General features: G+C 25.3%; 2 protein-coding genes across 2 annotated transcripts; one reads left to right on the top strand and one right to left on the bottom strand.

Annotated features, from left to right (window-relative positions):
• Nucleotides 1-4,105: 4,105 nt before the first annotated feature.
• LOC145844803 (tyrosine 3-monooxygenase-like) lies at nucleotides 4,106-9,164 on the bottom strand. Its single transcript, XM_082952224.1, has 7 exons — nucleotides 9,130-9,164; nucleotides 7,841-8,037; nucleotides 7,153-7,288; nucleotides 6,791-6,917; nucleotides 5,078-5,173; nucleotides 4,639-4,775; nucleotides 4,106-4,187 (listed from the first exon to the last, which is right to left on the bottom strand). The coding sequence occupies exons 1-7, from the start codon at nucleotides 9,162-9,164 to the stop codon at nucleotides 4,106-4,108; spliced, it is 810 nt and encodes a 269-aa protein (XP_082808350.1).
• Nucleotides 9,165-14,022: 4,858 nt separating this feature from the next.
• LOC145844802 (ubiquitin carboxyl-terminal hydrolase 22-like) lies at nucleotides 14,023-64,183 on the top strand. Its single transcript, XM_082952223.1, has 14 exons — nucleotides 14,023-14,132; nucleotides 27,218-27,371; nucleotides 29,990-30,118; nucleotides 38,145-38,236; nucleotides 39,488-39,614; nucleotides 39,840-39,924; nucleotides 45,069-45,196; nucleotides 46,167-46,268; nucleotides 50,499-50,656; nucleotides 51,135-51,352; nucleotides 55,566-55,692; nucleotides 60,009-60,147; nucleotides 60,387-60,511; nucleotides 63,856-64,183. Exons 1-14 carry the CDS (start codon nucleotides 14,023-14,025, stop codon nucleotides 64,055-64,057), a joined length of 1,896 nt encoding a protein of 631 aa, XP_082808349.1. The 3' UTR covers nucleotides 64,058-64,183.
• The last annotated feature ends 7,906 nt before the right edge of the window (nucleotides 64,184-72,089 follow it).

Genomic DNA, 72,089 nt, shown 5'->3' with positions numbered 1-72,089 from the left:
ATAAACCATTTAGTAGCTTATACAATTTTAAAATTAAAGTTACCTTTCTCTTACTGATTTGCTGGTTACTACCAATAGTATTATCATTTACACTTTTCATACAAAGTATGCTTATTACAACTAACATGTTTAAAGACAATAAAACAATTGATTCAATAGTAAATTTAGGTGATAATACAAAAATTAACAGCAAATTTCAAAAACTTGGAATTTGGTTTAAAAACTTTGACGAATTGAAAAAACAGTACCCAAGTGCAAATGTTACTGTAAAAAAAACTTTTGGTTTTTACAGTTCATCAACAGTTTGTCTACCTGATTTTTATTCAAAATCTTTATTAGCTTCAAACTTTTCTTTTGCTTTAATGAGCTTTAACCTGTTTTTAATAGCTTTAATATTGATTGGTTACATCTTAATATATTATAAAGTAAGGTCATCAAGAGTACACAGTCATGTTTCTAATAACAGAATAGATCCTGAAAGAATATTTATGATAAGAGTTTTCTTGATTGTGGCCACAGATATAGTTTGTTGGTTACCAATAATCTTATTTACTAATGCTAATTATTTTGGATGGAATGTTCCTTACATTATTATTCCCCTGTCTTCTATTGTGCTTTTACCTATTAACAGTTTTGTCAACCCCTTTTTATACTCAAGAGTGGAAATAATTTTGTATAAGATATTAAAATACTGTTTTAAAAAAATTTATGATGTTGGCAAATGTCAAATATCGTTATAATGTTAATAGTAACAAATGTCTTTGATACAATCACACGTTTTGCTTCAGTGTTGTGTTCAATGTGCTCCTCTGTGAGTGAGCACTAAAATTTACATAAAACTTTTTTTCTAAAAGTTCTTAATAGTAAATCTAAATCTTGTAAATGTTCACCCAACATGCTACTACTTTCTTTTAATTTCAGAACAATATTTTATGTCAATTTTCTATTGTTTTGATAAAAGTTCTGGTGAAATGAAAAGCATTAGGACCAGCTAAAAAGACAAAAAGTAGATCCGTTGTTTTGATAGTTAATCGATACTTTACCTTGTTTGAACTTAGTTATGGGAAATCTTTAATAAGCAACTCTATTTTTTATTACTTTGATTATTCTAATTAGCTTTTGAAAGTAAATTTCTTAACTTCAACTGTTTCCCTGGGAGTTTAGGTATTCAGCAACAGCGTTACAGGTAAGGAATTTGTGAAACAAGTCGAGTAAAAATCATAAAGTTTGTTTGTTCAAAACGTAAACTCTATTTACAATTAGATTAGCCTGCCTTAGATCTCCATAACCGGTAAGCTGAAAACTATAATTAGACGGATTTTAAGCTTTGTTGGCATTTGCTATTTTCGTCATAAAAACGACAAAAACCTCCTAGCTGTGTCCTGCAAATTTATGTTTTAATTTGATATTGATTTGGAATACTATTATGTAGTTTTTGATTAGTCAGAGCAACTTCTTATCAATCTTAAAATTTGAACGTTTTTTTTTACTAGAACTGATACTTATAACACGAGTATGCAAAAGTACTGCACAAAAAATAATCATTATAAAGGTTTTAATTTTGTATTAAATTTACATGTAAAGTTAAATTAAACAGTTGTTTATACTTATTCGAAGTATAGTATCTTTTAATAATTTATAGTATTGATTTTATATTTTCTTACTATTAGACTTTTTTAACTCTAAAAGCTACAAACATTCAATAAAAGGACTGTTATAATTGTTATTTTAGTTTGTAATTGTTGTAATTTTAATACTAATTTATAACTGATAAACTTATATCTAAGCTACTTATTTTTTTCATGATTTTTTGATATTTGATATAAAATTTTATAGATAATGTTAATGGAATTGAAAAATAAGTTTCATATTTTACAAACAAAATAAGCTATTGTATGTTGTGAAAATTTTTTATTATCGTTGCTCTGTTAATATTAGCTGTTCAAACTGATACTATTAACTTATACTTGTTTTAATGCTTTTGGAATCAAAAAACAAAGCTTTTTAATCATAAGTTGATAACTTTAAAAGAATTGTTTTAATGGTTCATGTCTTAAAACTAACATAAATCTCTTAATAAACCAACATTTTTAACTGTTTTCCTTTACTTTAGCTTACTTTATCGTAAATAAATTTAATGTCAAATTATGTTTGATAATCTTTGAACTTTATAACTTTACACGCTTTTTATTTTAAATGCGCTTTAAAGTTTAAAATAAAGTTGTATTGTAAACAAAACTTATATTTACAAAAACACCTTGATATTCAAGATTTATTGATGGCAGAAAATTTATACTTAATGCTAATTCTTTTTTAGAAAAACGTTTCAATAATTTTTAGTAAAAACTTAAAATCAAAGTAAGTTATATTATATACCAGAGAGAGTCTTGAAGATTTTTTGTGTTAGGTTTAAACTTTACTTGTTTAATAATGGAGTGTTTTCTATAATAGTTTTTAATAAACACTTATAAATGAAGTAAGTGTCTACTATTATTTATAACATTTTTTGGTTATAGTTTAAATAAAAATTGGCATTTATTAAATTAATATTTAATTTAGAGCCTGTAGAAAAAGTTTTTGAAACAGACTTAACTAAAAGAACTAAAACTGTAATAAATGTATATAAACTAAATTTAAACCACTTACAGTATAAAGATATAACTAAAGTGTTATTTCAATTTTATCTTTATAATTGGAATTTATCTGGTTAGATTTTTTTTAAACATAGTTTGTTATTTATAAGTAATTGTACTATTTTAACTTGAAATACCACTATGAAATACATAATTCGGTAGAAACAGATTTTTTGTTTTCAAAACTGGTTTTGTTCCTTTTCGCCGTAAGTAATTAAGAAGTTATGCAAGTTAAAATGAAATAAGCTTGTTTTGCTATTTTTCAGTTTAAAAGTTACTAGAAATTCTCACTTTTTTGTTAAAAAGCGACTTGCAAAAACTACACAAAAGTACCTGAAATACTTATCTGCTTTAAAGTTTATTTTTGTAAAACTAAATTCTTTAAATTTGTCCTGGACAAGACGTTAAACTGTATCCAAGTGGTGTACGACTTAATAACCGAATAGTTTTTTTGTACACCAGGTCCTAGAACCAGTTATTTTAAGCGTTTTTTAAGTTGTCGATCAATTAAAATAATAAAAAAACAATAGGCCAAAAAACACTTCTTGCAAAACTAAAAACAAATTTGTACCACAAAACAAACTATCTTTTTTTTTTGTTATTTTTTGTGTTATACTTACAAAAGTATAGGAATGTTTACTTGTGGTTTTAAGAGCTATACGACTTTGATTACACCTTTAAATTTCTTTAAAAACATTAATGAATTTATAAATATGTATTTATTTTTAAAGTAAAATAAGTTATTTTAAATTTAGTTAATAACCTATGTTTATTTTTGAATGAAAACTATACCATTTCTTAGTATTTCAAATATATTTTTGTACTTGATACTAGTTTTATTTTTGGCATGAATTGTGGTGTATTTTCAATAATTTAACAACAATTTATCGTTCCAAACCGGCGTAATTTATATAATACCGGAAGTGTAAAAATGATAAGCACAGTTTTAAAAAGAAGAAACACTACACAGGTGATTTTTAATTTATAATAAATGTCATATTTTGCTTGCTAGTCCCTTGTGTAAAATAAAATTTTCTGTTTATTTGTTTTTATTGCGCAATAATAAAAGAGTTTAACGAAGCAAAATTAATAATAAAAATTTTCTTTAAACACTTCTTTAAACCTTTATTAAATTTAAAATAAAACTTTTAAAAAACCTAAATCAAACTATAAAATAAATAAATAAATGTTACTAATAAATATAAAGACTTAAAAATATTGGTTATAAAACCGAGTATAATACTTATAAATATTTCCCATAAACTGTATTTTGTTGTGTTAAAAAGTATCAGTTAAATATGGTGCAAAAGCAAGTTTTAACGAAACATACAAACTTAAATACTAAATTAATTGCTAAAAAATCAACAAATAACGTGTTTGATGATAACAAATTACTCTGTGTATTGTAACTAAAAGACTGCATAATATTATTTTAAAAAGCATACAAGTTTAATAATTACAGATTTTGTTTTCTATTTCTCGATAAAAACAATTTTACCCGTTGCATCGTCGAACTTTAATTTGAATTTCGTGTTGATTGTTGATGCATATGCTCTGAAGAATTTTTTGTTAATATTTAAAAACTGAACAACTTTTTATAAATAAACTGGTTTGTTTACTTTTGTATTTTTATAATTTTTAAGTGCTTTTTCTGTTTTAGACTTAAAGAATGATAAAAGTTTGTGAAAAACATAAAACAAGTGGTAAAAATATGACTTTGTTTTACACATTTTTTGAATTTTTTAGCTATTTCAAAAAAATGTTATTTTAGCTATTTTTGTTTATTTAATGAAAAAATACTATAAACAGATACAAGCAAGTACATTTTTCACAACTATTAGCTTACAGAAAAAGCTTTCATAACCAGCTCGTGCTCGTAGCTACACTTACCAGAAATAATAAAGCTAGCCTTTTCTCTCAAATAATTTCGTTTTAAAAATTTGAATCTAATAGAGTTCTCAGTTATAAATAAATATGTACTTAAATAGAATTTAATTAAGCTTACCTTATTTCCTTAAGAGCATCTTTCAAACTGTCAGCCACAAAGTAAACCGGTTGGTATTTATGATCTAACCACGGTTGTGTTATTAACTCCTTGTTTATTTTCATCTTTTTTAATAAGGGTTTGCTCGACATTGAATTCTAAAATAAACAAATGTTCCGTGTATAATGTAAATTGTTAGACAGGTTTTTTGAAATTTAGAGTATTAGAGCTTTTAAATCTTTCATACATCAGTAGAAATTATCAAGAAGATAAATGTTATATATAAAGTATTTAATATAGCACGATTTTGATTTTACATTTGAGTAAAAATGTTTAGTTGTTACAATAGATTAAAAACATAAGTAAAACGAATATTTTCTTTAGTTAAGCTTATTTTAATTGGCATAATTATATTTGTATGATAATTGCTCACACAAGTAGGTAGAAAAACTTATTTTACTTTATGTTCTCCTGGTGAAGACAGGACAGCTGCTCCATAAACTTTTAAACTTTCCTTTTCCCAACATAGTCCCATTTCTATCGTGTACCAATAAATCTGTGTTTATATAATAATGTACAAATATACCTCTTAAATAAATTAAACATATATAAGTTTAGATAGATAATAGTGTGCCAAAAAATCTGTTTGTGTTTTGTATTTAGCAATTTTTAACAGTTTTATACAATGTAAGTTATGTAACCAACACAACTTTTTAAGTAATTTATTTCTTTAGAGAACTTCCTTTTTTTTCGAACTCGGTAATTGCGTTTAGCAAGACAATTTAAATCTATGAGTATACAGTCGTTAATTTTTCTAAAAATACAAATCATTACCTACATCTATACTCTTAAAGTGTAACAAAATATATCTTAATAGAAAACAAAATCATAGTTTTGTTTAGATTTTTTAAAGAAATAATTGTGCAGCTTATACTAAATTAATAGATACTACATATTTCAAAATCATTTTAAAATGTTAAAAATAAAACTTATTCACTTTTACATTTTTAATCATGTTTATTCAAACATAAAACTAATTGATATATAACATTACTATATTAAAAAAATATTGCTTAGATAATTTTGGAAAAAGTTTTAGTTGTTTAATCAAAGGTTGTAACACTTATTAGTGGGGACGGGTCAAATATGCACGAAGAAACTTTTGCACAATGGGTCACTTTTGAACAAAAACTCAATTTTGTACGATAGTAAATAGTTTTTATTTTAATGAAAATTAATCTAAAAAGAATATTAATAAATAAATTAATAAATAAAAAACACAAGAATATTAATTAAAAAAAAAACCGATCCAGGGTAAGGGTTAGAGGTAACAGTGATAGTAAACAAATAGAAAAACAATAAAAAAAATTACTGACTAAGGGTTAGGCTTAGGGGTAACAAAAATAGTTAAAGAAAAAAAAAACTACCGACCAAGGGTAAGTGTCAGGGGTAACAAACAGCGACAGTAAAAATAAAAAAATTATTTAATAAAAAAATAAAATAAAGTTTAATCAACCCGTGCAAAAGTGTCTTCGTTTGTGCATGTTTGACGCTCACTCGTTTAGGGTATACATTAAAAAAAGTCGAAAAAAAACCTTTTACAGCTACTTACAACTACAAAATTTTACTACTTTCAAAGAGCATGACAGCAAGTTTAATCGATTTTTTAATAAAAACCTTGCTCTGTATATTATACTCTAAAGTCTAAATCTTTACTTATTTTTTTTATTGATAAAAGATAGTGAAGTTGAAGAATAAAACATTTCATTTAAATGTTGAAAAACATAGTAAAAAAAACGTTAAACAGAATCACTACTTTCATAACAATCTAAAGTTTTAGCTAATAAAAACAATTTTTTCGTAACTTCAATACTTTTAAGGACATTTTCTTACTATTAGTTCAAACCTCTTTAAGGACAGTTGTAACCTTAAACTACTTTTAAATTTCTTAATAAACCTTTTTAGAAGTATTAAAACAAGATTTGACTAGTTTAAAAATATGATAACCTTAATTACTTAAAGAAAATATAACTTTTATATCAACACTACTTTTTAATATTTTTCTCGATGTACAACGTAATCAGACCACAGCTACTTTTAATTTTTCAAAGCTGTATATTTGTCTTTTTCACATGTAACTGAAAGAGAAAACTTCACAACTTGCACAAGTAACCTGTTTAAGCTCTTCTATCTGCTCGTCAGTGGCCATTAATGAGGCAAGTCCAATCTGTTGGGAAAAATCAGCGAACTTTCGGTTACAAAACATCGGGACGTGACCTATCACTTCATGGCAAAGGTCACTGAGGAAAATTAAAATTACAAGAATCAAACAGATTTGTTTTAATTAAAAATTATTTTCTTTATATTTTATTTTTAAAACTATTTAACAACAATTAACTGATTGACCCTGGCACATGTTAAAAATTTTTGTTCACTAAAAACATATGTTATTTATTGTATTGTTCTTGATTTGGGTAGCCAATCAATTTAACTTTGTATTTACTACTTACTAACTATCAAAAATTATTTACTAACGGTTCAGTCGTGTGCCAAATTTTTTCAGGCCTTCTGATATACTGGGTGCATTGAAAAATTTTGAAAGCCAAACTGGACAAAAACTTCCTGGAGGACACCAGACCTTCCACTGGTGACAAAGAAAAGCCAGTATGTTCTAAATAAATAAAAGTTATTAAAGAATTTATATTATTAAATAAGTGTGAACAGTAATGACTATTACAAAAATTTAATAGCTTCACTATGAGCCGCCAAAAGACAACCGATTAAAACTAAAACTCTTAATTTATTTAATAACACTGTGTTTCATGCGCTAAGAAATTTCTTTATTATATGTATGGATTTGCTACTTGTTAATACTGCCCATAATAAAACCCACAAAAATAGTAATGAGTTCTTTTCAATAAATAAATATAGTGTACTTTAAAAAAATTCAAAATTTTATTTATAATCAATTGGTTGAAACTTAGAGTTGTAATTGTTTAAAACTTTTGAATACAAAGTAGTAGCCTGTCAAAAAGTTATTGGACTGTTTTTTAACAGTTTTTCATTTAAAGCGTTTTTTTATTTCTATTTATCTTATATATCTTTTTTCACCTGTTTTTGGGTTACTTACTTCGACTTTTATTATCAAGTGAAAAATTCATACATTAGGTTTCACACGTAGTTTAGACAGTTTGAAGTTTAAAACAATTTAAATTTAAAAAACCTTTTAAATGTTCACTCAAATCTTTAAGTTGTGGGGCTTTTTCTGGACTCACAACCCCTTTCTTTTCCATGGCAAATAGGGCATCTATATACTGTTGGCAGGCATTTTCAACGTTCAGCTTTCTGCAGCTATTGTAGACTACATTCCAAGTTTTATTTTCTTCATCGGTATAATTCACATATGGAATTTGACAACCTCTAAAGTTGTATGCAGATTTAAAATTGAAAATTTTATAATTTTTCTTAGTTTCGGATGCTAGTTAAAAAAAGCAACTTTATCCTTTTGTGGTAAATCAAGAAAAAAAATAGTTATAGTTAAGTTGTTTATAAAACTTGAATAGATCATCGATTAAATAACAAATTACATTTTTGTTTCACTAGCTAGCCTTATTATTTCAAGTTTACGCATTTCGTATTGATCTTTAATATTTGAATTGCTTTTGATTACGTTTCTTTTAGTTTTTAATTTCAAGTCCAACTGGCTAGTACTTTTAGGTATCCAAGTACCTATAAAGTGTAAATATATATTTACTTTAAATAGTGTTTACTAAGTGGATTAAAGTGTGAAACAGCTTATTGATTAGAATTTTATTTTTTGTTAAAAGTAAAAACAAAAGTTTTATTTTTAAAACTATTTAAGATATATTTTTACATTGTTTTATAATTAAATGCTACAGTTTATTAACATCCATTAAATGCTACAGCTTATAAACAAAGTATTTCAACAACTATAATGCTTACAGTATTTTTCAATCGTTTCTAAAACTTTTAAACTTGCTCCAATTTTTTTTACTTTCGATACGAATTCTTCTGTTTCATTTTTAGAGCCAACAACTTTTAGTAAGTTTATGTCTAAAAAATTATCTTTCTAAAACAGTTTAGATGCAAAACTTAATGAGATTTGATAATTTTAAATATAATATATATTAAAAAATCAATATTACTCCTGTACTTAAAATTTTTTTTTTGTTTTTAAAACAAATTTTAAACACAAATTTTTAAAAATACCTTTATATTTTATTACATCAAGAACTTTAATAAAAACAAATGTTTTAGAGTAGTTCAGAACTCTAGCTACTTACTACACTGCCAGTAAAATTTAAAAGACAAATTAATGTTATTTAAAAAACACGTTTAACAAAAATAAAACCTTTTAAAGTTTTACAGATGTTTTTGTTTGTTTCCTCTATCAAAGAAATGTTGCTTTCCTTTTAAAAAATAATAGATTATTAAAAAATATTGTTATAATAGATTATTAGTATTTTATATATTTCCTTTTATTAAACTTACATTAGCTGCTTTTTGAACTTCAATTTTGTTTTCATAGTCGAAAGTAAAAGTACTTTTTAACATCGGCACTTATTTTCAATGAACTAACTTAGTAAAAAAAATAGTTAGCTAAAATATTATTCACCGGCTTAGCACTGAGTCTTTACGATGTATTTATATAAAAAACTGTAGTTTAAACGAAAGAGAATTTTTTTGTTTATTGATCGAGCAATAGAAAGAATATTTTATTGATACTAAACTAATTATGATAAAAATTTCCTACGTAAACATTTCTGTATTACGCAGAAAACTTTTTTATGTATTTGTTTTTAAATTATTGTTATAGATATAAATTTAAGTTAGTTATTTCCTATTACTACAAGATCTATTTTTAAAAGTACTTTCTTATAACTTAAATAAAAAGGAAAATAACATTTTAAAAACATTTCATTATATATAAAAACAATAAAACAATGCTATATATACAAAAAACATATAAAAACTTTTTAACTTTTATCAAAAAAAAATCAAGCTACTTTGTCCATCTTTAAATTTCAAATCCATAGGTTTTATTTTAGACAAGTTCAATCAATAGGAAATTATTATTTTAGATTAAAGCTAATAAAGTATGTAAAGTTTAACTGCAAACGAATTAAAAATACTCAAAACACAAAGTACAGAAAATAAATAATTTAGTTTAATAAGTAAATAAAAAGATATTTTTTATCAAATTTTAAATTATAAAATTGTAATGCTTAATAGATTTAAAAAGATGCGTTTTATTGAGCAACAAAGTTTTAAAAACTCACAACGTAACTATGTTAAGTTTTTTAACATAAAAATTGGTTTTATTGTGTAAATTAACTTAAAAATAAAAAATATAAAAGAATGCTTCGATTTTAATATTTATTACTTTAAAGTACCAAATGATAAATATCAAATGTCTACTATTTGCAATAAATAACGGTTTTTACATAGTTTTTTTTAAACTTTATTTAAACAAGTTACACAAAAGTATTAACGAAATGTACAGCTTCTAATTTATCTATCAAAAATTAATTAGTTTGATGTACTTAGGTATATTAAAAATTATCAAAAAATAACAACAAAATCAATATTTTTTTTCATAAGTATAAGCTTTAACCTTTTATCTTTGAAACTAGAGTTGTGATAAAGTAATAATGCTTAAGTTTTACATTAAAATCACAATAAAACTCGTTTTAATTTATTTTACTACCTTTATCGCTTGCCGCTTAATAAATAAAAATCTCATTGAACTTAAAATAAAAACTTGTTATGATGTAAGACATACGCATAAAGTTTATGCCATACAGGATAAAATGTAAATTTTAAAACTATATAAGTAATAATGATTCAATACAAGTACAATAAAAAAAATACTATTGTTAATTGCTTACCATAAAACGCAATTTAAGAGAATCTTATAAAAATAATGAATATTTCAGAAACACAGATAGAAAATCCGTTCGCAGTGAAACTCAGTAACTGTATAAATTTATTAATGAATCTATTTTAAAACATGATTCTTCAACTTAAACTGATCCCTTTGTTCAACTTGTTTCTATCACATATGTAATGGTTTTTTTACCGTAAAAAAGAAATTCGATGCATATTGATCTTACTTTGTTAGAAAACTATTTTAATTCAACAGAAACTATTTTCTTTTTTGTTTGTAAAAAGAAAATTGTTAAAAAAAAGTTATTTATTAAACTTTTTTGTGGACTCTAGAACTATTTTTATGGTTTCAATCTCTATATTTTCTTTCATATGCACTTTTAAGTTATTTTCTTTGTTTCTAATATTTAAATTTGTTGTTTATTTTAAATTTTTTGAAAAGTAGTCTGTATTAAATAATATGTTTTGGAAATAGATAAAAGTAGTTAAGTTTTAATTATTAAAAGCTTTACAAATTTTACTATTGTTTAACAAAAACTATAACCAAATTTGAACAATTGATATTTATCTTATAAACATATAAGTCACATTTAATTCTAAAAAATAAAGATAAATGTGCAGCGAAGTATTCAAAATCGAAATTTTGACTTTCATACATTTCATTTTGTTTCAATGTTGCGATTAAAAAAACAAAATGGCAAACAAAAATATAAAATTTGGTTCCGAACAGTCTTTTTGCATACATGTCATTATTTTTGTAAGAAATAATTAATAATTATATTATTTAATAAAGGCGAACCATGGACCCTGGTCCAACGAAAGCTTGTTTTTTGTTAATTTTTTTTTTGATGTGAATAAACTTTATCCAATGTTTGTAACATATGACTTAACTAAAATAACAGTTAATCTTTGAAACTGACAAGTTTGTTACAGTGTTGTAGGATTGTAACAGCGATAATAGTTCTTACTGTGTTTGTAATAAATTCAAATCACTTTAAGTGTTTTTGAAAATAATTTTAAGTCAATAAGTCTAGTAAATAAAGTAGCACGAAGGGTAAATTTTTCATGAAGGGTCACTTTCGACCGAAAAATATTTTTTTTGCCCGGGTTGATTTTATTTTACTCCCACTGTTACCCTTAATTGGTATTATTTTTTCTTGTTCATACTTTATTTGCTTTTATTTTATGTTTTTTTTTACTATCAATATTACCCCTAACACTTATCCTTTGTCGATATTTTTTGTTATATATATTTTTATTTTTGTTTATTTATTTTTACTTGCGTGCGAAAATGACCCTGTAACAGGATATCAAGTTGAACTTGATTACTGTTTAGATTTGATGAAAAGTTTTGAGCCTAAATCATTGTTCATTCAAGCGGTTAAGAGAAAGCTCGCAAGGTCAAGTTTTATACTGATGCAAGTTTAATACAGTTAACAAAAGGAGAAAATAAAACGCAGACAAGAAGTTACTGATGTAATGTTACGAAAAGTTAAGAACGCTGCTATATAAACCAGCCACAGAAAGTAGTGAAGGATCCTAGCCACAGCCTGCTGCAGGAAAGATGTTGTTCATGTTGAATAGACACTAATATAGTTTTATTGTGTTTTATAAAGTATTTTTTAGTAATGTTACTTTTTATAAGTATTTCTTATTTACATTCTAATTTATTTAAAATCATTTTATAAAATCAATTCATTATCATAAATTACATAGTTAAATCTTATTTTGTTTTGTACATTTTTAAAGTATATTCCTGCTAAATATTTCGTGTGTAAAGTTTTGAATACATTTAAAGTAGTTTCTTAAGTATTATGTTATTCATGTATTTGTTAGTGTTTGCAGATGTTCTTAATACAACATGTTCATTAATTTTCATGCCTAGTTTTATATAGAGTAGCCCTAATTATTATTGAGTATCATTATTTAGTATAGATTAAGTTTATATTTAAGGTACCTACATCCATAGGTAACAATCTTTCGTGCCAAAGTGTCTTCGTGAAAAAGTGTCTTCGTAAAAAAGTGTATTCGTGCATACTTGACCCGTGCTAAGTTAATATATATAATCTTTATAGAATTAAATTTTCTTCCATGTTGCTGTAAGATATCAAAAAAAAATATTAAACCAATTTAAAATATTACACCTATTTATTTAAAGTTATCTCTTTTAAGAAGAAGTCTTAGTTGTGATTTTGTACTTTTGTTTTTGTTATATTTCTAAAAACTAATTTTAACAAAAACAAAAGTAACTATTGTAGTTTCACTTAAAAAAGTAAATTAAGTTATCATAACTTAAATTCTAAATGTAAAAAAATATAACTCAAAATATTTTTTAAATTTTTATTTAAACTTTTTCTTTAATCTGTTACTTTAGTTAGTTTTCCTGACTGTTAGTAAAAAATTATTTAAAAAATTTATACTAATTTGTTTTAGTAAGTATTTTTTAACAAGCGTAGATTGTACATAGGGTTACTTATAATAATTTAATTAAAAATTAAGAAACTTAAATATTTAGTTTATTTAGTTTTAATAAGTATTTAAAATTTTTCTAACGTTTCTTTAACCATTTTCAAAAGCATTCAAATCAAAAGCAAGAACAATAACTTATTAAGTGGTGTTGAAACGTTCCAAATCGAAAACGACTTTATTTAAATGCTAAACTATGCCTAAATTTGAATTTAAAGTTATGATTCTATTTTAAATACTCCTCTGTTACCAATCTTTTAGTAGCATTAATAGTTTGAATAAATGTTTTAATTTTTTATTCCTGAGTAAAAGTCACATTATAATTTACAAACTTTAGTATCTAAATATAGTTGCTTGAATTATGTAAGTAAAACGCTACAAAACTACTCGAGGGTGGTATTTTAAATTAAAACAAGTAAACTTTTACTTAATATTTAGAGCTCTTTTTTATTTTTAGCAACCCTGATTCTAAGTTCTAATTTTGTCGGCAATCTTTTATGATGAAAGGAAGTCTTTTATGATAAGAATTACTATAAAAAATGTACGGGCCACATTGAAAATGAGAAACTCTTTCACAACGTAAGTATTTTTGAAAATATTCACTAATGAAAAGATTACGTTTTTGAAATAGAAACTTCAACTTTACTTCAAGATACATAACTATTAAACTTAAACTACATTTACTTACTTAGTTGTAGAAGATAACTTAAATTAAAGCAGAACTTTATGAATTGAGAATTTTGTTATATTAAGCAGATTATTGCATGTTTTATAGAATGATAATTTACAATTACATCATACTTTAAATAGTATTTTTTATGTTAAACTTTATAAAAAAAAAAATTATATATATAAAACTTCCGCAGAGTTCAACAGAGCTTGGCGTGCACCGAAACCGCAGGAAAACATAAATTTTTTGCATTACGATTTGGTGGTTGATGAAACGACACGCGAGTGTTCATAAACTTGGTGACAAAACACAGTCGTTTTATGCAACCACGCATTGAAATCACTATCTACATCGACAATGAAATGGAAAATACCGAAGAAAGCTGCCAAGTACCAAGATATTTTTTGGTTCCACATGTTGACAAATGTGCATTTACAAATCCTCTTTCTAAAGGAGAAACATTTAAAAAAGGGTAAATTCATAGTATAGTCGTAGCACTATGTGACTATGAGATACTTTAATTTTGTAAGTCTTGTTCGAAGTACATAGAAGATGGCGGAAACGAGTTTTTTCTTCGCCTTGCTGCTTCAAAAAAGTTTTCAATTAAGAAGTCTCTGCAAGAAAAAGGCAATATAACTGAAAGATATCAAGTCGAAAAAGCGCTACGTAGTCAATTAAGCATTAGGAATTCAAATATATGTGGATCAGTTTAATGTTTAATAAAAAGTACTACCGGGTACTAATTAGACTAAATAAAAATAAAAAATGGTTAGGAATTATTAAAAAAACACTGTCTCAGACTTTTACAAAATACTAACATTGAAATTTTTTTTTGTTTTTTTCAACTATTTTTTATTTTTATTTAGTCAAATTTTCAAAAACTGTCCAGTTTTCAAAATCAAAAGAGGCAGACTACCTTCATTCCATCATTTTAATTTCTAGATACTAATTAGTTTAGATCTAACATTTTTAATTGCATATTTTAATTAATAACAAAATTAAGTGGTAAATCAATAAAATGTTAACACAACTTAACAAACAAAAAAATAATAGAATACTGCAATAAATAATTAATAAGTTTTAAAAACTGGTAGATAAAAATATAAACAAAAGTTTGCTTAAAGTTTGCTTATAGTAAAAAAAAAAGTAATAAAATGGATAATATAAAAATGTTACGTTCTTTAAATGTTATAAGTTTTTATAGCAGTCAAAAAAGTTATGTATTTTAAAACAGCCATTTTTTTTTGGTTTTAAACACTTTCACTATTATATAGTAGTGAAAATTTAATAAACTTCATGATCTCAAATGTAAAAATTATATGGGTCTTGCACATACTTATTGAATTAAAAACATAAATGACAACCATAACGATTTATAGTTTTTAATAAGGTTATAAAAGATTAAATTTTAGAGTATTGACTAAAGCACTAGATAAGTTTAAAAAATTAAATAAACAACAGTACTAAAAAATATTAAAAAAAATGTTCAGCTAAATATATCTTAAACAATCTACTTTTTATGTAAGCTTTTTTATAGAAAATGTTGAAACAAAGTTAGACCTTAAACTTGGTTATTTTGAACACTAGCATCTATTTTTTAGAGATACGAAAGTATGTTAAGAAAAAATAATAACCTGCCAAAAAGTTTTATTTATGTTAGAACTTTTGTTCGATTATTTATAAAAAAAATCATTAAGTTTCTCTTTACCGCTTAAATTTTTAGTTAAAATGTTTTATTTGGATTTGCATGTATTAAGCTGAAGTTACTATAATTGCCAAGTTACAAAAGTTATTAATTCTCTATAAAAGACATTCCAACTCGTATTTTCATCGTACTGATAATTATGTATCAGTACAATGAAAATACGAGTTGGAATGTCTTTTATAGAGAATTAATAATTTAATACTGCAAAACTATTTAAAAATAAAAGACTTAATCTAAACTTAAGTTAAAACTTATATCAACATTTTATTTTACTTCTTAATAAATAATCTTTTACATAATAGTCACTGTATGAATCCTTTCTACTTCTGATGCTAATAGAATTTATTGTACATCATGTCATTAAATCTAAAGCTGTTGTTTAATTGTTTAAATGAAGATGCAACAGCATTTTTAACAACTCAATAATGTACTCAATTTGTACTTTAATACTAACTATGTGCAATACTACATTCAGTGAGTTTAATAAATAACGTAGTTGCACAAGAAAGTCAAACTAAAATCAATTTTAATAAAACTAAAAACGCAAAAATTCAACATAGTGTTTATAGTCTTTTACAATTTATGTATAAAATAATTGGGTAAATATTATGATAAACAAAAAAACTTAAGCGAAAACAAATAAATGATAAACTTATTCCTAGTGAAAACTGATGACATCATAACAAACCAACATTAGCTGGTTCATAACTGTCATCGCTACCTTACAGGTTTGTTAACTTAAGTAGCGCATTTTACAAGCTTTAAACACCTCTATTAAAAAATTGAGAACATTTTATACCTCATAGTGTCGATAAATAATGTTAAAAAAAACATCACTACTTATAGTATTTCTAGCCTAGCATTTATTTTAGTATTGTTTTTTTACTTAAACTCTATAAACAGATATCACTCTACAAACTAATAAAGATAACAAACTTTGATTCACGATTTCAAACTGTTGATCCATCTAAAAAAAATTTATTTAAGAACTATTTGAACTAGCGTACATCACTACAAAGGGGTTTACAGGCAAAACATAAACGCATGTCATAAAAACTACAATTTATATAATTTAATTAAGTTACTTCACATAATTTAGATAATTTAAGATAAAAACTTACATCACTATTATAAGAAACACCATAACAATAGTTACATACCAGTAAGTAGCATGTAACAAGAAACAGCAAGAATTTTATTTTGGCCACAACTCCAATAACTGTAAAATATAAAAGTTTAAACTACTGTATTTGATGTACTAAATAAGTAATGTTTCAAAAATGATGTACTATAAAGTTTGAAAAATAACAATGACTTTAATATTATAGTTAATAATAATAGTGTGTGACTTGATAATCGAAATGTTTTTTTTGTGCACCACGTCTTAGGATAAAATATTCTGAGCGCTTTATTTTGTCGTTCCATAAACAGTATATTAGCAATAGTTAATAAGAAATTTTTGGTAAGTAATAAAAAATAATAACTAAATACATGTGGTGTCTATTACAAAATAAATTGTTTTATAAAAACATGTAAACATATGTTAGTACATAAAGGTATTGTAAATTTTCAATGTGAAAGATGTGAGAAAAAGTTTTTTTTTTCTCACAAGTTTTCTGTAATTTAAAACAAAATATGTTGAATCACAACAAATTTAAAGGTAAATAATGTGATATTTGCATAAAAAAAAATTCACAGAAAGGAAGTTTAATATTTCAGAGTTCAGTTGGGATAAAAACCACATGGCTGTGCAGAAGGGTGGGTGTCAGAATGACACAGCGACATAATGACACGGTGCGTCACTTTGGCACGGTGCGTCACTTCGACACAGAGGGTCACTTAGGCACGGCGACAAAATGACACAGTGCGTCACTTTGGCACAGCGACACAATGACACGGTGCGTCACTCTGGCACGGTGCGTCACTTTGGCACGGCGACAAAATGACACGATGCGTCACTTTGGCACAGCGACAAAATGACACGGTGCGTCACTTTAGCACGGAGGGTCACTTTGGCACGGCGACAAAATGACACGGTGCGTCACTTTGGCACAGAGGGTCACTTTGGCACAGCGACAAAACGACACGGTGCGTCACTTTGGCACGGAGAGTCACTTTGGCACGGAGAGTCACTTTGGCACAGCGACAAAATGACACGGTGCGTCACTTTGGCACAGCGACAAAATGACACGATGCGTCACTTTAGCACAGCGACAAAATGACACGGTGCGTCACTATAGCATTGATTAACAAACTTATAAGCAAAACTAAACTTCTTCAGTAATATAAATTTTAAATGTAAAATTTTTATAGTAATTAGTTAAACCAACGATTTATTATATTTTTTCCAAATTATAGTAGCTTGATGCATTTGAAACTATATATGATACATTGCTTTAAAATTTAAGTCATAGTATAAAAACAAAAATATTCTTAAGTTTTATTTTTTACGTTTCACGACATTTCATATTTATGTAATGAACAAATTTAGTATCCTTATTTAAACGTTTTATTAATTATTATCAGGAATTGTTATAAAAAATAACTAAGACTTAATTTAATACAGAGTTATCGTAGTAAGAATAAGTCATGCGTGTTTTAACTCTAGTTTTTTAAAATACAGATGCTTTTGTAGTAACTAGCCATTTATAATAAATATGTATATATATTTATATTCAACAAAAGTTTATAAGTTAGGATGTTTACTTATAACTCTGTATTGAAAATGTATAATAAACTTGTGTAAAAGAAATAATTAAAATAAACGGTCCTGGAGCCTAAATTTATGAAAAAGTTAAAAATAGTATTATGAACAGTTGAGAAAAAATTAAGAGTCTGATGCAACTATTCATGCGCATTTATATATTTATCACTTTAAAAAAAATTAATCACTAGAGGTTATACATACAACATTGCTGCTGCAGCCTTCTAATTAAAGCTGCAGCCATTCTATTAAAGTTAAAACTAAAAGTCTTTTTTATTTTTACAAAACTTTTTAGTCTAAAATATAAAAAATTAAACTTAGAGTATGACAGATATTATAGTATTTTATTGCATATAAGGAACTTAATAGCATTTATATTTAATACAAAATCAGTAAATAAATTTCATAATAATACAGTAAAAGCAGATTTTAATTTGCTTGTAAAACATTTCTGCTACTTTATATTCTTGAGTTTTATTAAAAAGTTTTTAAAAACTCGGTTTTGTCTTAACTCTGTTATGAAAGTAATATTTAATTATCTATTTTTAATCTTGCGATAAAAAAAAGGAGTTTTTTGTAAAAATAAATACATTTTCTAGGAATTCTAAAATTTTTTTTATTAATTTTAAAACAATATTGTTTATTAATTAGGAGTTAATTTCTTTTTGATGAAAAAGTATTAAAAAAAAAAAAATTACTTTTGATATAAAATAGACAACATTTTGAAAGTATGGGGCAATTGGGAGTAATTGGTGAAAGCGATGTTCTATTTACCTAATTATCATGGGCAACCCGTGGTCTCCAGTATCTGTATTGATACATTGGAGACCACGAGTTGCCTGAGCTTTAGGAATATTCTAATAGGAATCAGACGCCTAATACATTAAAAAACGAAGCGAGAAAATAATTTAGATAATTACTAATCAATATTTTAACGAGTTTAAAATCTTGATAATGTCAATTGCGATAATGTTTTATTTTGCGAAGTTTTACGATTATAATAGTAAGAAAAATTGTATTTTGTTAAAGCAAGTCTACAATTGTAATACAAGTGTGTATTAGTGGTTTATTGAGTTTTATTTAAAGAGATGCTTGATGTAGGGAATGTCTTGCTAAAAAAACTAATTTTTTGCAGTTATTTGTACCTATACTTTTATTTATGCATTTTTAGTGCTTAGGTGCACAATTTTATTTAGAAAAAGCGTTATGTTTCTACTTCTAAGTGCACGATATATGTTGCAACTAACATAAGTCGCATAGAGGCGCAAAATTTCGATTTTTTAAGTCAAGTGCACAATGATTTTTTGAAGATGTTGCTACTAACGTAGGTCGTTAGGGAACGCAGTATTTTAGTTCAAAATTGCAACCTATTAAGTCGCCAAAAGAGCGCAAGTACTAATTTTTTTAAGCATAAAAACGTAAAATAAGAACCGCATTAGAATTTAGAATTACAGCAGCAGAAACGTTGTTTTCGATAACGTCTGAGTTTTAGTTTATAAAACAAATTTTCCTCTGTATTTACATCTACTAGTTTATTGTTTTGATGTGCTGAATGATTGATCTAAAATGTAGATTGTATTTTTTAAATCAGAATGTTGCTGAAGTTTAAAAATATCTTTATATGAGTTTTTATCTTTCTAGTCGTAAATTGGCAAGTCATTTTCTAATTTTTATTACTCGTTTCAAATTCTAGTACTAAACTTTGTTTAAGTTTTTCCATTTATAAGAAATCAAAAATAAATTTCCTTTAATTTTGGCAGTCGTATTTTCTTAAAAAAGTTGCTGCTTTCGCATCTTTGTACACATTGTTTGATACAAATAATTATTTGTCGTTTATTAAGCACACCTAACACCTTGCTACTGCTTAAAAGTGAGTATATTGTTTATAAGTACGACGATGGACAATAGAAGGTATAAACATTACGTGTTTCACTTTATTTTATGAAGTCACAATCTAAAATTCCTGCGGTCTTTGTTTTTAAAGTTAATCAATGTGATTGTTGCTGATTCTACAAAACCGGTTAAAAGACAGGAAACCGAAAAGTTTTCTAGAAAAATAAGATTGTTGTCCATACCAATGAAGATTGAAGTTTCCCAACAAATCGTTCCTTCCCTTATTAGCCACCGTGTCATTTTGTTGCTGTGCTAAAGTGACCCTCCGTGTCATTTTGTCGCTGCGCAAAAGTGACCTTCCGTGCCAAAGTGATGCACCGTGTCGTTTTTTCGCTGTGTCAAAGTGACTCTCCGTGCCAAAGTGACACACCGTGTCGTTTTGTTGCTGTGCCAAAGTGACGCACCGTGTCATTTTATCGCTGTGCCAAAGTGACGCATCGTGTCGTTTTGTCGCTGTGCCAAAGTGACGCACCGTGTCATTTTGTCGCCGTGCCAAAGTGACGCACCGTGTCATTTTGTCGCCGTGCCAAAGTGACCCTCCGTGCCAAAGTGACGCACCGTGTCATTTTGTCGCTGTGCCAAAGTGATGCACCGTTTCATTTTGTCGCCGTGCCAAAGTGACCCTCCGTGCCAAGGTGACGCACCGTGTCATTTTGTCGCTGTGCCAAAGTGACGCACCGTGTCTGTTTGACGACCGTGTCATTTTGTCGCTGTGTCATTCTGACCCGCTCCCGTGCAGAATGTGGGAAATTTTTACTGATATTTCTGGTCGAAATTGTCATATACAAACACGCTAAAGAAACTAAGTAAAAAACAACAATCAAAACTGGAGTGTAAAATAAGAAGAAGCATTGTAAATGACTATCTATAAAATATATCTTAAAATATATTACTGAAATGATTTTAAATACCGGAACCGTTCTGTTCCAACTCGCGTACAATTCCCACCCGATCAATTCCCACCCAAATCATTTCCCACCCGCTCAATTCCCACCCGAATCAATTTTTATCCGAACCAATTTCCACCCGAAATTCCCAGCAGAATTAATTCCCCCCCCGAATCAATTGCCACACAAATCAGTTCGAACTCGAATCAACTCCAAATCAAATCACTTTCAACCTTTTTATATGTTATTCGTTTAATCAAATCAATAATTTACGCAATAATTCTAACTCGTTAATAATTTAATAAGTAAAGTTTATTAGAAAGATAAATTTTGATTTTAAGTCAAGTTCAATATACGGTAATCTATCAACTAGGTACGCACTTCCTAGGTACGAATTGCCAGTATGGTACGCACTTTTTAGCCTAAAAACGCTTTGATCAACATGATTACTTTTAAAAAGAACGTAGTAATACAAAAGTATTATATTTCAAAAGAGATTATACTGTAAAAAATTAAATAAATTAAAACCTTATGAACCAGAAAATAAGTTATGAACTAAGAAGTTTTAGATAAAATTAAGTATTTTAAACAAACATATTACAGTTTATTTAACGAAAATAACGAACAGTGCAATTTAAATTTACATTTGTCATAATTAAAACATTGGAATAAAAATATTTATAAAGTTATACAAGTTTTAGATAAACATAAAAGTTGTTAGTGTAATTGACATTTAAGTATCAAATGATTAAAACAAAAAGGTTTAATAAAACTTGGATAAAAAACATAATAAACCGTACAGTTTACATTTACTTACCACATGATTGCAACATAAATGTAAAAAAAAAGAAAAAAATACTAAATATTAAGTAAGCAGAAGAAAAGTTTTATAACCCTAAACTAGCTTTTTTGAATAAACGCAGGTTAATAAAAGCATGGTCGAAGTTTTGATAAATTTTTGTTTTTTTATAAATTAGTAAATAATTATATGTGTACTTAGTAAATTTCTAACGTTTATGAAATATAAGATAGATAAAGAAATTTTATAGGTTTAATATAAATATAAATACATATAACAAATAAATACTTAAGACTTCTAATAGATTTTCAGCAAATATTTTTTGTTTTTATTATGAAGGTTTTTATTTCGTGGGATTTTGTTTAAGTAATTACATTTAAGCTCTAGTAGTTTTTAACATGTTTGTATTAGACTAAACATAGGTAATTAGAAACCAAAATTTCCTAGGTACGCACTGCCGGTTCGGTACGCAATTTTGCGCAGTGTAAAATTTATTTTAAGTATCTTCCATTTCACATAAATGATGTAACATATTGTTTTGAAAAAATAATCTTCATAGATATAAAAATATTAAGCTTTTTCTTTGGTAAATATAAAATACATGAAGTTTAGTTGTTAAAGCTAAGACTTAAAAAAATGTTTCTCTGAATAACAAGTATACTTTTAGCTTGATCTGTATTAAACTTTAGTAACAAGGGTAACTTTTTACTAGTAAAATACCAAACTATAATAATTTAATTAAATTTGTTGTAATTCACATTCTTATTAATTGTTTTTTTCCTTTTATCAATTTTTTATCTAGGAAACGACCAAGGCAAATGATAGTGTAATTTACATAATTTTATTTTGGGGCCAAATCGTAAAAGATATTAACATTATTTATAAAATAACTGTTTAAGAGTTTAAATAACATGCAAACTAAGGGAAATCAAAAAAAAAATATTTAAAAAAAATAATTATTTTTGGTTATAATGCAATTTGAATGAAAAAAAGAAAAAAAAAACCCTTTATTTTTGGAGGGACCCCATGAAATAATTCAAACCCTAAACCAAATTTTTTTTTTCTTAAATAAAGACAAAGGTGCGTTCTCTAAGATTAAAAAAAAATTTTTTAGATAGCTTCTAAGATAAGGAAAATAATTGACATTAAAGTTTTATGTTTTTTGAAAAATTTATAAATTTGTCTATAAAATTAACTTTATGCTCGTTTTAACTATCGCTAGTCATACTTACAAGTTAAGTATTTATGTAACAAAATATACTAGAAGATATAAGTTTATGATTATTTTGCCTAAGATTTTTTTTTATATTATTACAAGTTCCTTTCGCTTTTACGCAAACTCATCACTTGCATAAAATAAGTTTAGTAATATTGAAAATTATAATTGACAAAAAAGTCATGTAAAACAAAAATCTAATTCTTTACCAATTAAACCAGCTATAATTATTGAAATGTATTAGTAGTTATAATCCATTAAACAAACACAGTATTTCTGAATAACAAGGTATCAAAGAAAAGTAACAGAAAGTAAGTAATTATAAAGCTTAAAACTCTTTTTGTTTAATATTAAGCTAGTCGTGAACATAACTAACTTTATACCATTGTAACAAACAGCTAAAAAATATAAGTTGTGCGTTATTCTGTTTTTATTCATTTTTATTTATTTTCTTACGTAAATATTTAGATCAATTTACTAAAACAAAATCAATAAATAATGAACTTCTCCACACAACCAACAACAACAGCATTTGAGACAACATTGGATGCTGTTTTTTTTTTGTCGTCAAGTGAAGTTCAATGTTTATTGTTGATGGCGCGAACAACTCAACTTTGTTGATAATGGCAGAAATAAACATTGGCTAAAACAAATTTAAAAGGCCTTCATCGGATTTTCTTACAGTGTAAGTTTCGACCACAGTATTTTAAGTCATATTTTAAAACTTTTGATCTATAGCCGAATACAAAACTCAAATTACGTTTAAAACAGATTCTACATGCGTTTATTAATATTTTTGATGTTTTTTAATTTAACATCAGACAATTGTTACAAACTAGTTTGAAAGCTTCACAACAAAACTCCATATAGAATATCTTCTTTAGTGGTAAAGTCTCTGAATACAAACAATGAAGGTATTAAATCTATAATGTCTACTTGTATACTTAAGCCGTTCACATATTTCTATACAGCCTTTTTTTCTGTATATAAATAAATATAGAATACTATAATCTAAGACTAATTACAAAATTATCTGATTATAAAAAATATAAGCTAAATAAAAAAATTTTTTAATTAAACTTTTTATTTTAATATATTGCATACTTAAAGCTTTTTGAATCGTATGTTCGATGCTTTTTAAAAAGTTTATCTTTTATAACTTTGTATAGTTATGATATAATATATTTAAAACTTTAACATTTAGCAAAAATTTTTACACTTAGTTTAACTTTCGACAAAGAACCGAAGACACGGTTCACAAAGCTTTAAGTATAGAGATTTATTAAAAAAAAATATTATATAAAATTGCAAATGATATTAGAACTATAAGCTCTTTTAGGTAAATTAAGGTTGTTTACTATTGTCAAAAACCGTGCAATGATTAAAACAATTAAACATTTACGTTTCTGAGAAAAAACTTATTTGACTTATTTTGTTGAATAAAATTACTTCATTCAAATTCATACGCTATGCTAGACTACTATTATGAAAAAAAATATATTGAAACAGCAATTTCTAAAGTTTATGTTATACAAAAAGTCTAAGTTTTTTAAACGCTTTCAAAACTTTATGAGGTTGTTTGATATAGTAATTCGTTAATTAAACATTATTTTTTTTAGTTAAAACATCAACAAAGTTTAGCTCAAAATGTACATGTTAAATTTGTTTGTTTATGTCACGTGTTTAAGCTTAAAAAAGATTTCCTTTTAAACTAAACCTTTGAGTTGTTTTATATTCAAAACTGTACAAACCAAACAGGACTTTTTATTGTAACAAAAATGAATGACTAATCAACAAATAGCAAATATTTATCAAACTGTAACAAAGCAGTTAGACTAAATAAGGAAACGTTATAATTTAAATAGGTCCGCTTACATAACTTAGGTTGTAAACTGGAGTAATTTATCTTTAAACGTTTCCGTCTTTATTTCAAGTATCGTTTTCAATAATAGTTTTGCTATACTTTGGATTTTTGTCAGTAAGTTATTAACGCCGGATCTAACAATGTTGATTACATTTGATTCTACTAAAAGCTATATGTCTATATGTTTTACTTTTTATTTTGTATAAAGCTTAATCATCGAGTTTTATGTAAATTGGTTGACAAATAAAAATTGTTTTAGAGAAAAACTAGTCCAAGCTACAACTTTATTTTTTTATAATTAAGATTAAGTTAAACCTTTAAAAACGTATTTCAGGATTGTTTCTACTTGTTTAATGACTTTAATTTACGGTTAAAACATTTAATACTGTTAGTAGGTCATTATTACAATGCACGTAATAGTTTTAAAAAAAGTCATTATGTTTTGGTTCAGAGGTTGTCAAACTGACTGCGGCCAAGTCTGCCAAAAGTTTCTGAATATGCATGTTTCAGGCCAAAAAGTTTTGCTCAACTTTTTATACTAAAAGTATCAGACTTTTTTCATTTAATATGCTCGCAAAATATTTTTTAGAAAACTTACCCCCACTATCAAAGGCTGTTGACCCCTGGTTAACATGATTAAAATTAAGTAGAGATAGTTTTATCAACAAACAAAACAACTTAAAAATGTTTTTTTTTCTTTTAATATTGTTAATTTGTTTTTATTTTTATGTAACTTGTTTAATATTTATTAAGTACTACAATTTCAATATAAATTCATTTAGAGGAAAATAACAATATAGTTAAAGTCTTTGATTAGTTGTATTTCTTAAAGAAAAAGAAAAATTTTAAAAATTATATTTTTATAAATTTTAGCATACTTTACAAAGCTTTTTAACTATACCAATGGTAAAAGCAATTACTTGTATAAGCAAAAGTTCAAGACATATAATAATGTATATTATGTATTATTTTCATTACCAAAAAGTTATAGATTAAGTATTTTATGTTGTATAGTATCCTAGAACTATTTAAATATTCTGCAGGTTTTATATTTTTAAACATATATTAGAAACAAACTCGAAATTAAAATTTTCATGTCCTACTATTTTTTTCTTTTTTCAATAGTTTTCACTTTGTTGATCAAAAGTTATTTAACAACACAAAAAGATGATGACTTTAAGTACTGTTTATTTGAGTACTACCCAAATCCAAGTACCTAAAAATTTTTATGTATTCTAATTTAAGTATAATATTATCGATAAATAATTGCTAGAACAATCTATATTTTTATATTCTTGTAACAACACTAAGATAAGTTTTTAATTTTCGTCTTTGTTTATATTATATTTTATAAAAATAAGTTTTATTATACCATAAAAACAAACATTTAAAAGAACACAAAGTGATAACTTAAATTGCACCAAGTCTCGCCATATTTTTACAGAATATGAAAATTTCATTCCAACAAGAAGCTGCACTGAAAACGAGACACAATGCAGGAACACTTACGGAAGCTAATCGTGGGCATCAATAATTAAAAATTGATGTTAAATCAAAAAAATAAATACTGTTTTACACCAGAAATATGAAGCAATAAAAAACTTTCAGTTTAGAAAACTTCCGCTTAAGAACATTATTCCGTACAATTTGAATTTCTATACTTGTTATAAAAATAGATTTAATCGGACACAAATCAATACCATAAAAGATTTTATTCTAAAAAATAGTTCAGATACTAAAAATTTAAGTTCGCTTAAAACCTTGTCTGGATTTTATGTAAGTAGCTACAAAACCTTTTTACAAGAAACTGGCCAAAGCTGCTTGCCGGCCGTAATTATTTTTAAATGTACTTAGTAATCAAAGAACAAAAGTAATTTAGATTAAAAGTATAATAAAATAAGCATTAGTATCAATTTAGAGTTCCATAACTTTCATTAAAGAAAACTATGTTGTACAGTACTAAATAAATTTATTGTTTTAATGTATAAAAATTCTAAAAATTAATTGATTTTCAATTGTTCTAACTCGTACAAAAGTAGATTTAGTTGGACATAAACCAGTTACCATTATAAAGAAACTAAAGATACTAAAAACTAAAATGTGTTTTATATAAAGTCTTGATTTAATTTTACTAGCCATAAAAGCTTTTTACAAGTAAGAGGCCAATTTTCTGCCGCCCGCGAGCCGTAGTTATTTAAAAGTGTAAAATCAACAAAGAAAACCTACATTAATATGAATCAGGAAGAAAAAATAAAAATAACATTTTTTTAAAACTTCAGTTTAAAGAATTATGCTGTACATAACTAAATTTATTCTTTGGTTGTTTTTATGAAAAATAAAAACTAAAATTCAAATTTGAGTTTCTTTCGTATTAAAATTTTTAAGTCGTTAAAGACTAAATCTTATGTGAGATCTTTTCGTATTAAAATTTTTAACTTGTACAACAATAAATTAATTCAAATTTGATAATTAATCAAGAATTGATTCAGGTGGGAAGTGATCGGGTGGAAATTGGTCAGGTTGGAATTGATCGGGTGGGAATTGATTAGGTGGGAATTGATTCAGGTGGGAATGGAGCGAGTGGAAAATGATTTGGGTTTGGAAATGATTTGGTTGGAATTGATTCGGGTGGGAAATAATTCGGTTTGGAATTGATTTGAGTGGGATTTGATTTGGGTGGGAACCGTGTGGGTCGGAATTGTGCGCGGGTGGTAACTGTTAGTATATCCTATAATACAGTCCATTTATATATGAAATTAAAATTAAAGTTCAGTTAAGAAACCTTATTAGTTACTGTTTTTAATAATCATTTAAAACATTCAGAACTTGCATAACTTTATTGGGTTATTAACGTATTATGTTTGGTTAAAATCATTAAGAATATTGAAAACTTTACATCAATTAATTTTACTTCTACCTATTCAATGTTGTAATGAAACTTAATTTTTATTTCTTTAATTACTAAAATATATAATGTTTATTGAACGACAAAAAACCTTCAAAAAGTTTGGTCCAAGGACCTGGTGCACGAAAAAAACCTTTCAGTTATCAAGTCATGCACTAGAATAGTTTAATCTCATGTCCAGGACTACTATAATATATACTTGTTTTTTAATTTAAAATGTGATCAGTAATATATAGATACATTGTTTAAGTTTATAGAATGATAAAAAAATTATTGTCCTGGGATCTGGTGAAAGAATAACCTTTGGTTATTGAGTTATACACCATGGATACCTATTAACGTCCTGTCTTGGACAAGTAGTAGTTTATTTTAACAAAATACGAATAATGTTAAAAGTTTTACATTTATATAGGTCTCTAAAACGAAACTGACATGTTGTTACCCTTGTATCTCATTTAACTGTAAAAAACTTGTTTTAACAACTGTTATAAACTTAGTTTTGTAGTTAAGAAGTTGTTTTTTTTTACAAAAATTTAAAAAAGGTTCAAAAACATACTTAATAAATTTAATAAAAAAATAACTAAGTAATCTAATTCGTAAAAATAACACAGTATAACAATCTAACTCGATAAGTTTTACTGTAAAGTGTAAATACTTCTTTTGGAATAAACTAATCGATGATTCTTTTACATGACTAAGTTGTTTTAAATTTCTTCTAAGTTTACTTTGGTAAAAATTTATCATTTTAAAGATAAATATTATTTTAAACTGTGATGTTGCATTTTTTACTTTTTTTTGTATTTATATTGTTAGCCAATAATTTCAGTTTTATATAAAAAACTTAAAAATCTTTTTTTTTTTGTTTTTACAAGATAGTGTAAATTACTGAAACAACAGCGTAGGTTTTCATTATGATAAGTGCCTAATCAAAACAAATATTAAACAGAAAATGACGTTTGATGTTTAAAAGATATAATAGCTTTTATACTTTGTAATAAATCGTTAAAATAATTCAAAATAATTTTAAATACTTTTTTTTATTGTTTTACTTAATTAAAGTTTGTATTTTTAATTATTAAGTATGTAAATAGTTCAATTTTAGTCTTTTTATCAAACATATAAAAGCATAGTTTAGAGTTAAAAGAATCATAAATAATAGTCTTGCTAATTTATTTTACAACTAATTTCTAGCAATGTCTTTTTATCAAAAAATCTTAATGTTTTAAAGTTGTCTAACAGGGAGTTACCCATTTCAAAACACAATTTTATAGGTTTGAACAAGCTTTTGTAAAAACTAAAAAGTAGCTAAATAATTTCAGTTACAGTTTAACTTAATTAGATAGCTCAACTGAAAAGCTAATGTAAGTTAAGAGATTTTTGTTTTCATAGTCTCTTTTTATGATCTCAATTGTTAGTTCGTCTATCTTAAATTTCTTTTAATTTTAGTTGTATGATTTAATTTTTGTTTCGAATACTTTATGTTTATATTAGAAATAATGTTTATTTTATTTAGATCTAAACTGTATATCTGTAGCAGCTGAATATAGTTTAACTTTTGTAGGCAGGTTTTAGACAAACTTATAAAAAGTTTAGGCATAAGTTACGTAGCAAACAGTTTTTCAAAATTTTCTGTAATTTTTTATATTTAAAACTAACCTTAGTTTTTTTAACATCTTTTTTAATTTGAAATTAGTTGTTGAAAATTAACATATTCCTTATAAAGGTTTATACTAAAAAAGGACATTTTATTAAAATTCTGTCTACTTATATAGTCTTTGAGCAGTTTTTGAAATTTTTCTGTTTTTTCTTTGTAAAACTATCTGAGATTTGTATAGAGTTTTTTTATTCAGATTTTTAAAAAATGATTTTTAAGAAAAATTATATTAATTAATAAAATTAACTTTTATTTTTTTTTTTTGAACATAAAATTATTCATAACATGACAAGTAGCATTTTCAAAAGTAATGTTGTAAATTTGACAAAAAATTGTTGGAGGATATAGATTTTACTTATTTTTCAAAATCTGGAGAAAATTTGCTATAAAAATGTTTCTTTTTTGTACCTTTGTGTCCAAAACTTTTAAAAATTTTGACTTATTTTAAATTTGGTTTGAATTTGTATGGCTTTTTATATTTATATAAAAAATATTTATTTAAAAAGTTTTATTGTTTGATTACAGAAAACAATTATGTTTGACAAATTAGCTATGAAAAACTTCTTTTTTGTATATTTTTGTGTTAAAAACGTTTTATAAATTTAAGTTTTAAAAATATATTTTTAATGAGTTTCAATATATGTTATTTTTTCATTTATACAAAAACTGATTATTTTATAACTATTTGTTGTTTGGTTACAGAAGACAGTTATGTTAGTAAGTAATCAGAGATGTAGTCATTTGGACCACTACAAGTCATCAAACCAAATAGAATCCATTGTGATGATCCAGCAGTGGATGGTCTACTGCAGCTCTTCTCCAGCTTATCAGGTAAAAATTTGCTGATAAGTTGCTTTGTTTTGTTTGTCTAGAAGTTTAAATGATTTCATAAAACTTATTAGAGTATATTTTAATTAGAGTTTAAAACTTAAAAACAAAATTTATACAGTTTAATTTATTGTTATAAACTGCAATAATTAATTAGGATGTGCTTTAGAGTAACATATGTGAAAAAAAAACTTCATATTTGTCTGTTTGGTAGTGTTAATAAATTTGTTTTATTTAAAAAAATTTAGTTTTTGAATTTCCCATCAAAAACACATCAGTTATAAGTCAATGTAACAATTTATTAGAAACTTGTTAAACTTATTACGTTTTGTATAAACTAGTAGAACTTATATATGTAAATCTTTATCTTTTTTTAGTAATCCAAATGGATATTATTTTTTATTTATTTGTCTGTTATCAACACTAAAAATTAATGATAGAGAAAATAAATATGAGATTTAAAAAAATTAACAATTTGTATGTTTAAAACATTTGTTCTTGTTATGCATTTCAATGATTACCTGAAAAAATTAATGAATAACATTTATAAGATGTAACGTTAAAAGGCGTTAAATCCTAGAGATCCTGATAAGCTAAGCTTATCGGAATAAATATCACAGATGTTCTTGTGCTATCTATTAGCTATCTATTCTTAGAGCTTTTTGAGACTCCGTAGATCTGTTCTTAAATTTATTTGAGAACAGTGAAACGCCGTTAGTTGAAATAAAGTTTTAGCACAAGAACATCTGTGAATAAGATTTATTAATGAAATGAAATTGCTGAGACATTTATATTAATAGAGTAGATTACAGAACAAAATTGTATTTTAAACATTTAAGGGTTTAGCTAAATTTAAGACTATTGAAGTTAGTAGTCCTCTTTATTTATATGGACAAATATTTTTTTTATACCTTTATATACTGGAAAAGGTAAATAAACACCAAAATATGTGACTGTATGCTTTAAAAGAGTTTTTGTTTTAACTGCAGGATATCTTAAAGCTAATGAAATAAGGGTTCTTAATTATCACCATTACTATAAATCTATAGTTTGTCCTACTAAAAATATCTAAATTTTCTTAAGATCTATTTCTTGAGCTTTAGGTTTTCAAAAATGAAAATCAAATTTTTTTTTGTAATTATAGAAAATATGCAGATATTTTCACTTACTTATAAAGACTTAAATGTGTAGAGTTTAACTACATCATTACAAGTGCACCCTGAGTAAGGGTTATTCAATCATTCTTTAAGAACAGACTTATATATTCCCAAAATTTATCTGGTAATTATAAAAGTAATTTTAGGTTTTTAAGTTAGTAGACATAAAAGTTGTATTTGTATATATAGTACAATTTGTTCTATACTATCCAGTATTATTATTGTTAAGCCATTAATTCTGAAAAACACTACTATATAAAAACACTAAATAAAGTTTAAAAATTATAACAAATACGTAACTTAATTTTTGAACTCCAACTTTAAATAACATATACAACATTTTATTATCAAATTTAAATATTATTATATATGGTACTATAAAAATTACTTATATCAGGACTGCACAAAAACCTGGAATACTAGAATAACCTGGAAATATCATTAATTTGACAATTTAAGTGTAAAAACTTGTAATTTTAAACAAAAATCACTAAAAAACCTGGAAAACCTGGAATTTCAAATAATTTTTACATGTAAAATGATGACATTTGTTTAGATACGAAAAATATATATAACTTTTTTTAATACAGTTTTCACTTTTATAATTTATAAAGCACATTTAAAATAGGTTTACAGTATATTTTCATTATTTTCATACTATTTAAGAATGTTTTTCACCTTAAACTAAAAAGATATTAAATAAAAAATTATTATGAACTTATTGTTTAACAACCGTTTATGTGTAAGAAAACATCAATTTGATAGCTAAGTTGTAAACAATTTAAAGTAAACACTGTCTTCCAGAGGTTTTGGTTGCGAGAAGGGTCTTGTAGGTTGTATTTTATCCAATGCACACATTACCTTGCATACATAGAGAAACAATTTCTCAAGCTATGAGACAAATAACTTTAATTCTCAACTCCAATTTATACAACACCTGTATGCAAATTCTAGTAGATATCTTTTATACGCTCAGAAAGTTAACAAAAGAGTCTTGTTATCCATCAAAAATTATTTTTCTCTAAGTTTTGGTTTCTGTTTACAGCTAAAAATGATTAAAAAATATTGCAGCGATGGTTACATAATTTTTTTTTCATAATTAAATGTTTACAAAAAATCTTAAATAAATTAAATGAAGAGGTTTCATCCAGCCTAAAAGGACACAATTACTTATCTATTAAAATGCTACAGTGCATTGTTTGATAACGCTTCTCAATATTTTAACTATAAGTAATGAATGCTGGAAAAGCACAAATCAGAGCTTGTTAACAGAGAAAGTTGATATAAAACCTAAATATTTAAAAATTTGTTATTTATCTGCTTTTTAGGGATATATCTTTTAGCTTAATTCTTAATTTATGTGTTAAATACTTTAATAAACTTTTAGTTTGACTTATTTTTAAAATTAAGTGATTATTTTTTTCTCAAATTCTACTTTTTAGGCCATCTTAGGGTATAAAAAATTTATAACCTATAAAAAGTAGTTGTTTTAAAATTGCCTTAAAGATTTCTTTATTGTGTTTATTTATTTTCTGCTAAAAATATTTTCAAGAAAAAAGTACCTCTTTTTACAAAAATTTATTTGGAAAGTTTATATTTTTTTACGATAATACGTTAAATATTAAAATTTTTTTTTTCTAAACTAAAAATACTTATTAAAAAAAATCATTATTAGTATTTGCTTATAAAATAAAGTATTAGTTTTTATTTGAAAATATATGGTTTTATCTTTATAAAAGGTTTTAGAGTTCTAAGATTTTACGTTATATATTATCAATTACAGATTTATGTAAATATAGTAAAAATTTTTTATAAATTTTATTTAGAAAATTTATTAATGAAAGAGGAATATTATTTGAAAATTTCAATAAAAAAGTTACATGTTGTTCTATTCTAGCAAAATCAATTGTAAAGTTGTAACCTTTAAAATATAGTGAAGTACTAAATAAATAAACAAAAATGTATTGCAAGCCATGAAAATTCTGTAAATAAGTTCAATAACATAACATAATTCAAAAAAGTGAACAAATTCGTTTGAAGTTTTCTATGACAACTATTTAATATCTTTGTTAAGTAGTAAGTTTGATTTTTGTGTGAAAACCAGACTATTTTACTAATTGCGAGGTTACCAAAATACCTGGAATCCTGGAAAAACCTGGAATTTGAGAAATTTTGAAAAAAACCTTGAATTTTGAACTAAAATAACTAAAAAATCTGAAACTTTCAACAGTTTTTACATTTAAAGTAAAAATATTTCGAATAATTACAAAAAGTCTATAAAAATTGTATCATTAAACTTTTTGTTTTATTAAAAAATATTTAAAGTAGTTTTATACTATGTTTTCAATGTTATTACACTATTGAAGACAGTATTTTTAACTTAAGTTTAACTTTATAGTAAAAATGAACCAAAAAAATTGCATTTAAAAAACTGTTTTTAAAAAGAAATTCAGAAAACCTGGAAAATTTTTTATAAAAAACCTTTGGCAACCGTGCAATTGTTTACTATTTCTAGCGTATGATTCTAACTTGCTTAAAAGTTGACAATGTACCTAACGAAATAAAATCAGTAGGAGTCAAATATGCATGAAGGGACACTTTTGCACAAATTCACTTTTGGACGAAGGGTTATTTTTGCACAAAGACACTTTTGCACAAGTTGATTTTTTTTTAAATTTTTTATTAATATTAATTTTTAATTAATTTTAATTTTTCAATGATTTAAATTTTCTATTTTTACTATTCTTGTTACCCCTAACCCTTACCTTTGGTCGGTAACTTTAGTTTCTTTTTTTTTAATTATTAATATTTTTAATTGTTTATTTTTATTAGTAACTTTTATTAACTATCAATTGTTATTTATATTTTATTTTTACTCTCACCGTTACTCCTAACCCTTGGTCAATATATATTTTTCTTTTTTTTTTAAATAATTATTTTTTCTTGTTTTTTAAATAATAATTTAATTTTATTATTTTTTATTATTTTTACTATGACTGGTTGATAGTTTTTTCATTTTTTTCCTGTTTTTATTTATAATGTTTTTATTTTCTTATTATTTTTAAATCTTATGTAAAAATGAACCTTCGTGCAAAAGTGTATTTGTGCATATTTTCCGTTCCCAAATAGATATGTATTTCTAACATCAAAATTATTTTATTAAAAAAAGTAAATGTCCTATACCTCAAAACTAAAAATAAGCTCTTGTTCTTTAATTTATTTTTTTATTTATCTTGCTAAATATAATTTATTAGATTTCAAACGATAAATACAGTTAAGTCACTAGTGTACAGTTTAGAAGTTTTTAAACTAAGTTTGTTCTGTAAAGGTGATTTCGTAGCTTTATTTAAAGATATTTATATTGATGAAATATTTTTCCAACCTATATTTTTTTTGTTTAAGTTTGTACAGTTTAATTTCCTTTATAGAAATCTGTTATATAGTTTTTTTAACTTCCTAAGATATGCAAGTTTTATTATTTACATAGGTTTTTTTTGAAAGATAAGTATAAGCAAAAAGTACATTTTACTTGTTCAATTTTAATTAAAAAAGTTACTGAATTATTATATTTATATTTATACTAATTTTTACTAAGTATTTTTTTACTACCACAGCTAGTTTAAATAAGTTACTAAAAAGTAAAATAATTGATACCTAAATCAAAATTTGTGATTTGTAAAAAGTTTTATTTTTAAAGTTTTCAATTTAATTTCTATAGAAAATAAAAGGGGCTGTGTTATTACCTAAAAGTTTGTCAACAACTGATAAAATGATTATATAGTTTAATATAAATTTGTATTGTTTTTTATTGTCGTTTAAAAATGAAAAAAAAAATTGTACAAAAAATTTGACTACTAATTTAGTTTAAAAGATTTTGACCGTCCTCAGCAATGCCAAATGTTCCCCTGCCATTAAATTTGAAACTATTATTTTTTAATAGCTGAAATGGTATGATAATCATGTATGATATAATTTTTATTTTAATCAAAGGATTTCTATTACTACTATAAATATATGTAGGGTTACCAGAAAACTTGGAATCCTGTAAAAGTACTAAATCACTTAATAACCTGGAATCCTAAACATTTTTTCAAGTAAACTGATAAAATTTTAATTAGGTACAAAAGTTTTATCATATACCAAACATTTTAGTTTAATTTCGAATTTTTTAAAATTATAAAACACATTTAGAGTAGCACTGCAGTATCTTTACAATATTTTTGTACAATTTAAGAGTGTTTTACCTTTAAGTTATTTTTATACTAAAAATGGACAAAAAATAGTGTATTTTTAAAAATCTTGAAGAAGTTTGAAAACTTGGAAAAATATTGAAAAAACCTTTAGCAACCATCTTTTTAATTCTGATGATAAATTTGTTTAAAACAATAACCAAATATACTGTTGTAGGAGGTTTTTGTAACATCTAAGGTACCATTTGCAACAGGGTTAGGTCAAATATGCACAAAACATTTGCACAAAGGGTCATTTTTGCACAAGTGTTTTGTTAAAAAATTATCAACTAAGGGTAATGTTTAGGGTTAACAGTGATAGTAAAAAAATAAAAAAATAAAAAATAAGTAAAACACATAAAAAATGTTAATAAAAAAAAAAAAAAAACAAATGGTAAAGGTTAGGGGTGATAGTGATTTGAAGACAAAAAAATTAAGAAGAAGAAGAAAAAAGTTTTAATGTATAAGTAAGGGATAACAGTGATAGTTAGAAAAATAGAAGAAAAAATAACTATCAAGGTTAAGGTAGGGGTATCAGTGAAAGGAAAAAAAAAAAGAAAAAACTAATGAATAAATAAAGATAATAAAAAAAAAAATTCAACCTGTGCAAAAGTGTCTTTGTGCAAAAAGGTTGCCCTGAAAAAGTGTTATTGTGTAAAAGTGTCCCTTTGTGCATTTCTACCCATTTGCAACATAAAGTATATAAGCAATAATTGCTAGTTTTCTTTTTATTTAATGTTTTTCATAAAAGTTTTGAAATAAAATACTATATTTTCTTATAATATGATAAAACAAATTTAGAATTGCTTAGTTATTGAGTAAATCTAGACAGTTATTGAAAACATAATTTTAAGGTGATATGAGATATACAAATAACATATAAAAAAATAAAAATTATACTTTGTATGTAATAAACAAAAAAATTAAGGCCATTTAAATCAACTTTTTAGATTATATCATATTATTTTCATAAAAACTAAGTTTTAAGCTGTTTTTACTGTTTTTGAAAATTTAAATTGACTTTTGAGATTTAGGTCGATAAAACATAGAGGATTTAATAAACTTCTTAAAAATTAAAAGGCCTAAACTAAAAAGGTGAAAAAAAATATTTAAGTAAAAATCTATCTCCTCCTTAAGTTTTGAGCAATTATTAAAAACTCTCTCAGTCTAATTTTTGACAAATTTTGAGCAACTTTTAGGAATAAGATTTTGTTAAATTTCCTATATTTCTTTTTTAATAAAAATTAGCCAAAATTATTTATTTTAAATTTGTTGCCTACAAATTGTTTGCAATATTAAAAGGAACATTTCGTGAAAGCTTTTGGTAATTTGCTTTGAAAATGGAGGAGATAGATTTTTAATGAATTTATCAAAATTCCAAGAAAATGAGTCTTCAATTTTGTTTTTCCATACAGTTGTATCGGATTTTTGCTACATAGCTGGTTATTACTGATGACTTAATTAACTTTTTTTCTTTTATTAGTTTCTTGTAGTATATTATCTAAACTTTCAAATAAAAGCTAGTGATAATTTTTGTAAAACAAATGTTTGACCTCTTTATGACCGAAGTAAAGATTTGCTGACTATTAAATTTTAATAATGTTGTTTTACCATTTGATATTATTTTAGTGTTTAACTTAGCCTATGTTATTCAATTGAAATGGATAGTATCAATATTAATCAAAAAAACAAAGGTCTAAGTTAAACACTAAAATGTTTATAATAAAACCTATTGGGCTAATTGAATTTGAAAACTTTATATCTCAAAAGTACTTTAAGTATTATAAAGTTGTAAAAATGTTCGATAGCTTGAGATGAAACACAAAAAATGAGGTTAACATGTAAAAAACAAGATGAGCTGTTTGTGGCCTTAAATGTAATAATGATTTAATATTTAGAACATATATAAACTTCATCTTTACAATATTTATAAAAGGTTTAAACTTTACATATTAACTTTTGTAAAATTTCTAATAATACTAAAATTTTTATGTCTATAACAATTTTTTTTTGGAAATAACACTCTGTTAGTTTCTTTGTTTAAGTTAGTTTAAAATAAAGTATTAAGTACTTGTAGTAAAATAACTTATTTCTAAACTAAACCTTTTAAACCGTTAAATTAAAAAAAGTAGCCTTAAACTAGGATAAACTGTTATTTTATGTATATAAACTGCTTATGTTTTCTCACAGTTTTCATACAAAAAAAAAATTTATTTATCTACTAAACTCAACATCCTTGCACTTAAGTTATATTCAATCTGCATTAAAAGATTAGTGTATAATTTATCACAATAAAGACAACAATGTATTTAGAATTAATCACATTTAGAATAAATCACACTACAAGTAAAAAAATTACCAAACACTATTTGAAACAAAAACTTTTCAAGATTCTAATTGTTTTATTATCTGTATGTAATATTATTTTATGTACAAGTTTACTTGTTTTGAAAAAACATTTTATCAAAGTTCCAATTCCACATATAATTACAATTATAGTTATTCTAAAAAAATATTAAATAGTTATCAAAAAAGTCATGATTTACTACAGTTAAAGTTTAAAAATATGATCTATTAATGTTAAATGCCTTTTTTTTAAAACTTTAGAATACTTCGAAAGTTAAAATAATAACTATATTTTAGTTGAAGTCCTCAATAAAGTGTGTAGACTGCCGCACAAGAAGTGGAAGGCTTCATGCTTGTCTGCATTGCGTGTATGTTGGCTGCTTCAAAAGGTAGGTTTTCCAAAAAAAAATTCTAAATTTTTGTGTCATTTTACATAACAAACTGTTAGACAAATCCTTTCTATTGACTACTATATTTTAAAATTATTTTGGTCATTTTTTTATAATAAAAAGCTTGCAAGGGAGTAAGATTATAACAGTGTCATGTTTATGAAAAAAAAAAAGATTTTTTTATTATGGCAAAAAATAGTAACGTAAGAAAAAAAGTATTGCAGTAACCCCAGTAAACAAAAAATACGTTTTTTAGTACCTCTTTTTATATTAAAAACTTGTAACCAAAAAAATTTAAAAAAATTTATTAAACTTTGTTTTGAAATAGGTTATTTTTATTAAAATTCCAAAAACAATATTTTTATCAATTTTGTATGTAGTTGAATTTATTTAAAATAAATAACTTGATTTTTTATAAGTTCTATACAGTTTATTTTCGTAGCTAGTCACAAAATTTTGATACAAAAAGAACTTACTTTTGTTACAATGTTAATATTACTATTCATGTCTCAAAATTGATTGTTATATTCTAATTTACAGTTGTCGACGAAATATATAACTTTAAACCCTTTATCTTATAAATAACTTTTTTTTTGCACAATTTTTGACTGCTTAAAGTAAATTTAAATGAAATAAAAAAATAAGGTTTAGAACCAATTGTTTTAAAATGGTCAATGTTAAAAAAGTTATTTATTAAATTACTTCTTTTTTACATATAGCTATTTTTTTTACATGCGCCAATAGAAATAAAAATACAGGTCTGAATTTTTAAAAATAATTTTAGTTGAATTTAAAAATAAGTTAAAATATCTATTAAGTATAACAAAATGAAAATTACTCAAATGTACTAAAACACTATACAATATAAGTTGTTTCATATTTAAAGAAAAAACATTGAAAATTTTTATGCATAGTAAAAATTTATAGTGTTTAAAACTATAAGAGTGTTAATAATTATTTAAGACTAAAATTTAAAACAATTATACAACTATAGTTTAGAAAGTTTGTTTATAATATGAACTCTTTGGTTTGGTAATGTTGCTAATCAAATTTAAAATTTTTAAGTATATTGATATAATTATAAATAAGTTTATGTTTTTTTTTTTTCTGAAAATTTAGTTTTTAAAAATTTCTTTGTCAGTTTGTTTAATGCAATATACATAATTTTGTGCTAATGTTATGTCTGTTTTTTACTTTTTAGTTTTTTTTTAAGTTTTTGTCTAATACTTTCTAAATGTGGTATTTTTGAAGGAAACATGTACACAAGCATGCCAGGGAAAAAAATCATCCACTTGCAATTGATTTAAGTTACGGACAAATATTTTGTTTTGAGTGCAAAAGATACGTCTATGACAACGATGTAGAAGATTGTTCTAAGGTGCCTCTAAATTAGTTGTTATTAAAATACTTATTTGTTACAGTTTTTCTGTAGAATGTCTTTGAGTAATCTTTTTATAACGACTTTATCAAACTTAAGTAGCTAGTATACTGTGTATGCTTTCTATGTTTTTCAATTTATATCCAGCTTTGTGTCAATTAGGTTTTTTCTATAACTTTTTACAATTTTTATAGTACATATTCACCTACTTATTTTTTTTTACAGGTCGAGTTTAACAAAATGAACAAATACCTAGGCAATGATAATGTAGAAAATCATCCGATACCTTTACCAAAATATGATTTTAATGGTACGTTTATTATTAAGTAAAAATTATACCAATGTTGTTGAAGGGCAACAAATGGTTTATAGTGTTTAAATAAATATATGGTTTTAAAAGTTGATTAGGTAAGTTTACTATGTTTAGAAAAAAAAAAGTTTTTTTTTAAATTTTATTTTTTCAACAAAAACTTTAATCAAAGTATTTATTTATAGCTACAAACATAACTTACTACAACTAAAAAAAAAAGAGAACACGTTTTAAAAATATGAAAATAATTAGTGTAAAATTTTATTTTATAATTCAGACTACAAGTTATGTTAGTTAGATTGCTTTATTTTATAGTTCACATGAGTTTCTAATATAATTAGACTTATAATGTGGTGAAATAAGTTTTGTTGATTTCTGCATAATATTTTAAAAATTAGTACAAATTTTAAGTTTTTTATACATTTCATAAAGTCATACTCAAGTGGTTACCAAACTAAAAGTAATTAATAAAAATTAAGTTGTTAAAATACATTTTTAAAAGAAAAAAAAAACTAATTAGTAAAAATATTTCACAGCTTTTTCGAAAGTCTCATTTTTAGGTTATTTTATAAACTAATTGTTTTAAAACTCAATACAAAAGCCGGTTTTAAACTTTTGAAAAACGATTTAAATATTCTTAAACTATCATAAAGCATCATTTTTTTGATATATATTTTTTTTTATTATAAAAAAATATTTAAAAGCTAGTAAGAAAAAAAAAGAACATTCATTATAACCAAGTTTTATATTGCTGTTTTATTTTCTTTTATTGCATAATGTCTAATTAATAATAATGATAATTTTTACTTAAAAAGATACTTGATTAAAGAAAAAAAAACTAGTTACTAGTTAAAATTATTTACTTCAAAAATTATTGAATTATGAAATATTTTAAAATAATAAATATGTAAATTAAAAGAAATTTTTGAATTATTAATTTAGTGTACTAATAAGTTAAAAAATTGAATAAAAATTTTTGAAACACATTCAAACGTGTTTAAAAATATTTATAAAATTTTTATAAATTATTTTGTAAAGAATTAACTATGTGTACTTTCTATCGGTCTATTTAGTTGTCACAAGAAACTTTGTAAAAAAAAAACGCAAGGGCCGAAAATAATCTTTCATAGGTTTTAGAATATACAATTGGTAGATGTTATACATTGAATTAATGAAACATTTTGTTAAGTGTTTGTTTTTTTAAACCAAAAAATTATATGCAAACTTTACATAAGTATTATTTTAAAATTTAATAAATCTAAAGAACATTTTAAAAACGTTTGTATCTTTAAAAAAAGTTATATAAGAGAATTATATATAAAAAATTTCAATATAAGTAAAAAGTATTTAAAAGAGTACACAACAAGTTTTGAATATAATTAATTTAACTAATATCCTTCTTTTGCATTTACTAAAATCTTATTAACAGTTTTAAATAAAATACTTAAGTAAATCCAAATATCTACAGCTTATAAATACCCATCAATCCTAAAATAAATTTCTTATTGTTGTTGAACCTGCCTTTATAATTAATTTTAATTTTTTTTTCCTTTCAAAATTTAAATACAAATACTTTTTTTCATGACTATTAAAAAAATCATTAAAAAATTTTTAACTCTTTAAAATATCTTCAGTTATAATTGTATACTGGAAATTAAAACAAACATAAATGTACGCATCAAACTATAGTTAAAACTAGTAAAAACAAAATAAGAACTAAAAAAATCTTCAAGTTTAATATAAAAATTACTTAAAAAGACTACTTTGAAACTTTGCTGAAGTAAGTTTCTTTTATAGACCCTTTTGCACAAATTTACAATAACATATTTAAATTTTTGGAGGTAAAAAAGCACAGTTTTATTTTATTTTAATGCATACAAGTGACATAAGTTTCACTATAAAACATGGGGGATCAGGTCAGAATATTACACTGCGTCACTTTCGCACGGTGTCATTCATTTAAGCACGATGTGTCACATTTGCACGGCGTCATTTTACCACAATGCGTCACTTTTAAACGGTGCGTCACTCTTACACGACGTTACTTTAGCACGGTAGGTCATTTTTGCACGACATCATTTTAGCACGATGCGTCACTTTTGTATGGTGTCACCTTGGCACGATGGGTCACTTTTGAACGGCGTCAGTTTATCACTGAAAGTCATTTTTGCACCATTTCTTTCTCTTTTATTTTTGTTTGAAGCGTCTTTTTTTAACAAGTTTTTATTTTGGACCGAGCTTTAAACCTTCATGTGAAAGTTTTTAGAAAATACATTTTTAGTTATAAATATCTAAAACTGTGTACTATAAAAAAAATCCTGTTTAAAAACTTAATTGAAAAATAAAAGTAAACACGCATTAGATTCGTAAAAAGTTCAAATTTAATTTGCAACTTTATTTTGGAAGTTTTTTAATAATTTTTGCAAATGTAGTACTAAGTTTTTTTTGACAATGGTGTGAAACTATATATAAAAATGTTCAATAAACAAATATAACTAAAAAGATTAAGCAAACACTAATTACTTTAATTTAATTATAACCTGTAACTAGTTTTACTGGTATAAATATTTAAACAATTTATTGTTAATCCAAGTTATTATTCAGTTTTAAAAAGTAAAGATATTGCAAACTTAAAAACAAAGTTAAATTTACTACAGTTAAAACATTTTTAACTATATTATTTAAAATTTTGATGTTAACTATTAAAACATAAAACTTATTTTAATGTTTTTAAAATATACTTGCTTGATACATTAGTTTTACTACATAAAAATTTAAGTTAATAGACAACATTCATACACACATAATGAAATCTTAAGTTCCTTTTTTTTTTTTTGATGTTTCATGGCTTTTCATATTTTATGAAAGGCTTATAAAGAAAATGTTGTAGAAATAATATAACTAAAGTCAGAGATGTTGTTCAAGAAAATACAATTAAAAACAAACATTAAATAATTAATTAATCGCTGCAAGATTGTTTTTACTTTAGAGTTATCAAATTGAAACGTCTTAAAAAATACAAATGCTGTCTTAGTAAACATACTAAATTATAAAATGCAACTGGTAGCTTTTAAATACATTGAGGAAAACTTTTGCATTTACTGCATTGTTAAACTATACAAGTAAAAAAATGTTTAGAAATTTTTAAGATTGCTATGTTTAGTTTAAGTTTAACATAAGGGTTTATCATACCAATTCGATTATCAAATCACAAGCTTTCGGTAGACTAAGACCGGTTTTGTCCTGATTATGACTCATCAATCAGTCACAACCGAAGAAAAAACCGAATTGGTATGATCAACTGTTGTGTTAAACTTGAGCTTGTCTCACAGCATACGAAAGTCCAGGCTTCTGCTCTGCTGTCTTTCGCCGATGTTTTTGTTGAATGTTTAGTTCAAAAAATGCAATACAACTTTACTATATTACAGCAACCTGCCAATTAGGGACGCACTTCTTAGGTACGAACTGCCAGTATGGTACGCACTTTTTAGCCAAAAACGCTGTGTACAAAATGCAATTTTATTTTTATAAGAATTAAGATTTTTTATACTTATAATTAATAATACAATACAAATGATTATTGTGCAAAGTTTATATAAATCAACACTTTTTCACGAAGTTACTTCAAAATATAAGTTTAAAAAATTATTTTCACTTTGAATGAAAAATACAGACTACATCTAATTTAAAACATGTTTATGTTGTATGAAATTAAATTCAATACTTGAAAAAATATAGTTGTTCAAAAAATTTAGTATTTATAGAGTTTAATTTAATTAAATATGGTTAATACTTGAAGGCTTTTCTTAGTTTTACTAAACTTTCTACCCTAAAAAAATTATAATAAATACATTGGAATGTTAAAAATATTATAATACCATATGTTACAAAGAATTAAAAAAATATATACATTGATTAGAAGACCAGTAAACAATATTATACTAAAAGTGTCTAAAAGCAGACTTAAATTTGTTTTTATATATTTTTGCTAATTTGTATTCCTGAGTTTTTTTTACAAAGTTTCGAAAAATCTAGCTTTCTTTTAATTAAAAAAATATATATTGTCGTATTGATTAGTTATTACATTTACTATTTTATCGTATTACTACTTAGTTTAAAATGTATATGGTTATTAAGTAACATAAATATTTTTAGGCTTAATTTTAAATAATGCTAAATAATTTAATACTATAACAACTACAAAGTACTAATTTTTAAAAAAATTAAGTTTGCTTTAAAAACCATTGAACAAAAAAAAAGTTTTAATTCAACCGTAAAACTCCTACAAGTTTAGAGTATTAACATTTATTTTTTATCAGTTGAAAAAAAAGTTTCATAATTTCTCCTATTAAAATCTTTAGTTTGTGCAAAAATAAGGCTCCGTGCAAAATTGATCCACTGTGCTAAAATGACCCACTTACTAAAGTGACGCACAGTGCTAAAATGACGGCGTGCGAAAGTGACCCTCCGTACAAAAGTGACGCACCGTGCTGAATTGACGACCCGTGCTAAAGTGTCACTGTGCCATTCTGACACCCACCCAAATCATGATGCTTTAAAACTTAATGATGTTATTATTCAATAAATTAAATACAAAACTTAAAACTAAGACAATAAATCTTACTAAAGCGCATATAATATTAAGTATTGTAATTTTATATATAAATGAACATATTTGTTTATAGAATATTTGTAATTTTAAGTAGTTAAAAAAGTTTGTTTAAGTTGAATTAATCTACAACTGTATTTGAAATCAATTTACTGTGAACCCTTAACTACTTAAGCTAGTTTTTCAATACAAAATTAACAAATTGTATCATATTGTAAATTACTTTATGTTTTCTAATCTAAACTTATTGTATTACCATTTCAAAACAAGTTATAAAATAGTTGTTAATTTGGAAGTTAAAAATTAAATAATTTTTTAAAAACTAGAATAAACATTTTTTTTAAACTAAAATGTTTTTTTTTCAAAAAAGAATCAAAGAAAGCTTCCATTAACCTTATAGTTTACACCAAACGAAATAGAGCGCATAAGGATTAGATCGTCTAAATCTCTTAAAACTTTTCTTATTAATATTTTTTTCATATAGTTACAAAAAATGTTTTTAAAAAGTTTTTCTTTAAATTAATTTGATTTGCAGCAAACGAGATAGAGCGCATAAGGATGGGATCGCAGACGGAGGGCGGAGGACTGAAGTGCCAGAGCCACCTCGGATGGAGGGGCCTGGTCAACCTGGGCAGCACCTGCTTCATGAACTGCGTCCTTCAAGTTTGTTTTGTACTAAATAAACTTGTGACTTAAATAAAAGCTAGTCTTAAGTTGTTTAAAAGTTTCATGAGCTGCAGTTTTTGTAACTGTGATGATAGTTTATTTTTTATGCCGGTTTGAGCATTTTTTTAAACCTGTAAAAGATTATATGTAAAATATTTTCACATAAAAAATTGTTGTATGAAAACCTCAAGAATATGGTCATATGTTTGTTAATTTTGTAAGCTGTATTTTTGTTTCAAGTTTAAAGCAGTCATATAAAAACACAACATATAGAGCAGTCATATAAAAATTATACAGTAAAATTTTAAAATTTATTTCTTTTAATGAACTGCTATATTTACTGTATTTTAAGAACAAAATTTATGTATTCTTATTTTAATACATAATTAAAATGATAAATTTAAAACTAAAAGTTAAGTGTTTTTTTGTTAATTGCAAAATAATTTTTTGTTGTTTAATCAATTAGTCTAATTATTTCCATTGTTTGCTAGAAATATTCACTAAACAAAACTGTTCATCTATAAACAAAGTACTCACTTTTTAACTTTTTTATATTCTAAATAAGTCATTCCCTAAAATTTAAAAAGTGTGCACTAAAAAAAGTTCTGCAGACAGTGAATTTTTAATTTGATACTTATTTTATGTGAATTTTTTTTTTTTTTTACTTTAAACTTTTAATAAATTGAGCGCTTTTAATAAAAACTTTTAGAAATGAAGTGAGATGAAAATATGCTTATTTTAAAAATATGATTGTTATTCAGTAAAATTTATGTGCACAGTAAAGTATTTTTTTCTCTACACACACAATTTGTGTACACCCTGAGAAATGCACTTTTAGACAGTTTATAAATTTTGTGTGTTGTATAACCTGAAAGAGTTTATAAAAGGTTATTAAGTTGCCTATTCGAAAACAAATCAATGTTTAAAGTAAAAAGAAAAACAATTAACTCAACTTTGTTATTTTTAGGCCTTCATCCACACACCGATGCTGAGAGATTATTTTCTTTCCTGTAAGCACAAATGTTCCAGAGTCAGTTGTTTCATGTGCGAGTTTATAAGTATTTTACAAGTGAGTCAATTTATGATTTTTTTAAATAAGAATTTTGTAAGTAGCAAATTAGATAACAATGTTATAAGTGCCTATGGTTTTAGTTTGTACTCAATGAAATATGGAATCATTTTGTATAAGACAACAGTGTATATTACGTGACTTAGTAACAACCTTTTTAAATACCCAAGTAATAAGTTATTATAATACTCAGGGTTGCTACTTTACCTGGAAACCTGGAAAAACCTGGAATTCGACTATTTAGGGAAAAATAACCTGGAAAAACCTGGAATTTGAGAAATTTTGAAAAAAAAACCTGGAAAAACCTGGAATTTTTAAAAATTTTAACATTTTCAGTAGTAAAATTTGTTTTGAAACAAAAAATCTATCATATAAATAAGATTTTTTGTAATCATCAAAAAAAAATTTTATTTAAAAACACATTTAAAGTAACTTTACAGTATCTTTTCAATGTTATTTATACTATTCAACACAGTTTCTTATATAGAAATTAACTTAAAACTAAATATAGACCCAAAAATGTGTACTTTTAAAAACCTGGAAAAAATTTGGAAAACCTAAAAAAAATTTTGAAATATTTTTTATTTTTACTAAGTAAAGTTTTTTAAGATTTGTATATATGTGTATATCACATTTTCCTAAACAGTTATGATTACGAAATAAATATCTTTAGTTTATGAATATATAATTAAAAACTTAGCTAATTAATTCTTAAATTCGGTAATTTTATGTTTTAAAACCTTCTTACGGTTCAGTAATTTGAAAAATTTAGTTGTATAAAGTTAGAAATAGTTTTATTGTTACTGTAGTACTAAATTTAAGCACTTTAACTTTAGAATGACATATTAATGAGATTTTTTACATTTTATAACTTAATAAAAATCCAACTCTCTTAATAAACTTGTTTCAAGTTTGTATTAAAGTTTTAAAAATATACAAAAGATAAAAAAAGCATTTACAAAATATATTGTAAGTTTTATTCTTACTTTCTGTCTTTTTATTAAGTTTGTAAACGACTTTTTTTCTTCAAGATAAATTTAACATTTTGTTGGTTTTAAGTTGTTGCATCACTAATGCATTTTAATAACTGTTTGTAGGGACAAAGCGGTTTACTAGTAAGTTTTTGTTAATTTTTTACCAACTTTATCATATATTTATTATATATTCATCTTATTATATATTCATCTTATTAGTTATTAGCTAACTCATAATAGACACTATTTTTTTTAGATTTAAATAATATTTTTTAACTAAGATGCTAGATAATGTTACTATTATTTTTTTATACTGAAGAATTTTTTTCACAATTAAGTTCACTTTAAATTAAATGCAAAATGCTTTGCGTAAAAAAAAGTACTACTAAGCTCAAATTTAGTTTAGTTAATGAATATAAACGATTATTGGTTTGATTGTACTTAAAATAATCATAAGGATTAATATATAATTATATACTTCGATAACATTTTGTTTAACTATAAAGTTAGAAGTTTTAGTAAGAATCATGGAAACCAATCAAAATAAATTTTAATGATTGCAAAATTTTATTTTAAAAATTCTATAAGCACTTAGTTTTTAAGTTGTTTAAGTTTGAAAAATAGTTATTTCTATATATAAGTTTTTACACTAATAATTTTTTTAGATAAATACGTCTAAAAGAAACATGTTCTAAGCTTTTCAATATTCATCTACAAATATACATGTCCAAAAAATTAGGAAATGCCTTTTAACAAGGAGGCACTTCTTTAACCTCCTTCTAGAACACACGTTTACTGAAAAAAACAGCATTGTGTATGATCATATATAAAAATGCGACAAATGCAAAAGCTTTTTTAATCTAAATAAACAATTTTAAATATCAAGACATGCTCATCAAGTTAAAAATATTGTGCTTAAAACCGATTTTAATTCATAAAGAATTGCCAAAACTAGTTTTATAAGCTGAATTCCTATGAAAAGAAGCCCAAATCAAAATTTACAAAGTTCTTTATACTCTATTTTCGGTTTTTTGTTGGTTGATTGTTCGTTTCTTTCAATATTATACTTGATTGTTTATAAAAAGACTTGAACTCGTTTAATATAAAAGTAATTTTTACCTTAATTAATAACTTTGTTAAACTATTACTTATTGTTAAAACAACTTAGCACTTTATACTTTTATACTAACTAACTAAAAGTTGTTTACAATGGTTTTTGCAAGGTACTATTTTTGTTCAAAAAGCGTTACACAAAACTAAATATCAAAAAAAAAACTTTTTCCTGTTTTAAATACCAAAAAGTATATTAGTACAAAAAACTAAAGTTAATTATAACATGTAAAAAATTTTAAAGTAAGTTTCATGAAAAACTATGAAAGAAAAAGGTTGAATATTAATGTGAAATAGGTATTTTGAAGATTGTTATTAAATGGATCTCATCATCGAGTTTTTGAAATTAAAAATTTCCAACTTGTCAAAGTATCTGACTCCAACAGTTAGTATAAACTACAATTAATTTATCATTTGTAAAATCTTCAAAAACAAAAAAGTTTATTATGTAAAACAAGCTAAAAACTGACATTTAGCTTCATTTATTAAATTTAGACTTAAGTGAACTATTCTGAGAACAAAATATGTAACAAATTTATGACAAAAACTTTATTAGTTGTGGGTAAAAAATAATCATTTCTAGAAACTATAGTAAGATTGAGGAATTACAAACTTTAAATAAATAAACAAAATGTTTTGTAAATCTTTAAGAAATAGCCTAAAGGTTTTAAAAAAATAGCCTAAAAAAACCTAATTAACTTTTTCGCAAAATCATGAAAAGTTTACGACACAATAAACCGATTGAACACAAAGAAGTTAAGAAAGTAATAATAAATAAAAACGAACTATCATTAAGTGAAATAATTTATAATTAGTATTTATATTTAGTTCCAACAATGTTAAATGAAGCAAATTACTATTTATATCTCAATTAATTTGTATATAGTCCTCGTTTTATTACTGATTTAAGTCGGTTTACTACTAAGTTTTTTGTTGCTTGTAAAAAGTATGATTATTGAAAATTTTATAAACTTAGTTTTACTTATTTTGTTTGTCAAACTATGCTGAGTCTTATTATTTACCTAAGAACTTTCACATAACGGGTATGGGTGGGTGTCACTTTTGCAGGAGGGGAAACTTTTACATGGCGACTCTTTTGCACGAGCATAACTTTAGCACGGAGAGTCACTTTTGCACGAGGGGACACTTTACGCGGGTACGTAACTATTTAAGTGCGTACTTCGTGCAAAAAGGACGCTTCGTGCGAAAACGATTCGTTACCATCGGGTATATAGTACTGTGATTCTTAAACATTTCTTATGCTTTATTTTAGTTTTTCAGACGAACAAGTAGTTCTAAAACAGAGCTGTTTTGTGTGTAAAGTTTGTCATCATGGTTACTGAAATTGTTTAAAACTGTAGAGAAGTTAAACATGTAATGTAGAAAGATTCGTAAAGTATAAAAAATACTCTACTGAAAATAGAGGTTGGTATATATTTGGCGTACATGGAAAACTTAAATATATTTTAATTATTTATCTTTAAATTAGCAGTTACAAGTTATTTTTTTTTCCAATACAACTATAACAATTAAAAGTTTTTTTATATTATCAAAAAATAGTTTATTTAAAATGGTATATGTTTAAATCGACTAAAATATACAATTGTTGAATAATTTTTAAAATACTTTTTTACTTAAAGCTTTTTTTTCTTGAACTAAAACAATATCAGACTGTTTATAATATGTACATTACATATAAAATTAACCCTAAGTAGATAGGTTTGTTATAGTTTTACATTCTATAGGAGGTGTTTAAAAAATATTTTACTTAATTATCTTAGTATGGTAGAATTAGCTGTATATTAAAAAAAACATATTTAGAAAACAATACCACTAAAGTACCTAGTTGTTTAGTATTTGCGTTTTAGTTTAAGACCATAGTTGTTTAAATACTATAAGCTCTAGTTTACCTCAAGGTAATTTAATGCTTGATTTCCAGAAAATAGAAACTGTTATAAGTATTTACGCTTTACATTTATTGAAAGAATCACACTAGTCGTAGTAACGAAAATACTTCAACACAGAAATTATACCAACACTACCATTTTTAAACCTGCAGTTTTCTTATTATAAAACTACTTTTAAAACTACAAAGAATTAACTTGAAAGCATCACGCAAGTCATAATACCAAACAAATCTCCACAGAAATTCTACACGGGGCAGAAGGAGAGCGTGCTGCCGACGAGGATGCTGCAGCTGATGTGGCGGGAAGACGCCAATTTGGCGGGATACGAGCAGCAGGATGCCCACGAGTTCTCCATGTTCTCGCTCAACAAGTTCCGATCCCAGCTGAAACCTTCCAAGTAAGTGATGTTTTATGAATAATTAGTGTACTTTTTTATAAAATTATGATGACTTTAAGTACAAAAACTTATTTGAACTGAACCTTCATAAGTACGATATATTATAAAAAAAAATTTTTTGACATTATGCAGATTGCCTTTTCACAATATGATATTCTTTATAATTTTCTACCTTACTTATTCCATTAGCTCAGCTTGTTTTTTTAAATGTAACAGGATATTAACAGTAAATAATTTATCTATTATTTATTTTTACAGTTTATTATTAACAAAACAATGTTTCAGTCATATATAGGAATGATACATTGTTTTGTTAGTAAAAAACTCTAAAAATAAATGATAGATAAAAATCTTTTTAAAGATATTTAAGTCGAGAACTTTGAATTGTTTGATTTGAAACAAATAGCAATAGTAAATAATTTATTGAAGCAAATTTAATCCTTTTTTATTAAAACCAAACACTTTTTCAACCAATCAGACACAAGAGTGGAACGCCTCTGAGCTGCCACACCACGACCGCCACGACCTCCAGCTGCGAGAGTGACGACTGCTCGTCGCGGGGGAGCACCATGATCGAAACTTCCATAATCGACCAGGTGTTCAACGGCCAGTGCCAGAGCGACGTGACTTGCCAGAGGTGCAGTTACAATTCGTCGCGGAAGGACCAACACATCGACTTCTCACTGGAACTTCCCGGTTGGTTTGGTGTTTATAGGTCGACAAAAAATTATTTTTACAAATTTAACAATTATACATAAATTGTAGATAGTATTAGAACGTTAAGATTTTTTTTAAACATTATTAAAATTAAAAAAAAATTGCCAATATATATATTTCTGTGGTTCTCAGTGTTTGAAGAAGCCTTGCACAATGTACTACTGAAAAAAAATTGAAAACAAATTAAGATCTAGAAGAGACTTATTAAAAAAAAGACTTAATACTTGTCTGAATTTCTGAGCACAGTAAAACAGTTTTCAGGCACATTCTGAGAAAAACTGATTTATACATCAATTTGGATTTATTTAGACAATTGTTTTAATTTTACTTTTAACTTACATTTGATTATAAGTTGATTCTTTTCAAATTATTTTATTACTTAAAAACTTAAATTTAGGTCAAAAAAGTGCTTTGACAGTTGAATAAATGTTTTCTAAAAGAAGCTTAAATTATTCATTAACTCTTGTGAGATCTTACATAGAGTAAATATTTTTAGATTAGTTTATAAAATAGCAAATCAAAACGTAAAACTTGGATCAAAAATAAAGTGACAGTTGACTGCATGTAAATTTGCTAGATTAAGATAAACTACAAGATTGATCTTAAATGTGCTAGGGCATAAAAATGGTGTATGCCAACGCAACACAAAGTTAGACCTTTTTAATTTTGACGTTTACTTAGGTATTAAGAAAGGCAAGATTTTTTGAGTTTCAAGTTATGTGTGTTTCAAGTATGCTTTTTTATCAAAACTAGCTTTTTTTATAGAAGAGTTGCCACCAGTAAAATTTTTTTTTAAAGAATTCACTTACATACTAATTTGTTTAAAAGTTAATGATATTAAATTCAAGTAACTTGAATTAACAAAATAGTTTTTTAAACAAATCAAACACAAAAATCTTTACAAATTAATAATTTTTTCATAAAGTTATTAGTTTTAATTCTAAAATGAAATAATGTACTTAAAAAAACTAAATTTTTGTTTGAATTGTTTTTTCATACTAAAATTAACATCAAAAGTACTTTAATGAAAAATTAATCACAACAAAATTCTAATTAAAATAGCAAATAACTGACTATTTTTTATACATTTATAACTTTATATTTTCAATTGACATAAGATGTAACGTTAAAAGGCGTTAAATCCTGGAGATCCCGATAAGCTAAGCTTATCGGAATAAATACCACAGATGTTCTTGTGCTAAAACTTTATTTCAACTAACGGCGTTTCACTGCTCTCAAACAAATTTAAGAACAGATCTACGGAGATATCTCCGTAGATCTGTTCTTAAATTTATTTGAGAGCAGTGAAACGCCGTTAGTTGAAATAAAGTTTTAGCACAAGAACATCTGTGGTATTTTCAATTGACTATATTTTGTTTAAAAAAAAACAAACAAACAAAGCAACATAATTAGCGTTTGTAGTCATCTACAGCTTTTTATTTAAAGCTTTCTTTTTTTAACGCTACTTTATTATACTTAAGTAGATTGCCTGGTTTTGTAAGTAGAAATTAGCTTCAATTGCTTTCTTATTAAACTGGAACATATTTGTCTGTAATTTAAAAAAAACTAAATCAAAAACAAAAAGCAAGCACTGATTCTGAGCTTTAATGAACAATGAATTAAACTTAATTTACTGGTAAATAATATAAATATTTTGTAAAAAACAAATGCCATATAAGTAACCTTTAATTAAATTTATATAAGTCTAAATTTTATTATATTGTTCTAGAAAATTTGTTTTGTTTCAAAATCAGTTAGATCCAAAGTTTGATCAGAAGTCGGCAAACTGCGGGCCACATTCAACATTTTGTTTCAACTAATTTAATATAATTTTCTTTTTTTAATGTTTCAAAATTTTAGTGTTATCTTTAAAAGATAAAACTATCGCCTATTTTTTTTTCTGTTAAAAAAAATAGTAAAAAATATGCTTTTTTAAACACACTAAAATCTTTCCTATCTCGACCTGCCGAGACCCCTTGTTTTGATAACTGATTTGTTATCAATTAAATAACTATTTAGAGTTACTAAGATAAAAGCTTAGATTACAAAGTTTTTAATTTAAAGGTTTAAAAATTTAGATTTCTTGGTTTTTATAAAATATTAAAAGCTTGTGTTTTATTTTTTCAATAGTAGTAAACTTTTTTTAGTGTTTTCTTTCATTCCTATCTTTATAAGTTTTGTTTATAAATTAACAAATACAAGGAAATAATTTAAGAACTTTTAATAATTGTAGATATGCGTTATTTAGCTACTTAGTTTTTTTTATTTAGTGTAATTATGAATGTACATAACTATTTTTATAAACATATGTAATAAAAACCACTACTTCAATATTTTAGTAACTGCACTATATGTATATAAATAAAGTTTGCGTAAATCTAAATTGAAAATTTTTTTTACGAATAAAACAATTAAAAAACTAATGTACTTGAGCTAAAAAAAACGTCTAAAATGTTTTCGACTGTTGTTTAGATATTTTTGTATAACTTAAGGAAATAAAATTACAACCTAAATACTATTCGTAATTGTAAGCAAAAAATATTTTATTAAAATAAATTTAAAGGTTTTTCAAATATAGAAATTATACTTAAAAAACATATTTTATGTTTTTGATAAGAATTCATACAGTGTAGAAATAATAAGTTTTAAGATAAGAATTTTTTTAAGTTTCTAATTAGGAGTGAGAACAAAGAATACCTGTGAATGAAAAATTTAAAATCATTGCGAAAGAAATAAGTCAAAATAAGTTGTTTACTGTAATTGGAAAATAATAGAAAAACTACATTGATAGTAAATAGTTTTTAATAAAAAATGTTAACGTTATAAACTAACTTTCAAATAAATAATAATTTCTATAAAGGTTTTGTATACGCGTAATTACATGGTTATTGTTTGGTCAGTAAAATCATAAACTGGTCTGAAAGTTAATTTATTTCTGAAAGTTTATCAGTAGAAGTTAGAAAATGTAGGTTTTTTATAAATGTTCAGTTTTTTTCTAATCAGACATTTTTTTGCTCATGTAAAAAGTTGTCCCGGTCAAATTTTTTATATTTTAGATAGTTTAGTGTAACTTTGCTTGAAACTGTTCTTTGTTTAACTTTTATTTTGAAGCAAAAACAAACTAAGTTGTTTTTTATGTTTAAATATCATAGCAAAAATTGAACTTAATTTTTGTATTATGAGTTTCGGAAAAAAATTGTTAATTGTAGGAACACCACAATAAATAACGTTGTGTTATTTTGAATGCTTAAGAGCTACAATATAATAAAAAAAAGTAGCAAAGTTTTAGTACTTTATTATTTATAACTCCTACATGTACTTTTAGAAATTATATTATAAGCATCTAAAAAGACCTCACAATATATTTTTGTTAAGTTAACTTTTTAGTTTTTTTAAATCTTTAATGTTCTCTTAATTTTAAATGTAACAAATTAAAGGTAGGACGATTTCCAGTTTAATTTTTTTTATTAAATTCGTAAATCCTTGAACAAATATTCAAAAAATGTGTCACCACGCTAATAAAATGATAATTTTCTTTAAACTATAAAAAAATGTTTTTTTTGTTATTTTATTTATTAGTAAGATGTTTTTAAGTTTTGTATAGAATTATAACAAATAATTTAGTACATTAATATTGTAGCCTAGAAAAAAATCCATGTTTTTTTTTGTATATTTTAATGAGCTGACTGAAGGTTTGACTTACTTTTGTAGAACAATATAATCAGTTTAAGTATAATATTTTATTTAAACTCTATTATATGTGAAAGATTAACATGTTTCCTTCCATCTTGTTCTGTAAAACATACTTAATTTACAAGTTTTTTTTTTTATTTGATTTATTTTTGCGGGAAGTTGTATAAGTTTCACAAAAAATATTTGTTCATTACTTTATCCTAGAAAAACTGTTTAATAATAACTGACAAAATTTAGAACACTTTGGAATTTAAATTTAAAAAACGTTTTAAACCTGATTTTTTTTAGATAGTTTTGAATCACAATTATATACAGCTATTTCTATTGCTTTCAATATTTTTATTATTTGAATTACATTTGTTTGATCTTTTAGTTGCATAAAATACAATTAAAAAGTTTGTGTTAAACAGCAACTTAGCTGAGACTTAATTATTAATTATTTTTATGATAAAATGTTTCTATAATTATTTTTTTTCTTCTGAAACTGTTTATATCTCAGGTTTAAACTCGAGTCCGTGGCATCACTCCCAAAGTACTAAAAATAAGCCCACAACGAACGGGAAAGTGAACTCCAAAGCAGATCAGCACTGTAAAAACAGAATATCTTTGCAAGATTGCTTGAACAGGTGATTATTTTGATGTTTCAATTTCATACGAGCAGTTTTTTTTTTTTTTTGCATAATAAATCATGTGTATAAATTAGAAATTTACTTTTAAAGAAAATATTCGATAGATTCGTTATTTATACATTGAAATACTCATATTAACAGCTTTTTTTAATATTTGTCTGAATTTTAATTAGTATTTTTGATTTAATTTTTAGTTTAAAGAATGCTAATGTATAAAACCAATTTTAACTTGTTACTTTTTTATCTTGATGAACAAAAAATTTACCTCATTTTTAAATCAAACTTTTTTTAAATTCACCGCGACTATAGTTTTTTTTTTTTGTTTCTCTGTTTTATATACTCATCTATCTTTTAATAGTTTTTATTGTTTTATAGTTTAATAATTTACAAAATTAAACTAAAGTTACACGTTATATAAGTTTACAGTGGTGGCCATTGAGTTTGTAAAGTCATGCAGTTTAATAATTCAGGCAAAAAATATCGTGAAATTTAAGAACTAAAAAAAGTTATAATTTTCAAATATTTCTTATTGAAAAATCATTGAAAATTTTTAAATAATTGAATTTATTTATATTGCTATATCTATTACTGTCAACGATATGATTTTTCTTGATTGTGAACTATGAAATTAGGTAATCTAATAAATAAACACCAATTTATAAACAGAATGAGCATTTTTTTATTTAAATAATTCTAAAGTTTACACAGGTGTCCACTGTTTTTTTAGAAATTTCTTCCAGGGTTCCTGATTTCCTTCCAGTTTTTTGAAAATACGATATTTTTTGTCCCTTTAAAGTAGAAAAAAAAAAGTTTTAAAGAGTAAGTTACTAAAAAGTATTATTACCAAAAAGACACTGTAATGCTACTTTAAATGTGTTTTATAATAAATAAAATTTTATTTATTATGTAATTGTTTTGTTGTGTACGATAGTTATTTCTTATCTAACGTGAATTTCATTATTTTGTATGTAAAAATTGTTCAAAGTTCCAGATTTTTGAATAGTTTATGTTTAGAATTCAAGGTTTTTAAATGTGTTAAATTACAGTTTTTTTTGTGTACATTTTAAAATTCCAGGATTCCAGCTTAAATAAACGCTCTGTTTACAAAATGCTTCAGATTTTTTTTGTTTTATCTGAAAATAAAGAAGCTGTTAAAACTTTATTAAACTTATTTTACTATACAGTATAAACTAATACTTATTATAAAGTGAAGAAAATAATATACAGGGTTCGTGCGCGTCAGGCTAAATCAGTTTTTTTATTTAAAAATTTGAGAATCTTAGTTTTTCTCAGTTCAAATGCTTAAAAATTTTTTATAAAAAAAATTGAGATGTGAATTTATTTCTAAATAAAGATTTAGTTATTAAAGACAAAATCAGTCAGTATTTGTAAAAATAAATGCTTAACACCTTTTGTTGAATCTCTAAAAAAGTATAAGAATTTTCATTATTTTGTTTTGAGTAGATTATATATGTCATAATTATGAAAATTCATAAAAAAAATACAGTTCAAACATTAGTTTAGTTCAACAACTTAGCTGTTTTTTTGAATTTGTTTACATCAGCTATGTATTTCAGAGCTTGGTTGGTTGAACTATTTTAACTTCTAATTTAAAGGCTTTATACCAAATACTTTTTAAATTAAAACTTATAGCAGTTTATTCATATATTTTACTGTTTCTTTAAAGTTATTAGAGATATTCACAACACTAAAACTTAGCTTTATTATATAAGTACTAAGTTTTGTGGGAGTATGAATTTTAGGAATAATTCATTTTTCTTTACAAGAACAAAACATTAATGATTTTTTTGTTTATTTATTTTTTATTTAAGTGTAAGCTTATAAAATCTGGTACAACATTAACAACCACTCTATTTATTTAGAGTTTAGAATTTATAACTATTTATCTATTTTAAGTATTATTAAAAATACTATAATAAACAGTTTTTATTTATTTAAATACTCGTGTTAGCGTTTCATTTTAAATTTTAACAAAATACAACAATGCACGTCGTTTTATTATAAATCTTCTGGTTATAATGTTTTTACTTAGTGCTTAATTAAATTGAACAATTGTGTTAAGTAATAAATATCAAATTTTTACACTAGTAATAGATTAGATATAACGCTTATTTTAAAACTTATCACTAATTTGTTATGTTAAGGGCATAGGGGTCAATCACCTTTTTCACAATTTAGTTTTATTTTATTGAGTTGTAACTAAGCTATGGGTTGCTTTTTGCAGACTTTTAAAGCTCAAAATATTTTTGAGATAAAGCTGGTTGAAGAAGGAGACTACAATAGTACTTATCAAGACCCCCCAATACCAGAAATGACGTCTAAAGAGGATTTTCCTTACTTTGAAAAAAATGTCAGGCTAAATGAAAAAAAAAATCGCGCACGAACCCTGAATATATAAAATGGAATTTAGAAAACTGCGTTAGATATGTACACAGGATGATAGCTGTTTTTTTTTAACTCAGACTTATTTTTTAGAATTTGAATGAGACTAAGTTACATAAAATATTTATTAATTTTTACTAAAATTATGTTCTACTAACAAACTTTTGTCAGTTTTATAATGTTTATTTCTATTTGCAGGTAAAATTTACTGCCTTGTAGTCATATGTTAATATAACGTTGTAATTGTTTGTTTAGATTTTAGTTTCTGAATCATGATGTTAAAATTAACAGTTAAATTTTTTTTAATAAATTTATACTACATAGTTATTGTAACTTTACATAGTACATAGTTTAATTTATCATGTTTAACCTTAAATATAGTGTTTTGAAACTCAAAACTGTTGCATAAAGATAAAATTAAAAATATTTTGTTCCAAATCTCTAAATAAAATTATCTTCAAATTTAAAAGTTTAGCTTTTTTAAGATTTCTACTGTTTTACAAAGGTATGATGTTCTAAAATTAGTGTGTGAAACGTATATCTATAGTTATGCTTTTGTAGTTTTTAAATAAAAGATAAATGTGTTTAAGTCTAAAATAAAAGTAAAATCTGCCAAAGGACAATTAACTATCTGAAACTAGTTTGTAGCGGTAGCCACTCAAATTAGTTATTTGCCTCAAGTAGTGGCAAAACATGTAAATTAATTTTGGAAAACAAAGATTAAATATTAAAAAAATACATAATAAAATATTTTTTTAGATTTAAAATCAAGCAAAATACTTTAAGGTAAATACTAAAATAATAGTATAGATTCCATTAAATGTGTGTTAAAGAACAAACAAAAACTTTAAAGCTAACTCTATGTTGTAACTAGGTTTTAAGACTGTATTTCTTGTACTAAGAGTTTAAAAAGAACTTATGACAAGGACTTAAAAGAACATGGTTCAAAAAGTTAGTGAGATTACATAGAGTAAAACATGTTTTAAATGTTAAAAAATTTTTACTGTAAAGCATCTTTAGTAATTTTAAATTATTAAAAACACCTTTTTCTAGTTGAATTTTAATTACTAAAATATACTAACTAGAACAATAAAGTTAAAACAAATTAACAAAAAAATTTAAACATAAGTCACTCATTTAAAAAAGGTTTATTAATTAATTTTATTTAGCGCATCATCAGAATAATCTTTCTAAAAACTGATAATAATATAGTGTAAATTTATTTATATACAAATTAAATTTTTTAGCTAAACTTTTCAAATTCATTGTATATAACTAAATTTACACTATACTATTATCAGTTTTTAGCAAGATTATTCTGATGATACACTAAATGAAATTAATTAATAAACCTTTTTTTAATTTTTCATTAAAAGCAGTACTAAAACCAAACTATTCAAAAACAAATTAACAAATCCTGGAAGGAACCAATGGCCATCCTGTATTATAATTATGATTTATATTATATTTTTAAACGTATATAATATTATCAATTTTTCAAATAAACTATTAGCTGTTTTAATGTCAACCATATTTATTGATCAAAGATGTTTTACTATGTTGTTAATTTCTAATACAATATTTAAATATAGTAAAAATGTATATGCAGAAATTTTTTACATAAGTTTGCAATATATTTGTCTTTGTTTTCAAGTTTCACAGTCTTGTTGAACAAATAAACTTTTCCTGAGAAATAACTACAAATTTATAGATCTTTTTAAACCAGGTTAAAATTAAAGCTTGTCCAAAGTATTTTTTGTTTATGTTTATTTTCCTTAACCTTTTAGTACAAGGGTTACTATACGGAAAACTTGAGAAAAATTTAAAAATGGATTATAAACTTACATAATGGATAAAAGAAATTTTATATTTAAAAAAGACCTTAAAAAAGACCTATAATGTTTCAACAGATACACGAAACCCGAGGTGATCAACCAGTTCAAGTGTGAAGGGTGCGGGGACTACACCGAAGCCAGGAAACAGTTGAGCATTTTCGCCCCACCCCCCGTATGCTGCTTCCACCTGAAACGATTCGAACACACCAGCAAGGTTCGAAGTGATAAACATATTTTTAATTGTTTTTGAGAATAGTTTAACAAACATTTTGTAAAACGTTTTGTTGGTTATTTATTTATATAAAGTTGTTTTCGATTTTTTAAAGTTTATTTACTTATTTATTTTCGTTTAAGATTTCCTAGAACTACATGTATTTTTTTCTTTTGCTTAAAAAACTGTCAAGTTTTTTCATTTATATACTTAAAAATAATATCTAGTTATATTTTTTACAGGCGCGGAAAAAGTTGGACGTCTTTGTAAAGTTCACCGAAGAACTGGATCTCACCCCGTTTACAACGAGACAGCTCAGAAAAGATAATAAATTTGACGAGACACCTCCTTCCAACAACGAACACAAGTTTGTTTACTGAACAAAAAATATTATATACAGTGTTAAACAGAATATAATGTAGTATTTCGAAAAAAAGTGTAAAAAGTTTGTTATTCCGTATGTGTATAATTCGTCAAAGTATGGAATAAATAGTTGTATACATTACAATGTTTTTTTGCATTTTTTAAAGATATGTTGGAGTTTTTACAGTAAAACTTTCAACTTAGGTAAGTAAAGAAAAGTGTTAGTCAACAGAATTTTATATTAATGTTTGTAAATATATAAAAATACATATGTATTTACATAGCTTAAAGTACTGAAGAAAAACTGTTATTTTAACTTATACATTTATTTATGTGCTTTCGCACATCCAAAACAAGTTTTGGTTTATTTATTTAATTTATATTATATATATATGAGCAAAATATTCATTTACTTAGAGTTATTTTTTTACTGATTTTTTTTTTACTGCTCATAAATTTTATAAAATTTATGAGCAGTCTTTATGTTTTTTAATCTTTAAAAGTAGATACACTAAACGAAGCACAAATTTTCTTTTAATACCAGTAATATTGTATCACAAAAAAGGTTGTGTCTTATTTAAAATAAAACCGACACCTATAATTTCTTGCGCAGAACCACGCTATTTCATAATAACTTACAAAAGTAAGAATCCATTTTTGTATACTATGGTTAGTATTTTTTAACTTGATATAATTCTCCGATTTAAAAAAGAGCCCATATTGTACAGGATAGCCATTTAACTTCAAATTTTAAAATTCAGGCAATAAATATTATGTTGTTTGGTATTTAAAAAAAAAACTTGAACTTTGAACAAAATTATTCAAAAACCTTAAATTTTGAACAATTGTTTGTATACAAAATAATGAAATTTAGATTAGATACAAAATGTGTATTATGTAAGAAAACAAATTTAGTATTAAAAAAGATGGTTCAAAAAAAGCAGTTAAGAAATCACTACATTATTTTTACTATTAAAATCTTTTTTATTTACCTTTAATTTAATTATATACCAAAAAACTGACAACAAAAGTTGTACTTACAAAAACTTAGAAGAAATTTATAAAAAACCTTTGCCAACCTTGTATTGTAGGACTTATATAAAAAATTATTTCAAATGTTTTTAAATTTAAGTTTCACCTAAAAAAAGGCTCCTCAGTAGTTTAATTTTCAATATTTTTCAAACAAGCAACGTTTTCTTAAGGCTACCAGAGAATCCATCCTTTTAAAAGTTGATTTGATTATTTAGAGTTTTATCTTAGTGATGAGAATTTTTTTATCGGTTAACAAAATCCAAAGTAACTTTGGAGTTTCAGGTCAAAATCAGAGATTTCAATAAGTTAAAGATGCAAACCAAAAGCGCAAAACAAAAATTAGAAAATATATTTCTCCTTAATTTTTGAATTTTGACAGTTAGTGTAGTCCTTTATAAGTTGTTTTAATTATTCACCTATAGAAAAATTTTAAAATAAATCTTTATAAGTAATAATTTTTGCTCTATGCTTTTTAATAAAAACAGGTTGATTTAAAATGATAAAGTTGCTGTAGCTTAAATTGTTTCAAAAATTCAAGATTGAGTGAGCCAGCAATCTGAAAGCAAAATGTTAAATATGTCTGTAGCAGTTACATTACAATTTAAGTTTTGATTGCTCAAACTCATATGGTAATATTAAGGGGGCAAGCCTAATAGGATAGTTAAAAATTAGTGATCTGCCGTATGAACCAAATCCTAAATATTTTAAGCTTTATGTAGTGTTAATAGAGAACAAACTTGAAAAATTAATTATTAGTGCCGTTAGTTTAGTAAAAATGTTTAATAATATTTCTTGTTAAAAAAATAAAAACAATGTTACTTTTAAACTATTCCATATAAATCACTAACAAAAAATAAAACTTCATACAAAGAAGACAAAAATTCTATGTATAAAAAATCTAAATTGAATTTAAAGATAATAATTTAAGCTACTTATACGATGGTTACATGAGATTTTCCAATTCGGAAGTTTTGAATTCTAAAAAAAAATTTGAAGGGCCTTAGCTCAAAATGTTATATATATTTGCGTATGTAGGTCTAACTAATACCTACAAACACTTGTTTTTTTGTTTTTGAAAAAAAAAAGTAATTATTTAATGAGAGTTTTATAATTTACTAAAAGTGCTATGTTTTAAAACTATCTAGGTTACTTTGAACCCTTGAGGCCTGTGTTAAGGGATTACTTATAGATATATAGCTGAAACTCCTCTTAGTTTTATTGTTAATTTTTTTAACAGCCAAACGCTTAGAACGTTCGGTGCTTGGGGCAAGACCTACATTTCCTGCTCTATGTTTAATAAATACAAGGAAGTATAGAATAGCTAAGTAGTTTTTAAATTTTATATTAAAACTTTGGTTAAAATTTAAAACTTTATTAATTTAAAACAGCCAGTTTTTAATTTGCAAATAGTTTAATCTTGTAATAAAGTAATAACACCAATAAAGAAATTCTCAGATAAAAGGTTGGCACTATCAAAGTTAGTGTAAAAAACAGCTTACATCAACAACAATTTATAAACAATAAAGACATTAACCGCCAACACATAACGAAAATAGCCGAAAACTAAAATCCAATTTAATAACAAAGGGCAAATTTGTACTACTCGTTACTTAGTTTTATAGCAGTTTCGAATCTTCACTTATAACAACTTCAAACAAAAGTTAATAATGTAGTTTGACCGTTTTTACTAAAATCAGTATGATACTGTTATCTTAAAAACTTATGTTTTAAACTAACTAAACTAAAAAAAAACATTGTAGTTAATACCATATTATTAACCACTTTCCAAAATAATTTAAAAACCCATTTTAATCGCTGAGAACTATACTCACAAAATAAAGTTTGTTTTTTGGAAAACAACAACGCAAAATACTAATCTTTTTTAAAAAGGTATTTATATTATAAAATCACTTTGTTTCAGATTTTTTCTTTTGCTTAGAATATTTTGTTTGTGTGAACTCTGAGATCTCTACCGTACATTTTGATATTCAAATAAACTAATATCAAAATGTCATTTTAAATGTGTTTTTAATTATTATAAAAGCTTATTTTGCTAAGCTATGTACTTTTTTTTTAATCTTTAAGAAACTAAATAGTTCTGAAAAAACAACAGCTTATATTTAAACTATCAAAACACATGAAAGTTTATAACCACAGAAAACACCTGTTGTAACAACTAAAACTTTTGTAAAAATGTTTAAAAAATAGATATTTCTCCAAAAATAAACACAACTTCCATTGGAATTATTAAATCAACAAGATATATTATAACATCAATTGTAATTATATAAATATCACATAAATTATTTATTACAGCAAGTACCTGTTGTACGCGGTCATCAACCACCACGGCGACCTCGAGTCCGGCCACTACTCCTGCTTCGTCCGATCCTCCAATCACGACCGGTGGTTCAGCTGCAACGACCACGAGATCACCACGGCGACCAGGGATCAGGTGTTCGGCTCGCAAGCGTACTTGCTGTTCTACCACAAGAAGCATGTGACGTGCGCCAACTAGCGGACAGTTTTTATATATTTATGTACAGGTTCGAATTGATCTCGTTTTTTACCTATTTTTTTTTCCTAGACGAATTAATACGCTTTTGTTTGTTTACTTTTTGTTGTTGCTTGTTGGATTCTGGCTCGTGAGTTTTATTATTTTTTTGGTAGCTTTAGCTTCACCATGTACTAACATTTGTGTAAAAATGTTTTAATTTTTAATATTCAATATGACACTTAAAATAAAGTTATATTGTAGAAATATTGTTCTAAGTTGAATTTTGGTCTAAACTCAACAGTTTAGTTGAATATTTTAGTTTTAATATTTAAAAAATATTGCTTTAATTAAAAAACGATAAAAGTAAGGAATTAGTTGCAACCAAAACTGTGAGCTTGTTACTACATTATAATTTTACTTGAAAGTTATTATTCCAAGTTTGTTCAGCAGTATGATAGTTATTCAAATTCAAACCAAATAGTCTGATTTTTGTTTACTAAAAATCGGTACTTAATCTAGTTTGTAGCTTTTTAAATGTTTTGAAATAAAGTAATACATAACTGTAGAGTTCTTACCTTTACTAAGTTTTTGTATATCTTATTAAGTTTTCAAACTTGAAGAATTAAAATAATTTTGATGTCATTAAGACCTAGTTAGATTCTCATATGTTATTCATTGAATATTAGTTTGTTAAGCATTTTAGATGTTCTAATGTTCTCTGAATAACTTGTATTTGAAATTTTTTTAAACAAATAAAGATTAAGTAAGTTTATAATATTTAGTTTCCTATCTTATTAGTATGCAGTTATATTTGAAAAAAGTAGAATATCTTATTTGTAGTAGAATTTATACAATTTTAGTTGATAGAGCATAAAATTAAATCTTTGCTCTTTATCGTACTGAAATTTTTTATGTAATTTAAATAAGTTTTAAATAAAATTAGCTTTTTTTACTCATAAAATAACGGATTTTCTACAAATTCATTTGTAACTCACAGTTTTTACTGAACATTTACCATAATTTTGAGACAAAAATTAAACAATTGCTCTGTCATTTAAGAAAAAAAGAACATGTGTATATGTTTGTATTTCTCGTGATAGTTTACTTGCTCCTTACATTTGTGATTTGAAATTTAGTATTTTGTGTAGGAAAACTCGTTTGCTTTGTTGACATCAGCTGATCAAATGTACAGTTTTTGCTCTCTTATTAGGTACTTTGAAATGTTTATTTTGTGATAATTAATTTATTTTTGTTTGAATTTACACCAAAAAAACTTTTTTTTTTTAATTTTATTTTTGTTTAATTTTTTTTTAGTTTGTTTTATTTATTTTAAATTATAGAAATTTACCGTCTATATAAAAATACATTAGTTAAAATTTGTACAGAAAAATACATGAATATTTCTACTTCTTTTTTTTGTTTTAAGAATAAGTGGATCTAATGAATTTTTACAAAAAAAAAATGTTACGTATATTCTATTTTTCAATTCATATTTATTTCCTTTCAAAAACGAACTTATATTTAAATGCTGTCTCTTAGCAGTTGAGTATTGTTTTAATACTAAGCTTTACGTTGTTATTTTCAATTACAAGTAGGAAATTTTTGCCTTTAACACGATGTGACTATTTTTTGTTGTTGTGTTCATGTTGTCAGTTTTGTTCGGCAGACCAATGTTCAATCTGTCCCGTTTATTCTTACCGTCCCTTTTAGTAGTGTTTAATTAAACAATAAATATTAAATACGTATGTTCTGGTGGTTTTTTAATTGTTTTAACCAACAATAGCATTATAAAATTGCTATTAGTTAAATTAAAAAAAATATTTTTTTAATTAAGTTGTAATTAATTAAAATATATAAATAAAAAATTAAGTTAATAAAAACAAGACTAACCTTTTTTTTTAAATAGAGTCAAATTGAATTATATAAACGCATTCATGGTATAGTATTTTAAAGACAAATTAAGGGCATAGGGGGTAAATACTTTTTTTTTGAAATTTGATCTTATTTTATTAAGTTTTTACTAAGCTAAAAAATTCTTTTTACAGATTAAAAAAATTCATAATAATTTCCCGTAAGGATCCTATTGTTGCCTCCAACTTTGACCGGCTATATCTCAAAAGTTATTTTGAATTTTTAAAATCTGTAAAAAGCATCTGGTAGCTTAGTAAAAACTATATAAAATATAATCAAATTTTAAAAAAAGGTGTTTACTCCCCCTATGCCCTTAATTACACTTATTAAACTATAAGTGAGTTAATAAGAAAACATTTTAATGATTTAATGTCATATGTTAAATAGATGCTACACAATTAAGATTTTTTTTTCTATATAAAATAGCTGATGTCAAAATAATTATATAATTTTATGCTTTTCTACTTAAATAAAAGTTGCATCAAGTTTATGTTTTTTTTGAGATAAAGTTTTTTAACATAAAATATACTTTTTAAATTATCTTTATATAACTTCAATTAACAACTTAAAACAAATTGATACTTACATTTTGTCTATTTACTTGGCTGAAACAGGATCAGCAGATAAATCAGTTTGAGTGTAGATTAGAAAAGTACAAGTGCTTTATTATTTACTAAAATAGTTACTACTTAAACTGCTGTACGGGTTTTAAATTTACGAAACTGTAACAAATTAAAAGAATACAAAAATTAGTATAAATGCAATCAATTACAAAAAAAAACTTAATCATCTGTTTTAAGAGAAGTAAAATTCAATGACAGTATGAATAAATATAGCTATTAGAAAAAATAAATATTGAGGTGATTTTTATAAACTTTTTACTCGAAACAAAACTAGATGTTAGCTACAAATTAAAATATAGGAAAATATTATCATTGTATAAGCTTAAAATATGAAAATGGCTTTTAAGAAAATTCTAATTTAATGATTATCTAAAAAGTTTATGTTTAGGATAACAAACCAATCATGTAACTGTGTTCAAAACCAACTTAGAGAAAAGCAATTTAAAGTAAAAAAAGTGAAAAAAGAAATCATTGAATTAAGCTAATCTATAAGTTATAATATTTTGAGTTATTTTACAAAGATTTAACTATCAGGTTCGTTTCTGTATTTAAAACTAAATTAAAACTGAGTTTGTTTAAACATCAAATAATTACGTTTGTTTTTTTTTAACTCAAGTCATAAACGCTTATACATAAATTTATTGAATAGCATAGCCACGGTTGTTATTTTTGATAGTTTTGTATTAGGCCTTTATGTGGTTACAACCATATGTTCAAAAGTTTAACAAATGGTTACATGACATTTCACATTCTTATAAACATTTTTAAAGGACTACATACAAAAAGCAGTTTGAATTTCATAAAAGAAAAACTATTTAAAGAATTGATAAACTAAGAAATAGTTATAATAATAAAAATAGTTAAAGTAGTCATATTATTACAATTCTCAAAAGATGATTTAAAAAAAAATGTTTTTAGAGGTCTAATATTAAAATAATGACGGTAAAAAACATTAAAAAAAGTATTTGTTAAAAGACAAAACTCGCAGTTACTAAAAAAACTATAAAATTAAGTTTCTGAGTTTGAACTGCAAAAATTTAAAATATCGTCTACTCTTATCAAAATCAGTACGCACAAAGTTTGTTAAAATAAAGCACTAAATATAACCTTACTTGTAGCTGGGTTTTTTAATATTTGACTTTATTTTAGAAGGTCCTGCATGTAAAAGTTCCTTATTGTAAAGTTGTTATTTATTTTTCGTTTTGTCACAAGTTTTGATACATCTGTATCTAAAACTGTTTAATCAAAATTCTTTATATTTTAATGATCTAATCTTATGTGCTTCAAGTAAGATTTCTTAGAATCGTCGACTAAATCGTTTTCTGAAACAAAGACGTACTTTACTAAAAACTTTAAATAAATCAAAATATTGTACAGCAAGTTGTTTTATTTTAAACTTTTTTTATTCGACCTACAAAATTTCAAAATATAGTACATAAATTAGCTTTAATTATCATATAACCTGAAAAGAAAAACCAGCTAAATAGAATAAGAAAATAATAGTTAGTAAAAGTTGTTTTTTATTTTGCTAACAATTTTTTATGTTCACAGAAAAAAACAATACTTACAGTAACTTTATTATTAAACTGCTATGTAAGCATGAACAATCAGAAATAGTGATAAATCCTACAGCAAATATTGAAAAGCAGTAAACAATAAATTAGCTTATAAAAATAAGTTAAAAGACTTTTTTCTGTGCTTGAGAGATTACGATATTAAAATGTCTTTAAATCCTACTTAAGTTTTCAGCTAGCTTATATAGCGTTAAGGATAGATAAGTATACCCATCGCTAGGTATCAAAAAACTATTAGTTTAAAAGCTTTATTAGTATTTTACTTAAGATGTTGATGTATTTTTTAAAACTGTTTTAATGTTTTGTTTTACTTTATCAAAGATTTTTTTATTTTTTTACTTAATCTTAAGAAATAAAAAACGACAAAAAAGCTTATACTGTGGTGAAGAAAAAAAGAAAAAAAAATCTAACTGTTTATTGTCCACTGACAAATTAAAATCGCCAAAAAGAGAGAGCGATATCACCTACTATGGGTATGAATTGGCTAAAAACAACGCTCTTATCTTATTGATGAGTTTATTGCAAGATAAAAAATAAGTAAAGCTTTTGACTTTATGGACATAGAGATTTTGTTGAAGAAGTCCAGTTAAAACAATTTCAAATTTTGAAAAACATTCAAATATGACTTTTACGTATGAATAAAAAAACACCGGTTAGCTTTAAACGGTATTTCGAAAATAGAGATTCCGAATAAAAAGAACCTCTGAAAAAAAGATTTCTTGAAACATATTGTAGTAAACATGGTTTTAAGTTCCTGAAATATAACGGTATAAATCTATTGACTAAAAAACTTGAGCTATCTTGAAGGTTTCAGATTGCAGAAAGAAAAAATTAATGACAAACTAATTAAATATAAACAGGTTTCATTGCATAGTGGTATTTTTTTACTCGTTTTAGCAAATACTTGTAGTAACTTTTGTCTTTAAGGAGGTTGTATATTTTAAGCTTAGATGAAATTAGTCTATTATAGGTTGTAGAAACTTTAGTTTAGTTTTCTACAATTTTTTGTAGTGTTTGTAGAGTACTTTATTTTCGATAGTGATACTCTTAGTTAATACTCTTAGTGTCCATGAAAAAAATCCTCGATTATACATGTAAAAAACAGTTTGTTGAACTTATCAACTTAAAAAAAAATTAAATAAGTACAACGCTTAGCTTAATAATTAAAATGTTTTTAAGTAATAATTTTTTCTAAACAAAAACTTTCAATGAAATTAGCCAGCTTGAAGTCAGTCTGTCAGACTGTTACAATTTATTTCATTTTTACTTATATGTTTTTCATTATGCATTTAATTGGGTCATAATTTTTTTTTTCTAAAAGTATGTTTTCTTAGTTTCTTTTATTAATTCAAATTCTTTACTTGAATTTAAATCAAATATTTTTTGAAATGGTTGTATATGTTTTTATTTCTTTAATTCAAACACAAATTCAACAAAATTTACTGCTGTAGCAATGCAATCTTAATTTTATGAAAATTTGCAAATTTTTAAAAGTATTTTTCTTGAAAAATCTTCATATAAACTTTAAAGCATTAAATGCAAATAGGAAACACTTAGCTGAGATTCACATTAGCAGAAAATAATAAATTAAAAGTTACATTTCCTACATGAAAATACTAATACAAAAGCATAATCGTTTTAGTGAAAACTGTTTTTTAAAATAATTAAGTTTGCACATATAAAATTCTTGCATTTCATCCCCTACCATCACCTTTATAAAATGAAACTAGTAAAAAAGCTTTAAGAATTGAGATTTATGAAGTTTTCTAATTAGTTACGTTATCAAAAAATGTCCTAACAATGTATGAAAACAAAGCATAAGTACTTTTTTATCTTTTGTTATAGAGTAAAATCACAAATTTTTAAATCAAATGGTCTAATAAGATAAGAGTTTAGTTTATGAGACTAGACTAGTTTATACTAACATCAGTCATAGAAAGTACTTTTAAAATGTTATAACAAAATTTTGTGTCTAGTATTCATTAATAAGTTTTATTAAAGTATTTTTCTAATATTTACTTATTTTTACAAAACAATACTTTTAACCGAAACTGTTGCTAAGTAATAAAATGGTAAGTCGAAACGAACTCAATTTATTTTTTATTTTTAAAACTGAAGACATGCGTGACAAATTTTTAGGTCTGCTAGTTTTAACGTTTGTACTATCAGCAAACGCTGATGTATCGTTCAAAAACATCTCGGGGAGGATCTACGGAGGTCAGGACGCTTTGGGCGAGGACTACCCGTACTTTTGCGCCGTCGCCACCATACCGGACCCGAAATTACAAGAAGAATCAAGCTGCGGAGGGGCGATCCTCTCAAAGAGGTGGGTGGTAACAGCGGCGCACTGCACCCAGAAGAAACCCGCCAATCACCTCTACGTCTACGCCGAGTTCCAGTCGGGCTGGTTCCAGGAGTTCGATCAGCGGGTAAAGGCGTTGAACAAGTTCGAGCATCCGAGTTGGAACGGTTTGGACATCGGAGACATCGCGCTCTTGGAGCTCGTTCGGGAGCTGAAATTCAACAAGTACGTGCAGCCGATCGCGCTTCCGAGGGGAACGCGGGACGTGGTGAAGAAGGGAGTCACGTGCAGCATCATGGGATACGGGTACACGGAGAACGAAGCGCAGAACGGGTGGAGGGACAGGAAGATGAAGGCGGGGACGATCTACACGATAAGCAGGGCGGTGTGCGTGTCAGATACGACGGGGGAGGGGGCCCAACTGCATCCCGGCTTGATCCACGACTCGTCATTGTGCGCGATGGCCAGGACCAGGGTCATATCAGCGTGCCAAGGAGATTCCGGCTCACCGATTGTCTGCTACAAAAAGGCCAGGAAGTTATTAGTTTTAGAAGGAGTTCTGTCTTTCGGCGACTTCACGGCGTGCAACAAAGCGGGCGTGCCGGAGGTGTGGACGCGAGTTTCCTTCTACGTTGACTGGATCCACGAGCTCACCACCGAGTGCCCGAAACCGGACAAGCTTCCTCCCTACGTGTACACGACCCGCGACCCTCCAAACGGCTTGTTCAAGCACTACGAGGTGATGCCACTCTTCTGCCCGCCCGGCTTCCTCCAAACGGGTGCAGATGAAGCGATCTGTCAAGGAAGCGGCAACTTTACAAAGATCGACACGGTTTGCACGCTGGAGGCGCAATACTCGGAGTGGGCGGTCGGAGAGTGCAGCGTCACGTGCGGACACGGGACGAGGCAGGACGCCAGGACGTGCCTGAAAGGAGAATGCCTCCAGCCGCTGATCAGGGTGTCGGTGTGCGAGAAGGACAGGTGCCCGAGCGGAGACGACGTTTGCGAGGTACTAAAATGTTCGCTGGACGGCGTTTGCCTTCCGAGTGCCGATGACGCGAGCTTGTACGTTTGCCAATGCCTGCCGGGTTACTATGGAGACGGCAAGGACTGCACGAGAGTGCAAATTGAGGAGCCCCCCGCCGAGGATGTTCCCGATGGTTAGTTTATGCTTAAACATTTTATAGCTCTTAATAAATAATTTCTTTGACAACATAGTGAAGACAGCATTCAAAATAATCCCAAAGTATTTTATTTTTCATTTTGAAATTCTTTTGAACCTACACAACAACACAATTAAGACTAATTAACCTTAAACGACTATTGAAAACTTGCAGGACCGTTGTACGGCGAGTGGTCTTACGGCGAGTGCGAGGGAGAGTGCGGGATCGGCAGGAGGCGGGACACGAGGGAGTGCGAGTCGGGGGTTTGCCTCGAGCTCACCGAGAGGTACGTCAACTGCAGGCTGCCCGATCCGTGCCAACCGGGCGAGGATTGCGCGGAGGGCTGCGACGAGAACGCCGACTGCCTCAAGTTCAACATCGACGTCGACTACCAGTGCGAGTGCAAGAACGGTTACTACGGCAACGGCACTTTCTGCTCGGTGAATCCCCCGTCGTCGCGCGCGGCCAAAGTGGTCGGGT

Source organism: Thalia democratica, chromosome 9, assembly GCF_965202585.1.
Source record: "Thalia democratica chromosome 9, ktThaDemo2.hap1.1, whole genome shotgun sequence".
NCBI lineage: Eukaryota > Metazoa > Chordata > Thaliacea > Salpida > Salpidae > Thalia > Thalia democratica.
Note: the sequence above shows the minus strand (reverse complement) of the source record. Positions and strands in the feature narration are given on the sequence as shown.

Bases quoted from the DNA above. Each gene is read 5' to 3' on its own strand.
- LOC145844802 (XM_082952223.1), top strand. From the start codon at position 14,023: ATGGAAAATACCGAAGAAAGCTGCCAAGTACCAAGATATTTTTTGGTT. The intron at 39,615-39,839 runs GTGCCTCTAAAT...TTTTTTTTACAG, and splicing joins ATGTAGAAGATTGTTCTAAG to GTCGAGTTTAACAAAATGAA. The intron at 50,657-51,134 runs GTAAGTGATGTT...TCAACCAATCAG, and splicing joins TCCCAGCTGAAACCTTCCAA to ACACAAGAGTGGAACGCCTC.
- LOC145844803 (XM_082952224.1), bottom strand. From the start codon at position 9,164: ATGAAAACAAAATTGAAGTTCAAAAAGCAGCTAAT. The intron at 7,289-7,840 runs GTTTTTTAAATT...TTATTTATTTAG, and splicing joins TTTGAGTGAACATTTAAAAG to AACATACTGGCTTTTCTTTG. The intron at 5,174-6,790 runs GTTACTTGTGCA...ATATAAACACAG, and splicing joins AGATAGAAGAGCTTAAACAG to ATTTATTGGTACACGATAGA.